Here is a 72,089-nt window from a genome sequence, read left to right on the forward strand (position 1 = left end):
TCAACATCACATGCAATGCAGTTTCGGGGGCACGTACGATACATACAAGCATGACAAATGCCAGTACTGTATGAGTTATTTATATAAAATAAAAAAACACACACAAATTCTTCCATATACATTGCTGCAAAAAGTAGACGAAACACAACCGAAAAAAAGTTTTTTATCATACATTATCTACCTTAGACAGCACACAGTACACAACATGAACCCTAGTTCTTGTCCATACACAGGCTTTTCCCCAGAAAAAATGCCAACTGACTGTTACTGCGTCTGCGACTGCGACAGGGAAGTAGGCCCGAGGCTTGTAATCAGATCTCATAGCTCAGGCGACATGTCTTCATAATACAACATGTTCAAAGGATTGAACAGCAGCTGGAAAATGTACTCCGCCTTCCAATCTTCAACAGGAGGCTGAAGAAAATTTAAAAAAATGCAGACTAGTGATTAAAAAAAAGGTTGTCATAAGAACAAAAAGTGAAAAAATAAAAAAGTAACAAGAAAAGAAGAAACAGAGAAGGTATTATGTCAGATTTGACAATTTTGTCGACTAGACGTTGGCCGTCATACAACTGCATCAACCTTAGAACATAGATTCCACACTCGTTTGTTCCCTGCGCTCGCACGACCGGGTAAGAGGGCTTCTCTGCCAATTTAACCCAGTCAGGGTGGTTCTTAGATTTATACAACTTCTCACCATAAATCGCCTTCAGTAGCTGACTCATTCTCCCCATCTGGCAAAAAGGCAGCACAAAATAAAATAACACACGTCACAGATCAATAACTATTTAGACGAACCAAAAAATACAAATTTCTTCTCAAAGTCTAGACGGTCCCTCTTTTAAATGCACGTGAGGTCATTTCCTTTTATCACTTTTTTACACAGATTGGGGTGTGTGTGAAAATGCAGCTCTGTCATGCATATGTTGCAGTGCACTATATAAACAAGTGTGGTGCTATGTGTGCTAACATTGCATGTGCAGTTTATAAAAAATATGCAGTAGGAGAAACACAAAAGAACTTTGCACTTGGCTAGAAAAAATGACATACCACTTCAGTGCAATCTGAGTGGTAGTCAGTCCTACGCCACTTTGTTGTGAAATCAGGATGGCCAGTGTACTTCCTAGTGTCATGGATATCAATCGTCTGGCGATGTTGGTTCAACGTGTATAAGGAGTAATGACCATCCTTGGAGCGCGGCATCATAATCTGTCACATCAAAAAACAAAATGAAAAATGAAAAGTTCATTCGACACGTAGCACTAGGACCACTGTTCCAAAATAACTATAAAAATAAATGCAACAAACCAGAAAAGAAATGACAGAAAACAGTGGCCTTACCAGTTTTGCGTTCAACAGGTTTTTTTTGCCGCTCACAAAAACCTTGAACTGCTTAACTGCATCTTCTAAAACAAACGGGGTATGCACAACTGGCAACACAGGGTGTCCTTCATGATCTTTCTTCACAAAGTTTCCATTTGAAGAACTTATTGCATAGAAAAAGGAAAAAAATAGGACATGAAAAAAAGAATAAAACATGCATGCACGCATGGACATGAAAAAATCAGTACAAGAGAAAAAATGACAGCACATGTTTACCGTGATAAATAAAGGCGAAAGTAGCACACGTTCACCAGAACGATAAAGTAAACCCATTTCAGGGTCTTGCTTCCAGTACTTGATGATAAAATCCATGAGATACGAGTCCATTGAAGCTCCTTTGCCAAATGTATTATAGATATAGTCAACTTTGTAATTTTTGACATCACCAAAAGAATTATTCACCATCAAGAATGCGTTACTGCAGTAAACATACACAGATGGGATCAATAAAAAAAATTTAAAAACAAAACATACAAAAAGGATGAATGGCACACACACATAAAACTTACTCGTGGTATTTGGTTACAAAATCTTGGCTGAGAACGAGATCCTTTATTGTCCTTGCCTCTTCAATATATTTGAACCTCGGAGGCTTCAATTTCTCTAAAGAGCCTCTCAACTTAAAAGCCCTCTCACCTGCCCTCTTGTTCAAAAATACTTCAGCCTCATCCACAGGAGGACGATTGATTGCTGCACTCCTAGTCCTAGTGACGCGCGGCACCGGCGTAACAAAATCATCATCATCAACATCAACTACCTCATGAGGAGAGCCGGGGCGAGCAACCTTCTCACAATCAGGTCCAGGTCCAGATACATCATCTGTGTCCAAAACATCTCTAGAAGAAGTACCAGAATTCTCTAGAGAGATTACAATGGCACAATCCTCCATAACTACCTTAGAACCCTGCAACTCAAACAATGATGTACGTCCTCCATGAAGACCCCATCAAAACATGATAACGAGGAGAAAAAACATGGGAACACTTAGCCCAAATACAAAAACAAAAACATTAGATGCATCTCAATAATATAAAAAAATGCAGTTCACTAAAGAAGAGAATGCATCCCACTTGTATAGAACAATGCAGCCCACTTGTATAGAACAATGCAGCTTACTTTTCTACAGCAAATGCAACTCACTTATCTACAGAAAATGCAGCTCACTTACACAACAGAATATATAGTCATCCATTGTAAATCACACATCTCACTAAACACACTAGTAAAAAACACCTTAAGAAGCAAAAGCAAGCAGTAGACAAAGAAAAAAGTAAGACAAATAAAAGAAGTTCACTAAAACAAACCTTTATCTGCAAAAATTAAAAGTGATGATAACTCAAGGCAACACTTTGGTGATGTAAGCCAACTATAGAGCATGGCCTTTTTGATGTAGCCAATGTGCTCCACTCCAAACTTAGCAACTCGAACACCATCCCAAGTCTGCAAGAATTGAAACATATAGAATCCACAATCAGGCCTGCAATAAGAGAACAAAAAACATCAGTTTCACATAATGAAAATACAAAAGAAAATTTGAGCAGTATGGTAGACAGGGGTACAAGGAACATACCCATTTGGCTGAACTGGGACAATAACATGTTTCAACACAAATCTAGCAAGTGTAGGAGGATTTAACGGCTCAGCAGAACTTGAGCTACCTTCTTTCCATGCACGCTTGATGTTTTTAACCATCCTCCTAAAAATCCTGTTCGCATCATAGCTGCCAGGTTTATTGAGCGAGTCAAGAAATTCAAACCGCCTTTCCTTCAAATTCAAGGCGACTACACAATAATGACCAACACCATCCCTCGTCTCCGACGGATCAAATGTTGCAAACAGGACTTGTTGGAAGTAATAAATAAATAAATAATTACAAGAACAAGAAAAGGAACACTATAAAACCAACACACCAAAAATGGTCTTCAACACATAAAAACATTACTCACCATATCTTTTTTATCAACACGCTCCATGGCTTTTGAAGAGAACATCAATTTCACACTCCTGCCTACACTACCACCATGCCAAATAGTTGTCTGTAAAACAAAACCAAACAAAGCAATAGTGCTCAAGCAAACAGGTAATCACACGAAATCAGAAAAGAAAATCAAAAAACAAAAACAAAAATTTCTGCATGCTTACTCAAATATGGTATGGGAGAACCATCGTCGGAGATCCCTTAAACTTATCTACCAGCAAAGATACCCCAAGATCTACAAGGTCTGTAGTGAACATCCCTTTATCCTAAAAAGATTGACCAACTTTGTCAATGGTAATATCAGAGATCTCAGTTTTAAAAGCAATCATGTCCCTGAATTTTTTATGAAAAACTGAAACATAAGATACTACAAAAATAACAAGAACGAGAAAGGGCAAAGACTAAGATTAGAAAATACATATGAACAAAACAATTTTTAAAAAGCAATACTTCTTCTTTTTGTCCTTCCGAGAACTCATAATAGCACTGTACAACTCATTGTATCTTTTCAGAAGAGCTGGATCAATGCTCGACGGTGTCACAACAGGAAGTTCGGCATCTATAATAAAAAGGTGAAGTTCACGTATCCAAAAAATGAAGTTCAATATTAAGATAAGGAAATTCCACTAGATATTTTGAAAATCACCAACAAAAGATGAAGTTTTACTTATCATTAAACATCTAATGCAGCTACCATAGTAATTAAAAAAAATTGAATGACAAAAACTTCAACTTCACTGTTCGAAACAGAAATCTTGCCTTCAGTGTCAGAGTCTTCATGTTGTTGTTCTTCAGAGCTAACCAAAAAATTTACTTGGCTAGGTTGCGACGAAACCAACACAGCCTCACTGTACTGCCCTACTGTAGCAACATCAGCATTATCTGGGCTTATAACAGTCTGGTTAACCACAACATCCTTGGATACCTCAGCTGCATGAGGCTCCACTCTGAATACATCAGGAACATCGTTGGGCATCAGACAAACGGGAGAGGCAACAACTCTACCAGCAGGAACAACATTCTCCAGTGGCTTTTCAATGCCAACATCAGGATCTTCATGCCGACTAGGGGAAACAATATCGTGGGACTCCAGAGCTACGGAAGGTTCTGCACTGTCGATGGCAACCGATACAGAAGCGTCAACATTGCCACCACCACACTACAAAAAAATACACTTCCGTGATGATACGTGTTTGTCACAGTAGGTCACGTTTTCTGTCATGCATGTACATCCATGACAAATTTATGACAGAATCAAGATAGTCATACCTGTGCTGTCGTAGAAGTGTTCCATGACATTACCGAAATTATCATCACGGAAGTGTCCACTTCCATGACGATAAATCGCGCGTCATAGAAGTGCTTTCGTCAAGGGTGACCGACAAGTGGCATCGACCGTAACGGCTCGCCGTTAAGCTATCGGGTCCGATTTTGGATCCGATAACTCGTTAACAGCCCGGACCAATGGGGATTTTCCACGTGTAAAATTCTCATTGGCCGACGGAACCACGTGTCAGCTCCTCGTTGGGACAGATGTCATCCACTCATTGGACAGGAGGCGCCTATGATACGTCGACACGTGGCCGGCCCAATAGAGGCCCATTCCGGTGAAAATGCCGGCCCAGCTAAAGGCCCACCATGTTTTCTCAGACACTAGTGGGCTAGCCCGTTAACAGCCTGCCATGTTTTGGGTCAAATTAAGGCCCATATCAGATCAGGCCCGTCCACAGCCTGCCGAGTTTTGGGCCAACTTACGGCCCAGATCGGATCAGGCTCGTTAACAGGCCACTGTACCTTTGGGCCCATTCTAAGACATGTTTATATTTCAGCCTGTTAAATGCCCGTTTACCAGTTCGGCCCGATAATAGTTTCAGCCTGTTAGCGGCCCGTGGAGTATCTGGGACGTTGTCAGCCCGGTTTAACTTTAGGCCATTTAACGACCCACTGTCAGGACCCCGATCCTAAGTCACACCGATCTAGCATGTAACACATTATATCACTTTGCGGCCTCACGCACGGTATTCCCACGGGTGCCACCTTACCTGGCCCGGGACCGTTTGTGCCTTTTGGCTCACCTATATGATAGTGTCGCTAGTATCCATATGACAGAGAACCCGGGCCGACATGACTAGTCGTGAACCCAAAGTGGTGCTAACTTACGGGAACAGGCATACATGAACCAGCATCGAACGTGTCGGTCATCAGCGTGTGAATCCGGGCTGTAGCAACTGGGCTAACAGGACTCTAGGAACCCGGGCTGTAGCAGGCTAGCAGGACTCCGGAAGTCACCGCGTGACATTTCCCCGAAGGGACAGACACAGGAACGAAGTGGATCACATGCCGGCCTGTCTAAGTGTTCCAGAGCAGTAGTAACTGGGTTAGTAGGACTCCGGTAAACCGGGCTGTAGCAGACTATCATGGCTCAGTGGAAGCACTAGACTACATTTCCCCATAAGAGAGGCTACCAAGGATAAACAACTAGGTTATCGGATCCCACACATACCAAGCATTTCAATCATCCACACAATATGCTCGATATGTGTAAATACAACATGGCATCATAACAAAACTCTACGACTCAAAGTATTTATTCATTAGGCTCCGCCAGATATTACAAACATGGGTCTGATGACCCAGCATTCAAGTCATACAAGCAACAAGTACATGCGGAAGCTTATCCTATCTGAGTACATACAACTACAAATGAAAAAGGCTAAGAAGCCTGACTATGTGTTTTTATGTTTCAAATTAGTGTTTGTGCCAAGTAGAACCTTTGGGAAGACTTGGATGAAGTCTTTATGATCTTGCTGTAAAAAACAGAAACTTTAGCGCTCACGAGATTAGCTGCCATTTTTTACTGGAGAGTGCTTTTAGGTTGATTCTTTTTGCAGATGATTAATAGACAAATTCCTCACGTCTAACAATTTATTTCAGAATTTTTGGAGTTACAGAAGTATCCGTTTGATCTAGATTACAACAGACTGTTCTGTTTTTGACAGATCCTGTTTTTCGTGTATTGTTTGCTTATTTTGATGAATCTATGGCTAGTATCGGGGGGTATGAACCATAGAGAAGTTGTAATACAGTAGGTTTAACACAAATATAAATAAAGAATGAGTTCATTACAGTACCTTATGGTGGTGATTTGTTTTCTTATACTAACGGAGCTCATGAGATTTTCTGTTGAGTTTTGTGTTGTGAAGTTTTCAAGTTTTGGGTAAAGATTTGATGCATTATGGAATAAGGAGTGGCAAGAGCCTAATCTTGGGGATGCCCAAGGCACCCCAAGGTAAAATTCAAGGACAACCAAAAGCCTAAGCTTGGGGATGCCCCGGAAGGCATCCCCTCTTTCGTCTTCGTCTATCGGTAACTTTACTTGAGGCTATATTTTTATTCACCACATGATATTTGTTTTGCTTGGAGCGTCTTGTATGATTTGAGTCTTTGCTTTTTAGTTTACCACAATCATCCTTTATGTACACACCTTTTGGAGAGACACACATGAATCGGAATTTATTAGAATACTCTATGTGCTTCACTTATATCTTTTGAGCTAGATAATTTTGCTCTAGTGCTTCACTTAAATCTTTTTAGAGCACGGTGGTGGTTTTATTTTATAGAAATAATTGATCTCTATTGCTTCACTTATATTATTTTGAGAGTCTTTTAGAACAGCATGGTAGTTTGCTTTGGCTATAAAATTAGTCCTAATATGATGAACATCCAAGACGGGTATAATAAAAACTATCATATAAAGTGCATCGAATACTATGGGAAGTTTGATACTTGATAATTGTTTTGAGATATGAAGATGATGATATTAGAGTCATTCTAGTTGAGTAGTTGTGAATTTGAGAAATACTTGTTCTAAAGTTTGTGATTCCCGTAGCATGCACGTATGGTGAACCGTTATGTGATGAAGTCGGAGCATGATTTATTTATTGATTGTCTTCCTTATGAGTGGCGGTCGGGGATGAGCGATGGTCTTTTCCTACCAATCTATCCTCCTAGGAGCATGCACGTAGTACTTCGTTTCGATAACTAATAGATTTTTGCAATAAGCCCTGTTCAAGAATTCATCCGATTAACCAGTTAACTTGCCGATTAATCCCTACTCGTAGGGTCACCGAGTAGCCGATAAACTGAAAAATTGTTCGATTAATTAATTAAATGGCCGATTAACTTTCCAATTAGCCGATTAATCTCTTACTCGCGAGCTAACCGAGCAGCTACCAGTTAACGATTTCCTCAACAAAGGCAATATGTATGTGAGTTCTTTATGACTAATGTTGAGTCCATGGATTATACGCACTCTCACCCTTCCACCATTGCTAGCCTCTCTAATATCGCGCACCTTTCGCCGGTATCATACACCCACCATATACCTTCCTCAAAATAGCCACCATACCTACCTATTATGGCATTTCCATAGCCATTCCGAGATATATTGCCATGCAACTTACCACCGTTCTGTTTATTATGACACGCTTCATCATTGTCATATTGCCTTGCATGATCATGTAATTGACATCGTATTTGTGGCAAAGCCACCTTTATAATTCTTTCATACATGTCACTCTTGATTCATTGCATATCCCGGTACACCGCCGGAGGCATTCACATAGAGTCATATTTTGTTCTAGTATTGAGTTGTAATTTTTGAGTTATAAGTAAATAAAAGTGTGATCATCATCATTATTAGAGCATTGCCCCAAGTGAGGAAAGGATGATGGAGACTATGATTCCCCCACAAGTCGGGATGAGACTCCGGACAAAAAAAAGAGGCCATAAAAAAGAGAAAAAGGCCAAATAAAAAAAAGATGAGAGAAAAAGAGAGAAGGGACAATGCTACTATCCTTTTACCACACTTGTGCTTCAAAGTAGCACCATGATCTTCATGATAGAGAGTCTCCTATGTTGTCACTTTCATATACTAGTGGGAATTTTGCATTATAGAACTTGGCTTGTATATTCCAATGATGGGCTTCCTCAAAATGCCCTAGGTCTTCGTGAGCAAGCGAGTTGGATGCACACCCACTTAGTTTCTTTTGTTGAGCTTTCATACACTTATAGCTCTAGTGTATCTGTTGCATGGCAATCCCTACTCACTCACATTTATATCTATTGATGGGCATCTCTATAGACTGTTGATACGCCTAGTTGATGTGAGACTATCTTCTCTTTTTTGTCTTCTTCACAACCACCCTTCTATTCCACATATAGTGCTATGTCCATGGCTCACGCTCGTGTATTGCGTGAAGATTGAAAAAGTTTGAGAACATCAAAAGTATGAAACAATTGCTTGGCTTGTCATCGGGGTTGTGCATGATTAAATACTTTGTGTGATGAAGATAGAGCATAGCCAGACTATATGATTTTGTAGGGATAACTTTCTTTGGCCATGTTATTTTGAGAAGACATGATTGCTTTGTTAGTATGCTTGAAGTATTATTATTTTTATGTCAATATTAAACTTTTTCTTGAATCTTTCGGATCTGAACATTCATGCCACAATAAAGAAAATTACATTGAAAAATATGCTAGGTAGTATTCCACATCAAAAATTCTGTTTTTATCATTTACCTACTCGAGGACGAGCAGGAATTAAGCTTGGGGATGCTTGATACGTCTCCAACGTATCTATAATTTTTGATTGTTCTATGCTATTATATTATCTGTTTTGGATGTTTAATGGGCTTTATTATGCATTTTTATATTATTTTTGGGACTAACCTATTAACCGAAGAACGAGTGCAAATTGCTGTTTTTTTTTGCCTATTTCAGTGTTTCGCAGAAAAGGAATATCAAACGGAGTCCAAACGGAATGGACCTTCGGGAGAGTTTTTTTGGAACAAACGCAATCCAGGAGACTTGGAGTGGACGTCAAGGAAGCAATGAGGAAGCCACGAGGCAGGAGGGCGCGCCCAGGGGGGGTAGGCACGCCCCCACCCTCGTGGGCCCCTCGTGGCTCCACCGACCTACTTCTTTCGCCTATATATACTCATATACCCTGAAAACATCCAAGAGCACCACGAAACCCTATTTCCACCGCCGCAAGCTTCTGTACCCGTGAGATCCCATCTTGGGGGCTTTTCCGGCGCTCCGCCGGAGGGGGAATCGATCACGGAGGGCTTCTACATCAACACCATAGTTTCTCCGATGATGTGTGAGTAGTTTACCACATACCTTCAGGTACATAGTTATTAGCTAGATGGCTTCTTATCTCTCTTTGGATCTCAATACAAAGTTCTCCTCGATCTTCTTGGAGATCTATTCGATGTAATTCTTTTGCGGTGTGTTTGTCGAGATCCGATGAATTGTGGGTTTATGATCAAGATTATCTATGAACAATATTTGATTCTTCTCTTAATTCTTTTATGCATGATTTAATTATCTTTGCAAGTCTCTTTGAATTATCAGTTTGGTTTGGCCTACTAGATTGATCTTTCTTGCAATGGGAGAAGTGCTTAGCTTTGGGTTCAATCTTGCGGTGTCCTTTCCCAGTGACAGCAGGGGCAGCAAGGCACGTATTGTATTGTTGCCATCGAGGATAAAAGGATGGGGTTTATATCATATTGCTTGAGTTTAACCCTCTACATCATGTCATCTTGCCTAATGCGTTACTCTGTTCTTATGAACTTAATACTCTAGATGCATGCTGGATAGCGGTCGATGTGTGGAGTAATAGTAGTAGATGCAGAATCGTTTCGGTCTACTTGTCGCGGACGTGATGCCTATATACATGATCATGCCTAGATATTCTCATAACTATGCGCTTTTCTATCAATTGCTCGACAGTAATTCGTTCACCCACCGTAAATTATGCTATCTTGAGAGAAGCCACTAGTGAAAACTATGGCCCCCGGGTCTATCTTCCATCATATTATTTTCCTATCAATTTACTATTCCTTCCGTCTTTTATTTTGCAATTTTTACTTTCCAATCTATATGATAAAAATACCAAAAATATTTATCTTATTATCTCTATCAGATCTCACTTTTGCAAGTGGCCGTGAAGGGATTAACAACCCCTTTATCGCGTTGGTTGCAAGGTTCTTATTTGTTTGTGTAGGTACGAGGCGACTTGTGTGTAACCTCCTACTGGATTGATACCTTAGTTCTAAAAAACTGAGGGAAATACTTACGCTATTTTGCTGCATCACCCTTTCCTCTTCAAGGGAAAACCAACGCATGCTCAAGAGGTAGCAACAGACAAGGATGAAAAATTTGTTGGCACAACATGGATGCTTAAAGGCGTTGCGGGAAGTCATGTCAGCTAAGATGGAATTATCATGTGATGGATGAAAATTCGTGGAAGACGATTTGGGAGCCTCGAGCGTGTCGTACAGTCGAACGAGTTCGGCTGGGTCGGACTAGGCAGTCTGACGGATCGACGTAAGTCGGTTGGTACAGAAGACCGTGGTGGGATCGGCGACGACGACGTAGGAGCGTGATGCTGATGGTGATCGACTTCTGGGCATGGAAACACGTGTCACAATCCCGAGGCTTGTGTGGCTTCGACAAGACTATGGCGCGGGGTTGATTCAAGAAGGTGCACATGAGAGCTTGAAGTCGACGGGGTGCGAGGGTGGACTGATCATCTACCATGGAGTCATGTTGAAGGTGGAGCTGAAGTTTGGAAGACTTCACTCGGTGCTGATTGAGGGGCTACGACGTAAGTGCACAGAGAGTCGAAGCCTATTTCAGCGGGGAAAAGCGAGTGACATGCAGTTCGGACTGGAGCCCAGTAGTCTGATGGAAGCGTGAAACTAGTCATCGGTCGGTGATGATTGGTGGTACTCTGCAGTGGAGGTTGAGTGGTGTCGATTCACGACCCTTGAGACTCGACCGAGACAGTGAAGGCTCGACGCGGTAATAGTGGCGAGGCGTGCAGTATGCACGGGGCATGAAGACGGGCCAGGGCTCTGGTGGTCATACATGTGGTGAGACAACTGCGAATTTGACTCGGGATGACTACAAGCAACGGTGAAATTTCTTCAAGTTTTCGGACAGGCGGTCAAGAAAGGAGCGGTGATGTTGAGTTCAGGTAACTCTTATGTGTGACACCCAATATGTTAGTTGTTCATTTTCACGCACGTCAGTGATCAGTGTGTGATGGCGTTGGACGGATACTCTGAAAGTTGGAAGCACAAACTAGAGTAACAAGGAACTTAATTTTGCTTGAGCGTTGACTATGGTCAAGAAAAGAAGGGACTACAACTTGCAGATGGAGTCATATGGAGTCTTTGGAGTAGCAGCGGTACTCACGGGATAAGCTCAAGTCCAATGTACATGGAAGTTTGACGCATTGACGAATTCAAGGTGGTGGAGAATATTCGCCAAGGTGGAGTTTGTTGGAGTTGTGTCGAATATTATGTACAAGGTAGGTTACAGTTGGACTATGAGTTGTATTGTGTTTACATAGGATGTGGAGTCGTGTCCTAGTAGGACACTTGTATCCTAGGCCTCTCATATATAATGGGGGTAGACACATGATGTAACCTATGCCAACATAATAGCACAGGAACGCAGGGGAAGCTGGCGGCATGTGCCGGCGTCCAGGGCGACCGGGTATGGTATTGTAGCGGTGTCATGGGGATGAGCGTCCATAGTCAGGCCGTGGGGATGTAGCCATATCGGTGAACTTCGTTAACAATTCTCGGTATCGTGCTTGTGTGATTGCTTTGTCCTCGGATGATCGATGGTGGCCTCGGATTTAATTGTAACACTGTCTTGTGGTTCAAATTTGTGCTCCTGTCATGTACTCTCTTCCAACAATCGTTGTAGAACAGAAATGATGTTTTTTTGTTGCACAAATAACTCAGCACGCTTATGTATTTTGTTATCCAGTATACTTAAATGTACGCTTTACTGGGACTTACCAATGCACAATTATGTTGTTGTGATGTGACTACACAATCCTGTGATGATATATTAATTCCAAGTCAAGCAAATTATGTTGTTGATGTGAGGAATTATTGTAAGATTAGATTTTTGACTGTATCATTTTGTTTTAATTCAATATGGCAATCCCTTTATATGAAACATCATTATATATAAAGAGATGTGTGGCTGAAGGGGGATTTGAGGTTAGGAATTGGATGGAAGAGAGGGATTCACCAAATCCCTAAAATTCCCTCCTTCCAAACCCGGCAAAATTGACAAATTTGACCTATGGATGAAATCAAATCACAGAACTACCCGTAAAACTATTTCACGCGGCTGACCTTTTTGTGTGACGCCCGACACGAAGGCACCACACTACACTGTGCAACGCCTCACAAATAGGCGCTACACGCCTGGCCAGCATCGCACCCGTGTGATCCGAAAATTACTAAGTCAATGTGCAGCGCCTGAGAGCTAGGCGCCATACTGTATGCCACACTATACAGTGTAGCACCTAGCTTCTAGGCGTTGCACTAGTGGTTGCTTCATTTTGTAGTGCAACCACTAGTGCAGCGTCTGAGAGCTAGGCGCCCCACTATACAGTGCAGCGCCCAGCTCTTAGGCTCTGCACAATGACTTAGTAATTTTAGGCAGTTTGGGATGCAACGCTGGCCAGTCGTGTAGCGCCTATCTGTAAGGCGTTGCACAGTGTAGTGTGGCGCCTTCGTATCGGGCGTCACACAAAAAGGTCAGCCGCGTGAAATAGTTTCACGTGCAGTTCATTTCGTGATTTGATTTCGTTCACAGATCAAATTTGTCAAATTTGCCCCCAAATCCTCCACAATCACTTCCTGTTAAACGAGGCCGGAGGGGCTACCAAAAAGTTGGCTCGGACCAAGGAACCAAAAAATTTGGCTGCGATCCAAAGTTCCAAACGCACTCCAACCCCGCCGGTCAACGCCAATATTTTTGGTGGAGCGCCTGCTTGCTGCCATCCAAACAGCCCCCAAATCCGCTCGCCTCTCACATCCCAGACCGCTGCTGAGCCTGGCCGACATGGCCACCGCCTCGCTCGCCGTCCGCTCGGCCTTCGGTGTCGCCCTGGCCGCCTTGATCGCGGCGCGTGCCGTCCGGCGGCGCTCGCTGGACGCCTCGGGCGGAGCTGCCGGGTTCGCCGTGATGGCGCTCCACCTTGCCTGCGGCTATAGGTACGGTGCGCTGCTGCTGGCTTTCTTCTTCACCTCGTCCAAGGTGACCAAGATCGGCGAGGACCGCAAGCGGCGCGTTGAGGAGGATTTCAAGGAGGGTGGCCAGCGCAACTGGTAATGGGCATCTCCGTGTTTGGTTACGTTTGTGAGCTGAGTTATTCTCATTGTAGCTTTCACATGTTACACGGGTGCACTTTTTGTGCTGAAAAATTGCTACACAAACTAAACTAATAGTGAACAATGTAGCAAGACAGGTATTCAGTGTTCTTGATAGAGTTAGGCATTCAGTATTTTCTCTCTGTATAAACGTAGTAGCTTAACACATCGTGTCCTAACAGTAGGAAATGACTTAGGATTTGCCTGAACTGTTGACACAACCTTTGCATCTGAGTTCTCAAGTTCTCTTCCTCCTACTTGAATACGTGCTTAGTTGTTCCCAATGTTTTAAATAGTGGGCTATGCCATTTAGCGGCGGCTCGGCTAGCAGCTATTTGAAGCTATAGTGGGGCTAAGCCATGGTTTGCATGTCACAGGCCTTTGGCGTTCCACCTGTAACCGACCCAATATTTTAAGGGTTCGTACTGGAACAGTTTAGAATCCTCTAGGAGTATCTCTTCCCCTCATCAATATAATCCATCCATTTTGTATTCCAATCTATTGCTGTAAACACGAATACGTCCCTGCCAGGAAGGCATACTGTTGTAGGGCACAGGCTAAACTGCACGGATTTGTCCCGATGTTCACGAATTGGAGGTGGGTTCAAGGGGGAACACGAAGAGCACGTGGGGAAAACGGGGAGAGATCACAAGAGGAACACTCAAGAACAAATCCAATCACACATCCACTAGACAGCAAACACATAAGATCCACAAGGTACATGAACAATCAAAGGGAGACAAGATACAAGGTAGGGTTCATCCCAAATCCAAAGGAGATGAGGTCTTGATGATCTAGATAGATCCTTCCCTAGATGGGGTCTTGATATCCAGTTGAGGGATCTTCTCCGAAGAGGTCTTGAATCCACATGGATCTTCTCCTAGGAGGAATCTGACAAGGGGAGATACATGAGCTAAGCTCTAATGTGTAGTTCTATTCTTAGCTATCCCTAGAAATGAGGAGGGGAAGGTCTATTTATAGTCTAAGCCATGAAGGGTTAAGTGGGAGAGAGATACAAGGCCAAGGCCCGCGGCTGCACACAGGGAGGTGCCGGGTGACCGGTGGCTTGGGACGGTCCGGACGCCCGACACGCGTCTGATGTCCGCTGATTCTTCTTGGGTGTAGCGGCGCCGGATTTCCGGTAGTTGTCAGAGACGTCCGGTGGCTCAGGAGGGTCCGGACAACTGGAGCGCGTCGGTCTTCCGTCAATTCGCCTCTGGACATGTGGTACCGGATTTCCGGTGGAGACCGGATGTCCGGTCGCTGGAACTTGTCGGGCGTTCGGCGTGCCGTCGGTTGTCCGGCCGCTGTAGCGTCCGTCAGCTGTTGGCTTCCTAGTGGCTGAGTGTGGTTGCGTCGGACGTCCGGTGGCTGTAGCTTCGGAGCTCTGTTTTCTTCCGTCTCTGCTTCCAAGCTTCCCTAGCGGATGGTGTAGTCATTCCTTGGCGCCTGCACTCCTCCTCATCATCCGCGAAGTTCCGACAATACCTATGTATGCACACGAGAGGAGTGTCAAGTAGTATACCATCCTCGAAGGGGTCAAGTGAGCACGTGTAAAGGAGATGCTTCACCTTTATGTATGTGAAGTAGATGTCGCACGTGTCACTTGCCGAACGGACTCTTGACATGGTGATGTCCGTAGGATGCTCCGCATCACATACGTTTTATGCCAAAAGACTATCGCTATTCAGCTCCCTCGAGCGTTTCACATGGTATCAAAGCTTTCCTTCCGTAGCACATCAAGCTCCTTTCATGGCTGCTGCTTCCTCCTCCACCACCCTCCCCATCCTCAACCTTAGTCTCGGAAAAACTTACCAGCGACAATTACGTGCTATGGAAAGCACAAGTGCTTCCCCCAATCCGTGGCGCCCTGACCGATGGGTACCTCGATGGTTCCCTCCCGGCGCCGGCAAGGACGATCTCGTCGACTGATCAAGGAACGGTCCAGATGATAAATCCTGAATATGCCCGATGCCGTGCCCAAGCCCATCAGATCCTTGGGTTCCTCCTCAACCCCCCTCACAAAGGAAATTCTCACGCAAGTGGCGTCAATCCCCACCGCGGCAGAAGCTTGGACTGCATTGGAACAAATGTTTTCCTCTCAGTCCAGAGCGCGGATTATCACATTTTCAGAGGCCAATAAATTGGGTTTAAAGTTAATGGCCAAATGGAATAGAGATGGAATTAATTTCTGTAGATGGACAATAATTAATCCTACACGAGGGTCCCACTAGTCCTGCATGGCTAGTCAACAAAAGTCCAAGACAGTCAACAAGGTCCAAGGTGGTTAAAATAAGTCCCAACTCAGTCAACAAGGCCCAAGCTAGTCAACAAAAGTCCAAGCAAATTGCCATGGTCAACATGTCAAAGGAGAAAGCAGAATAAAAGGCCAAAGTCAACAATGAAGGCAACAAGCAAAGGATCCTAAGCCTAAATGAGGCCCAATTAGCCAAAGGCCCATTCATGCTTGGATAAAGTGGAGTTGTGCATCATGGACTATGTACACCCCCACTTTTGACTAGTTTTCCTGGACTCATGGACCTAGACTTACCATCCTACCCCTCCTACCTACCACCACCTTGGCCATTTGTCAAAGCACCCTTACCATTATAAGGCCCCCCATGGGCATGTACTCATTCACGCTCACTTTACTCAAGGGGAGGGCACTATTGTTCTTAGACCTTTCAATAGTCCCAAGCCGCTTTAGAGTCGAGTCCAAGAGAGTCGTGTTATGACTTGAACCGACCTTGGTCAGGAATTTGGGAGGGGGCTTCGAGGAGTCGTGTACTCGTGTTACGACTCGAAGACCGCGACCGTCCAACACCACCAGAGGCCTTCCTAACATAGGACTAGGCCACGCTCCGTCAAGGCGACTGAACCTATTCAAAAAACACCGTTGTGTTGTTTTTGTTCGTGTACAACGACCTTCACCATAAAGTTATCGTATGAACCCTCGCTAACTTTACTTACAATCATACTAAGGATGCCCCCTAGTCAAAAGTTATTTTCATAACAATAATTTCCATTCCATATAATTGCACTAGGGCAAGACGTATTTTTGTGGAATGGGGGTGTATGGTGGAGAAGGGTCTCTTGGGAATTTTGTTGAATTTTTCAAACATTATGGATATTGGTTGTTTTGGGAAGGTAGATCTAGGGTTTTGGAATAACAAGATTCTCAAATGATTCTTCTGTGGAAAAGTCAAGGGTGATTGCATCCAAAGGTGGATAACCCGAGGGAAAGATCTAAAGATTTAATCCTTGGAAGGAAAGGAGAATGAGTTCAAGAGTTGAAACAGTAATCACCAAGGCATTAACACCAGACCAAGTTCACAAACAAACGGGAAACACTACAAAATAATAAATCAATAGAATTTAAATTTTATTGTGTTACACTTTTCTTCATCTACAATGCTGTCATGTTTAAAACGGGGTCAAGTTGGTACAGATTCAACTATCACTCCGTCACTAGTTCATTTCAATGGCTAAGATGCATAGAAATGGAAGCTAAATATGGATAGTTCGCCACAAAGAGTACAATTTTAGGGCCACAGGAGATTAAGGTGTTACTACCCCATGATTTTCTCTCCCACTCTGTTTTATTATATGCGTCCAGTTAATGCTGTTGAGGGGGATTTTTTTTTGAAAAGGTGTTGAGGGGGGGGGGGGGGGGGGGATGGTTACAGGATTAATTCAGCGATTCAAGGGGGGAGTTGGCATGGCAATCCCTGAAAATTCTCATATGTTAAAAGGGGGAAATAAGTGATTTGTTGGATGTTTCCAAAATCAAAATTTTGCCTCGATCGATTCCTCTCTGCCTTGGTTACGCCGCTTTGGCTAAATGGCCCAACAAACACGAATGGTGGGAATATTGTCTTATAGAGAAATGTAGATTGAATTCTTCGTTAGCTATATAACTAGGTCATATAGAAAAGGTTGCACTTTCAGTTATAACACAAGTACAGAACACAGTACTGACGCAATGTAGTCAAACTTGCACGAAATGGCAATAGCTAGCCCAAGTCTATGGCTGTTTGGAAGCCAGTTTCAAAGATTCAGAAGTCATTTAGTAAACGAATTCATAAGGGTCTGTCTGGAACACATGAATTTCATTGGATACAGTTGAGACGTCAATGGCCTAATTAAACTGAAAATTTCCAAGTACCAATGCGGGGCTAAGAGGCCATCGTTTAAATGTTTATGCTCAGAGTCACAATTATATACTTTTGTCAGCATGCATGCACTATGGCAGTAGAAGCACAATCCCAGTTCCACGAAAATACACTGATTTAAACTAGAGGATGGTTCCCAAAACTGTTAGACTTTCCATTGCTTCGGTGAAAATACATTATGAGTTAGTTAATTTGTTTTGGCAATGTTCTTTGTGAGAATCAGATGTGCTTGATGAAAAAACCCTAACTTATTATACATATCAATTTGTCATATTATATTTGGTAGAAGTTAACGAATTTTGTGGAATTTCTCTTTGGCAATCAGCTTTTCTCTTTTGTAAATAGGTGACATTGCTTTGCCGACAGCATCAGAATACTTTATATTCTCCCCGCATCTTATTATTCGTTTATTTCTTAATTCTTGAAGGATCCAAGTTCTTGCGAATAGTGCAATAGCAACTGTATTGGTTATCCTATTGGCGATAATGACTGGGGGTCAAGATCAATGCTTGGACTCAAATGGTTCAAAGGTTATAACTGGTATAATAGGTGCTATTATTGGCCATTATTGCTGCTGCAATGGAGACACTTGGTCATCTGAAATCGGTGTGCTTAGTGATGAACAACCAAGGCTTGTCACTACCCTGAAGGTATGTGCCCCTTTCATGGTTGAGATATTATTATAGTTTCTTCCATCTTAATACAATCACCAGGGTGGTTGTCAGAACCTGAAGTGCTAACTCTGAAGATGCAGTTACTGTACCGTTTCAGACAAATACCGGTTCAGTAAACCAAAGGCCCAGATGCGCCGAGAGCACAAGTTCCATCCTAGCCGTAGATTCATTTTACCGTTGTAACAGTTCTTTATCAGTTTACTGTTACCAGCTGGGTTAAAACCTTAGCCTATAACTAGCCGGGTTGTGGCTGGAGGAGAGGGTCTTGATCACTTTTCCTAAAATCGCCGTAATGGCTAATATACCGGAACCCTAGCGTTCCTCTTACCTCATACACATACGCGCAAATCCAAAGAAAATTCCATAGAAATTCTCATAGATAGTTCCGGGATCTAACAGTGGTGCGGGTTTGTTCCCCTCGCATGGAGTTTACTGGGATAAAGTACCTAGAGACTGAAATCTAGGAAGCAGAACAGGTCTTTCCATCTCTCTGGTCTCTGCCCATTTGTTACAGGTACATTTGGTTAGCCTAATAGACCAGGCTACCTGTTGCAGCCCGTCTTAATTGTTCTTTATCAAACCTGCCATCCATTTGTTGACATAAAATTTGACTGTAGAAACACAACACCTTTGGGTTTCCATGAAACTGAAGTTGTACTTCTTGGTAATGCCTTGTTCATGACCAAATTGTTTTGGGCATCAAGCCAAGAAACAGGAAAAAAATATGATTTGACCAAACTACATGTGGTGTAGGGATGTTTTTGCGTTATTCATGCAACTATTGGATCCCACGATGAATTCTGTTTGAGCAAGCTTGAAATATGCTTAACATTGTGAATGACCATAGAGATGCTCGTAGACTGATATGCAAACTATGTGCAATGTGTGAATGTAGATTGAGTTTTAATTTATAATTATGTGAGCCTGCTCTAGATATAGAATCAAACGATTAGTGTGTGAGGAAAATGCTCCCAAGTGGCGCTCCCACCTCTCCCTAATAGGTACAAGCTGGCTGAAAGTGCTAATATGAGCCCGAGCTCAGATACTTTTCTCGCTCGCCCAGTTGCTCCTAGATTTGCATTTGCCAACGTATAGGACGCTGTATAATGATTAGTATTTCATCATTTTTTTGGTACCATGGCCCACATCGGTCCAGTAATCAATGTGACGTCGTCAGGCACAGCTCGACCGGCTCTGATATCTTCTAACGTTATGGGCCGGCACCCTCTCGGTTCTGTACCAGCGGTGATCGTTACCCCGGCCCATCTATTGCATGCCATAGCCGCACCGACCAGCCTTCCCCTTAAAGATTCATCTCCTTCCTCACCGGTTAAAACAAGTCCCCACCATTTGCAGCTTCATCCCAGCACAATCGTTCAGAGGAGACCTGCAGCCAAAGAAACATACACAACATGAATCGTGTATGATTTCATCTCCACTAAAGTACAGCTCAAAGAGATAATTGATTTATCCCACACCTGAAGTGATCCTGAAGACAGAACAGATGCAGCAGCAACCCTATCCTCCAGGCCAACCTCTGCTACTGAAGACGCCAAGCCCTGCATCGCCCAAATTTTCAAGATGTTTAGCACACAAACTGGCACAAGTTATGCAAAGTGCAACCAACATGGAAGCAGAAACCATCATGAATCTACTAATCTCACTTATGCTACTTACAGTAGCGGTGTTGACTCTCAGGCCTGTCACCCCACAGCCATTGCCTACACTGTCGACGAGCTCCATCTAGCGACCACCACGGCCGCTTATGCCTGTCCTTAGCTCTGAGAAGATCACCACTAGTACTGGTAGTCTAGAAATACACAGCCCCACATCTCTGTGCTTATGTACACAAGCCTAGCCCATTCCAGCTCTTGCATTTTGAATTTCAAAAACTCAAACTAGCTTGAACCTTTCATGACTCCGTAAGACACATGGCAAACAACCAAACTTGAATGCAGCTCAGTCTATTTGTCCACCTGTTTGATGAAACATGCTGTTCTCTCATTTATTTGAGCCTCCCCGCCTCCCGTCAGTGGAAAGGCATCCAAAACGATTGTAATATGTTGGCAGCTGAATTAAAAAAAATCCTGAGTGTTCCACAAAAAGAAGTTACCAACACAATCAGAGTTCATGCACACGCCTCATCATCAGGTTATCATCTCACAGATTACTAATTTTCACTACCCTGTACCCAGTACTGCCTGTACCTCTCCAACTGCATAATGCTCCACGGTGAGTTTTAATTTATAATTATGTGAGCCTGCTCTAAAAGAAAACACATAAGTAACAGATCACATAAGTCAAATGAAATTGCACCTGCAAAAAAAGTCGAATGAGATTGGAATACAAAGGGTTTGCAACAAAGTAGACAATTCTGAACACACAAGTACTGATCTAGCTCTCAACAGCGCGATCTAGTTCCATACGGAACAAATTCTCTTGACTACCCCTACCGGGGATTGTGGATTAGTCTCTACACCCCATCTGCTAACTTCAGTTCCATCGGCTTAGTGCAATGTTACCTTCAGTGCCCCTCGACAGCACAATTCTTACACCTTGAGGCTTGTGAGGGTGATTGAGTACATCACCTCTATCCGGACAAGTAGTTCTCTTGCGCCCTTCGACGATGGCAGAAGGTAGAGCCTGGTCCTCTTACTCAATCCTTCGCCTTGTACTTATCCAGTAGTATCCACTTGTGCCTGATCTTGAACAACTTTGTCATGTATGGGTGCGTGTGGAGCCTGTACTTATCCAGCAATATCCGCCAACCTTCCTCAAACTCATCTATAGTAAGCATGTGGTTTCACCATCTCGTGGAACTCGGCCCTAAATTCACTTCTTCGTGTAAAGTGGCCCCAATGTCTCCTTCGCCTTTTTAAGCACATGCTACTTGTTAGGAAATATGCAACTTGTATTTTCAGGTGGCCATAGGCCAGTATATATACATGCACAGGTGCGGTAAAATATGCCGAAAACCCCTTATAGAACGGGGAAAATACATAGGAGATGACGACGTCAGATCTACAACCGTCGGAGGAGCAGGAGCAGTGGACTGGTGGACCAAGGCTGGATAGGAGCGATACACGTGTTGGGAAAAGTGAGGAAAGAGATATCCTCTATCGAAAAGTTCGAGGAAGATGGGCGCAGGTAAAAGGGGCGAGACTCATCAAAAGTCACATCCTAATAAATACACATTCGATGACCAATAGGATCCCAACAACGATATCCCTTATGCTCATCACTGTGTCCTAAGAAGGCACACTCAACAGACTGAGCGGTCAGTTCGGTGCATTCACCGGGGGCAAGAAGGACATAGCAAACACAACCAAACAAACGAAGCGCTGAATAATCTTTGCGGCCTTCACTGACAGCTCGCTTTGCGGCCTTCTTCGCCATCTTGTACTTCTCTATGTTGTCTGCACTCCTATCTAGGTATAGGCGTCTGAAACAATCTTTCTTCTCTTTAATCGCCTTCTGGACATCATCATTCCACCACTAGGTATCCTTATCTTCGCTTCTCCTTCCCCTGGATACTCCAAACTCCTCCGAGGCCACCTTACGAATGCAAGTCGCCATCTTCATCCACACATTGTCCGCAACCCCTCCTTCCTCCCAAGGCCCCTCCTTAATGACCTTCTCCTTGAACACCTGAGCTACCTCCCCCTTGAGCTTCCACCACTTCGTTCTAGTGACTTTGGCATGCTTATCCGCTGGACACGAATCCGAAAGCGGAAGTCAGCAACCACCAGCTTATGCTTAGGGACAACGCTCTCTCCAGGTATCACCATACAATCTAGGCACGCACGCCTATCTTCTCTTCTCGAGAGGATGAAATCAATCTGGCTAGAGTGTTGGCCACTACTAAAAGTCACCAGATGCGATTCTCTCTTTCTAAAGAGGGGGTGTTAGATACAGTCATGTTGTAGGCTAGAGCAAAGCTTAAGACATCTTCTCCTTCTTGTTTCCTGATGCCATAGCCAAAGCCCCCATGCACCCCTTCAAAACCTGTGTTAGATGTACCCACGTGGCCATTGAGGTCTCCTCCTATGAAGAGTTTCTCGCCAATCGGTACACTCCTAACCATGTCCTCCAGGCCTTCCCAGAACTCCCTTTTGGTGTTCTCATTGTGGCCTACTTGCGGGGCATACACGCTGATAACATTGAGAACTAAGTCCCCAACTACCAGCTTGACCAGGATAATCCGGTCCCCACGTCTCTTGACGTCTACCACTCCATATTTGAGGCTCTTGTTGATCAAGATGCCTACGCCATTTCTGTTTGTAGCCCTCCCCATGTACCACAGCTTGAAGCCGGTATCCTCCACCTCCTTCGCCTTCTGACCCTCCATTTGGTTTCTTGGACGCAAAGGATATCAACACCTCTCCTCACCGCTGTATCAACTAGCTCCCGAAGCTTCCCTGTCAAAGACCCTACATTCCAGCTACCTAAGCGAATCCTCCTAGGCTCGGCTAGCTTCCTTACCCTTCACACTCGTCGAGTCAAATGCGAAGACCCTTGCTTATTTTCCACTACATCCGGGCGCCGATGTAGCGCGCCACTAAGGATGCGACTGTTGGAGTGTATATGTGGATTGCCTAGTGATGAGGAACATGAAAATATAATCATATGTCAAATCTGTTTGGCTACTTCTAGATACTTCTGTTGTGGTCTAGTATTTCTTTTCTTTTCTTTATCCTACCAGCTGTTTTCTAGAGTCTTCTAGTTGTGAGTAGCTATGAGTAGAAGGTGAACCTTAAATAATGTTTCTAGAGTATTCCAGCTATAAGTAGAAGTATGTGAAGGCTTCCCAAAGCCCTATAAATAGAGGTCCTCACCTCTACTTTATACCCAGACTATGTACCCCTACCTATAATAGAACTTGTTGTTCTTATCTAAGATCTTGGAGTAGATCTTGTGCCCTAGGAGTTCTGGATTGAACTCTTGGTGCCCTATCAGCCTACATTCGCCTCTAGAGCGATATCTAGCGCAACACGTTGAAGTTGTTCCTTCAACACTTGTGCTGTACACATTGTAGCAGCAAGGTGGAGTTGCTCCTCCACAACCTTTGTGCTGCTTCAGGTGGTATCAGAGCCTCGTTGACCCATACAAGTTCTTGCTGTCCTCTTCGAGAGCAAGCTGCAGCAAGCAATGGAGCAATTGGAGAAGAGGATGGATGCTGCAGAACAACAAATCAAAGAGCTGCGTGAAGATCTTAATCGGAGATTTGATCAGCTGGTTGAGATGATAAGAGGGTGTTCCCCCTGCTACCAATGATGGAGATTCATCTAAAGAAGAAGAAGATGTTCATCAAAGAAGGAGAGGTAATCTTGGAGCAAGACCGCCACAACAACGTGCTGTTCAACGTGCCTCAAGAAGGCCAATTTATGTTGAAACTTTCTGAAGGTGAAGAATATGATGAAGCCCCTGAAGAAGCTGATCTCTATGCATATCGGAGAGTACCCAACCCTACATATGCAAGGGATACATACAAGGTGAAAGCTGAGATCCCAACTTTTAATGGAAATGTTGATATTGAAGGGTGCCTAGATTGGTTATATGAAGTGGAGACTTTCTTTGAGGTCATGGAGGTTTCGGAAGATCGTAGAGTTCCTTTGGTCGCATACAAGCTGAAAGGAGGAGCCGGTGCATGGTGGCATCGCGTTCAAGAAGAGCGCAGGATGAGAGGAGAACCTCGTGTGAGAACTTGGCGGCAAATGAGAAGTCTCTTGAAAGGGAGATATTTGCCTGCTGATTATGACCAGATCCTATTTATCCAATTTCAAAATTGTGCTCAAGGAAATAGGACTGTTTCGGATTACATGGAGGAGTTTCTGAGGCTACAAGTGAGGTGCAACCTTGCTGAAACTGAAGATCAACAAGTTGCAAGGTACGTCAATGGTCTCAATGATGCTATTCAAGATCAATTGATGATGCAACAAATCTGGTCCGTTGATCAAGCACAAGCTCTAGCATTAAAGGCCGAGAGGTTTGTGAGGATGAGAAAGACAACTAAGGCTCCATATCCTCCATACCCTCATACCGAAGGCTCATCTAGGAGCCAACCTAATAGAGTGGAAGAAAAGACCACTCTACCAAAGACAAAACAGCCCATCCTGAAGCAAACTAGAGGCAAGGGTAAGGCAAATGAAGGCTCAAAGTGCTATAAATGTGGTAAAGAGGGACACATATCCAGCGGTTGCCCACTAAGGAAATTTGTTAACACGACTATCCATGATGGTGAAGGCGATGAGGAAGACTACGAATCTGAAGATGTAGACGGACAAGAGGTTTGTCAAGAAGAAGGTGAAGAGACGGTATGTGTGATCCAGCGTCTCCTATGTTCCACATCACAACCCGATGACACACAACGGAAGAAAATCTTTGAGAGCAAATGCACGGTGAATGGCAAGGTATGCAAACTAGTGATTGATAGTTGCAGCTGCGAGAATCTTATCTCAAAGAAGTTGATGGACCATTTAAAGCTTGAAACCCATGATCATCCAAATCCCTACACTACTGGATGGATCAAGAAAGGAGTGAATATGAGGGTCACCAAACAATGCAACCTGCCACTTTCTTTGGGTAAGCATTATCGCTCAAATGTGTTGTGTGATGTGGTTGACATGGATGCCAGCCATGTTCTTCTTGGGAGACCTTGGCAATTTGATGTGGATACTACACACAAGGGCAAGGAAAATTCTTACTCTTTCATTTGGAACAAGAGAAAGATCATTATTCTACCAAACAAAACTGATGGTAATATATCTAAGGACGAGGGGAAAAGTATGTTAACTATCTCTCACACCTCTAATGAGTTTATGGAAGACTTGAAGGAGGCAGATTTATGTGCTGCACTTATTATAAAAGGAGAAGAGCACCCGACTGTTGAAATTCCAGCAAAGGTACGTGGTTTATTAGCAGAATTTCATAACATACTTGGGGAGCCACAAGGCCTACCGCCGATGAGAGGGATTCAGCATAGAATCGACTTAATTCCGGGAGCAAGTCTTCCTAATCTTCCACACTATCGAATGTGCCCAAAGGAGCATGATATATTGAAGGAGAAAGTGGAGGAATTGTTGCAAAAGGGGCACATTCGAGAAAGTATTAGCCCATGTGCTGTACCAGCCCTACTCGCGCCAAAGAAAGATGAATCTTGGCGCATGTGTACGGACAGTAGAGCCGTTAACAAGATCACCGTAAGGTATAGATTCCTTATTCCCCGTCTGGATAATATGTTGGATCAGCTTAGTGGAGCAAGAGTGTTCACAAAGCTAGATTTAAGAAGTGGATATCATCAAATCCGTATAAGACCCGGGGATGAATGGAAGACCGCCTTCAAGACAAAGGAAGGGTTGTTTGAATGGCTAGTCATGCCATTTGGACTCTCAAATGCACCAAGTACCTTTATGCACTTAATGAATCAAGTCCTTAGACCCTTCTTATCCCACTTTGTTGTGGTCTATTTCGATGACATCTTGATCTATAGCAAGGATGAGGATGAACACTTTGATCACATTCGGAAGGTGCTAGAAGTACTAAGGGAAAATGAGCTCTACGTCAACTTGAAGAAATGTGTTTTCCTGCAAACACACTTCTTTTCCTAGGATTCGTCATAACATGTGACGGCATTCGTGTTGATGATTCTAAGGTTGAAGCAATCCGAGAATGGCCAACTCCTAAGACCATTTCTGAGGTAAGAAGCTTTCATGGCCTTGCAACTTTCTATAGGCGATTTGTGAAGAATTTCAGCACTTTCATGGCACCAATTACCGCGTGTTTGAAGAAAGGAAAGTTCCAATGGACAGAAGTAGCTGAAGCTAGTTTCAATGAGATTAAACAAAAGCTATCACAAGCTCCTGTCTTGGTACTACCTGATTTCAACAAGACTTTTGAGTTGGAGTGTGATGCAAGTGGAGTAGGCATTGGAGCTGTCCTATCTCAAGAAAGGAAGCCCATTGCTTTCTTTAGTGTGAAGTTAAGTGAAGCTAGACAGAAATGGAGTACCTATCAGCAAGAATTATACGCCGTTTTCAGAGCGTTGAAAACTTGGGAAGTCTATTTGCTGCCTAAAGAGTTCATTGTTTATAGCGACCATCAATTCTTGAAGCATTTTAGAAATCAAAAGCATGTTGACCGCATGCTAGCAAGATGGGTAGCATATCTGGAGAGGTTTAACTATCTCATCGTGCATAAATCTGGAATAACTAACAGAGTGGCCGATGCTTTGAGTCGTCGTGCATGCCTCTTGACTTCTTTTGAAGCTGAACTTCCGGGCATGGATCAAATAAAGGAGTTGTATGAGGGTGACGAAGACTTTGGCCATGCTTGGGTAAAGCACGCAAGGGGCCAGCCATTAGGTGATGACTATTTGATGCAAGATGGATATCTCTTAAAAAATGATCGTTTGTGCATTCCAAGAAGTTCTCTACGTGACAAGCTGGTTAGAGAGCTCCATTCAAGTGATCTTAGTGGCCATGTTGGACGGGACAAGACTATCGCTAACCTGGAAGCTCGCTACTTTTGGCCACAACTAAAGAGAGATGCTGGAAAGTTTGTTCAGCGATGCCCTATATGTCAAACCTACAAAGGCCAAGTCCAGAACACCGGGTTATACATGCCTTTGCCTGTTCCTGTTGCTCCATGGGAGGACATTTCTATGGACTTCGTCTTGGGCTTGCCAAGAACAAGACGAGGAAGTGATGCTGTATTTGTGGTCGTGGATAGATTCTCTAAGATGGCTCATTTCATCCCATGCCGCAAGACAACTGATGCTCATCATGTGGCAAACCTATTCTTTCGAGAAGTGGTCAGACTTCATGGAGTTTCAAGGTCCATTGTCTCAGACCGTGATAGCAAGTTTCTTGCTGCATTTTGGCTCACTTTGTGGAAGCAATTCAACACTGAATTGAAATTTTCTAGCACTGCTCATCCACAAACAGATGGACAAACGGAAGTGGTGAACAAGTTTTTGGGTAATCTGATCCGTTGCATTTGTGGAGAAAGAAAGGGACAATGGGATTTGGCTTTATCTCTTGCAGAATTCTCCTACAATAACTCCAAGCATAGATCCACAGGGAGGAGCCCTTTTTCCATTGTCTACACTAAAGTTCCATCACATGTGATGGACCTGGTGAAGCTACCATCAAGGGGAAACTCAAAATCAGTATTGTCCTTTGCTGATAATTACACCGAGTTATTTGAAGAGATTCGCGGTGCTTTGGAAGCACAAAATCAGAAATATAAACAACTTGCTGATTGCAAAAGGATGCCAAAATCATTCCAAGCCGGTGATAAGGTGATGGTCTACCTCCGAAGAGAGAGGCTGCCTTTAGGTGTTAAAGGGAAACTTAGGCAGCGAAGGTATGGGCCCTTCTCTATCGTGAGGAAGATAAATGATAATGCTTATGTGATAGATCTTCCAAGCGATATGGGTATCTCCAACACTTTCAATGTTGTGGACTTGACTCTCTACCATCCAGAAGAAGTGCTCTATGAAGATAACTCGAGGGCGAGTTCCAAACAACCAGGGGAGAATGATGAGGAACAATAGATGAGGAACATGAAAATATAATCATATGTCAAATCTGTTTGGCTACTTCTAGATGCTTCTGTTGTGGTCTAGTATTTCTTTTCTTTTCTTTATCCTACCTACTGTTTTCTAGAGTCTTCTAGTTGTGAGTAGCTATGAGTAGAATGGTGAACCTTAAATAATGTTTCTAGAGTATTCCAGCTATAAGTAGAAGTATGTGAAGGCTTCCCAAAGCCCTATAAATAGAGGTCCTCACCTCTACTTTGTACCCAGACTATGTACCCCTACCTATAATAGAACTTGTTGTTCTTATCTAAGATCTTGGAGTAGATCTTGTGCCCTAGGAGTTCTGGATTGAACTCTTGCTGCCCTATCAGCCTACATTCGCCTCTAGAGCGATATCTAGCGCAGCACGTTGAAGTTGTTCCTTCAACACTTGTGCTGTACACATTGTAGCAGCAAGGTGGAGTTGCTCCTCCACAACCTTTGTGCTGCTTCACCTAGCGCTTTCCATCAGTTTGGACTTTTGATTGCTTTGGCTAGTGCATGAAGCTTAACATGGTATCAGAGCCCATGGTCTTGAGTTACAAGTCTTGGCTTTCGCAATTTATCCAAAAAGTGTTGTTCCCCCCTTTGTGTCCGCGTATAGGCCTCTTGAGCCATACCTCTGAGTCTATCCACGTGTTGACTTCCCGCGTCACACGTGAGACGGGGTGTTGAAGTGTATATGTGGATTGCCTAGCCCTTTTCATCAGTTCGGACTTTTGGTTGCGTTGGCTAGTGAGTGAAGCTTAACAGCGACGACCCGATCCTTGCTCACTTGCCACCGTATCCAGATCAAGATACGGCACACCACCAGGGGGTTACGGCCCGGCCCTTGCCCATTTGACACCACACCCGGGTTCCGGTGTGGCGCGTCGCTTAGAGGGTTATGCCCCAACGAAAATCTTTTGGGTTTCATCTCCGTAAGAGTGGCTGAGTTTTTACGTTGGCTCGCCAAGCCTATCACAACCCTCCTTTACCCGGGCTTGGGACCGGCTATGTTGAGACAACATAGGCGGAGTTACTGCCTGCATTATCACTGGGAAGAAAAACGTCCCTTCGCATGGAAGTGGCAGTTCACTCGCAACAATCAAGGTGTGCCTACACCTAGCAGCTGCGCAAGATTTTCTGTATGACATGCCTTTGGTGTCGCAGAGTCAAACAATGATACCAATGTACCTACTCAATCGACATTGTTTACTTACAGTTAAGAGTGGAAGCTCCACAAGTGCAGTAGTATGTCAACAATATGAAATACAACTTGTAGATGGAATACCCGCATGGGCTGTATCCATTAAGACGATGGCCTCCCCGCATACAAACAAACAAGCACAAATTGTTTGCGAATATATAGAAGGTTCATATTGTGGGTCAACCTATCATCTTTTGCATCATCTCATACATGCAGATCCCAAAGTATTTACTGTTTCATCTTTGTCTCATTTGAATATTTCCTATACAAGTTGATAGTTTTTGTGTGCTTTACTGCTTTTATGTGTGAGCTGATAATTCCTTGTATCATGTATAAGCCTGTCAGGAAAGGTACAAATGGTGGAGTGACCTTACAAGGACTTCTTGCTGCCACAGCAGGTGGTCTAACCATTGGTCTGACTTTTGTTGCTGTTGGACTGATGACAGCTGAATGTTCTTTTGATATGTCGTTTCAACAGCTCCTAGTAATACCTATCTCTGCTACTGCTGGTTTGCTTGGGAGTCTAATTGATTCATTGCTGGGTGCCACACTTCAGTTCAGCGGATACTGCAGTGTTCGGAACAAGGTAAATATTTCCATGACATCTTAGGTTAGAATCTGTCAGAGGCGGGGATCTCATACCTTAGCCCATTAGAGATAATTATTTAGTTAGGAAAGTGATCGGTACAGTTAGGAAGATCAAGATATGGTTTGTTAGGAAAGTTTGATTCTATTTTTAGGCATCACGTCGAGGCTTCGCTATAAAAGGGACACCATGTACTACATAAGAATTATGAAACAGATGAGAATAAACTAGTAAAGATCTAATCCCTGTCCTCAACCTTCTCTCTCCCCAACACCATGGCCGGCCAACCTTCGCTCCTCAGAGGTGTATCCACAAGCATGTCACGTTCATTGATCTTAGAACCGGTCCCAATCCTAGCACGTGACAACTTGTAGTGTTAGAGGGGTGGATCTCATACCGTAGCCCATTAGAGATAATTATTTAGTTAGGAAAGAGATCGCAAACCAACCTGTGGTTGGATAGTTAGGAGGGCAGTGGTATCCCCAGCCGACCAGAGTTCAAGTCCTAGACTTGACATTGGTCCTTGCAGTTTCCTGGATTTATTGCGTATGTATGAGCGTCTGCGTCTATACGGTGTTAAAAGAAAAAGTTAGGAAAGAGACCGGTTCATGTTGGATGAGGGGCCGTGTCTGACCTAATAGAAGAGGAGCACGGAGCAGTGGAAATGAGTTTGACCAGAACAGAGAGCCTTTCTCGGACTGCACAGCTGCCTGAGCTGTCAACGAGGTACACCCCTCCTCTGCTCAACATGGTATCAGACCAGGGTGTCGATGGTGAGGCACTAGAGGCGGTGCATCTGGGCGTGGTTGTGCGCGCGCACTGCAATTGGCTTGTTCTGGCGAGGAGGCGGGCTTGGCTGAGGAGAAGAGAAGGTGGAGCTGCGGGAGCTGCTGAGGTGTTGTTGCACGCGGGCTGGCGGGAAATCGGCGGCGTGTCGACAGGGATTCCATGAGGCGGCAGAGAAGACGAGGAGGAGCTGCGGAGGAAGAGGAGCTGCTTGTTGCTGCTGTCTCCTGAAGCTGATTGAAGAGGAAGAGGAGGCTGGCTGTGGTTGCTGCAGCTGCTGTAGGAGGAAGACGTGTTGAGGCTGGTGCTGCTGCTACTGCTGATTGGAAAGAAACAGTTCGTGCAGGAGCTGCTCCATCAGAAGCAGGAAGCAAAGAAGAGGAAGAAGGAGAGGGAAAAGGAGAAGAAGCAGGAGGCAAAGAAGAGGAAGAGGAGGCTTGCGCTGCTGCTGCTGGCTATTGCTTTGGTGCGTCAGCTGCTGCATCTGTTGTTGTTGCTGTTGATTAGAGAGGGAGAAGGTGGAGCAATTAGAGCAAGTGGTGCAGTTTGGAGCAGAAGAGGTGGAGGCTGTCATGGGGAGCAAGGCGGAGCTGCTGCATCAAGGTGGCGTGAAGGCAACTGCAGGCTATGGTGGCACTGAGGGGGAATCAGTGCGGTTGGGAGAAGGCCATGTCCTGAAGAGGACACATGTGCCAGGCGGTTGTGAGCTGCGCGAGGTAGAGGTGACAGCGAATGGCGTTGGTCTGCTATGGACATGTGCAGCAAGTATGTGGCAGCAGGCATGTGCTTTGCTGTTCCCTCGGCGAACTGATGCAGGAAGTAGAGGATACAGTCTTCCACAATTGCTGCTCACAGAACTGATCCGGAGTGGGTTCTAGACTCTGGTGCTTCTAAACATGTTGCCGGTGACTCCAGGGAATTTGAGTCATATGATCAACTCACTCCCTCTCAAAGTAACATGATATGTACTGTTGACGGGACATCACAACCTATTAAGAGTATTGAGACAGTTCAATGTACACCTGCTATTAAGTTATCTTCAGTCCTACATGTGCCAACTTTCCAGGTCAATCTGTTGACTATGAGTGCTCTAATTGACCAGATGGATTGTAGGATAACAGTTGACAGAGGAATGTGCTTGATTGAGGGCAGGCCGACTGGAAGGAGGATTGGGACTGCAATAAGGCGTGGGGGACTGTGGTACATGGACCGTGAGGGGCTTGGTCAGATGGGCAACATAGTGTTTGCGGCTATTGCAGAAGAACGAGAGTCCATGGCGAAGAAACATCACTGCAGAATGGGCATGTATCTTTTCATAAAATGTACTCCCTCCGGTCCTTTTTACTCTGCATATAAGAATTGTCTAAAGTCAAACTTCATAAAGTTTGACCATATTTGTATGAAAAAATATCAACGTCTACCATGCTAAAGTTATATAATATGAAAATTTAAGTCATGCCACATCTACTGATATTGATTTCACATTGTGAATGTTGGTATTTTTTTCTATAAAGTTAATCAAACTTTACGAGGCTTGACTTCAGATAAATCTTATATGCGAACTAAAAAGGACCGGAGGGAGTATAAGTTGTTTCCTAATGGTAATGCATGTAGTAGATAAGACCAATCTGAAACGTGATGCATGTGAGTTTGCAAAACACACGAGGATGTCTTATGTGAGTAAGGCCCCATTCATGCTTGTTTACTCGGATGTGTGGACAAGTCATGTGGTGTCGGTTAGTGGTGCCAAGTATTTTGTGACCTTTATTAACTGCCACACACGTATGCCATGGATCTATTTGATGTGTCACAAGGATGAAACTTTCCAATGCTTCAAGACTTTCCATGCCTATGTCAAAAATCACTTCAATGTTCAGGTAGAAATGATAAGAAGTGAGAATGACACTCAGAATGTGAACAATGTGTTAGAGACTTTCTTATCAGAGCAAGGGATTTTGTGTTAAACCTCATGTCAGGACACTCCTCAGAATGAAATGGCAGAAAGGAAGAATCGACATATTCTGGAGGTTGTTCAATCATTGATGTTTACTATAAATGTGTCGAAATTCTTGTGGAGTGAAGCTGTCATGACTATGACATACTTGATCAATCGCACATGATCAAGAATACCGGGTATGAAGTCGAATATTCATTTCTGAGCCCAAGCTCATCTACACCCTATGAACAGTAAAATCAAAACAATACTATTTTTTTTAAATACGATTTTCTTTGCATGGAAGATGTTTTAGTGCGTGAGGTCCATGTCAAATTTCAGCTCGTTTAGATCTAAGTAGCTCTCAGCAAAAAAAGTAAATAAATCAGTCTGAACAGTACACTGTTTCACAGACCCCAAATTTGTCTTTTTTCTAAGAGCTACTCAGATGTCCAAATGAGCTGAAATTTTGCATGAACCTCACGCACTGAAACATCTTTCATGCAAAAAAAAGATTTTTTTGAATATTTCTAGTATTTTTATTTTACTGTTAATGGCGGGTGTAGATGAGCTCGGGAGCCAAATCGCCCCTCTCGTATGAAGTCACCTTCTGAGTTACTTTTGGGGAAGAACGGTTTCGTGGTTCCTCCCAAGCTGTTCGGCTGTGTCTGTTTTGTGAGGAATCACATGCCATCTGTGGGCTGCTTTGTCAGGAATCACATGCCATTTGTGGGCTATTTTGGATCCACGAGCTGTCAAGTGTATTTTTATTGAGTATTCTTTTGGGCAACGACGCTATAAGTTTCGAGTCCTTCTGAACGGAGAACCTTTATAAATATCAGGAGAATCTGTACTTCATTTTTATGCACGCCTTTCAAATCATACACATAAATGGAGACCTGCAATTTAACTGCACTCGGGGTAAGCGACCACAACACATGTGTAGAGGATGCTGTCCCGTACTGGTCGAGCTATGTTCAGAACAACATTATTGATTTTGGTTTCCTTCAGAGCCTACATAAGTTAGGGATTTCCCAGTTCTTGACTGGGAAATGAATCTGATGTTGTGTTAGAGCATCTATAGCCGGACTTGGCAAATCCGGCCCTTCAAACGCCTGCGGACGCACCTGGACGCGTCCGCGGGCACTGACCGGGCACCCTCAAATAATGTAATCCATATCCGGACACCTCAATTATCATATCTCAAATCCATACAAACTCATGCAACTACGTCGATGCACACACATCGTCCGGCTACTCCATCACTACTAACTAAACATGCCATCGGACTACCAAAATTTGGCGGCTATGGAGTTCATCCACGTCTGTCCTTGCCCTTCCCGGCGCCCTTGCCATCCTTCTCGTGGAAGTACCGGTCGAAGACGCAATACAGATTGAGCCGGATCTGATCGCCCCGGAGCTGTCCTCGCTGTCACTGTCCGCCTTCTCCTCCTTCGATGGCAGTTTGGCCATGGCACGGACCGCCCGATTCTGCTCCCGGGCGAGGGCGCGTGTGTTCTTCCGCTGCCGTTTCTTCACAATGCGGGCGCGGATGGCTTCCTCCTCTGCGGCCGCCTGCGCTACGCCAATCCTCTCCTTCCCATGGCGGGCCGCCTGTTCCCGGTGGGACTCATAGTCTGCCCGACTGGTGATAGGAAAGGAGAGGGGTTCCGGCTGCCGGGACTGCGAGGATCCAACCCCAGAGGACCCAAGCGCCCGTTGAGCTGACGCTATGGAGTCGCAGCGGACAGATCCGTCCGTCGGTCGGGCGCTGTCCTCCCGGGAGCGGTGGAGTGCAACGTGGACTGCCATTGCCTCCTCCAACCCGCACGGGATGACACCCCAGTCGACGGATCTGGACTGGTCGGAGTCCGGTCCGCTGCCTGCCATGCCAGAGAAGGCCGGAAACCGCGGAGGTGAGCTCGGGTGGCGGAGGGGAGTGGAGTGAAGTGGCTAGGGTTTGGTCCGACGAGCGGATGGAGCGAATATATGTGGGGTTGGGTGGGCCAGCATGGGACGGGTCTGACGTGGCGGGCGTGTTCGGGCGTCCCCATATCCGCTCCATATCTGGGCTGGATATGAGGGGTGCCGGTCAGCCCGGGTGTTTGAGGCCCGTTTAAGGCGTCCGTCTGGGTCGAAAAATCGTGACCGGTCAGTGACCGGGCGGGCCGCCCGAGCGTTTGAGGAGGGTTTGGGGCGCCCGGATGTAGATGCTCCTAATATGAGACAAACAACGTGATTCCATTGGGTTCTGCACATTCGCGAGAATAATTTTTCGTTCCCATTGCTGCTTAGAACAGAAATATGAACGAGATTATGTGATGTGTCCACATACTTATGTGTCACATGGCATCCAGTGAATTTTCTTGACCCAAATTACAAATGTCAGGGGGATATTTGGCTATTCGCCCCTTTTGAGACTGCAGGGACCAAACCGGGCCTTTTTGTCAAACTTGAGGGACCAATCTAGTACTTAAGCCAGTACTCCATTCTTTCCGAATCATTGAAGTTCTAGGTTTGTCCCAAGTCAAATTTGTTTAAATTTGGCCAAGTCTATAGAAAAATATGCTGAGATATACAACATCAAATATATATAATATGAAACATATTTCATAAATTATCTAATGAAACTAATATGATGTTCTATATTTTTCTATGGACTTGAACAAAAGTAAACATGTTTGACTTAGGACAGAGCTAGAACTTTTAATTAATGTGAAACGGAGGGAGTATATAAGCTTTGTAGGATGTGCCTATAAATTCTCTTATCCACATTAGCTATTCTGATGTGATGACTTTATATATGAATTACACACATGTAATAATAGCGTTATTCTATTCTGGAAGCTTTGCTTTGCTGCTTCGGCGAGCATGAATATGTGTATCAGTGTGATTCACATGATCTTGAACCAGATATTATCCAGGATTTTCAGTTTCACCATATTGAACAGTTTGTTTGTCCTGTACATGTAGGTGGTCAGTAAACGGGGACCTACTGTCACCAAGATTTCTGGAATGACTATCCTGGATAATGATGCTGTTAATGCAGTGTCTGTGCTGCTAACATCGGTGATTACAGCTTATGCCTGCATTTTCTTCTTCTAGAAGCAAGGGTTTGGTTGGCTTTTTCGCCTGTCCCTAATGCGCAGTGATGTGTAATGTGAATATTCCAAGGACAGAATGACTGATGTTTACTTCAAGCAAGATGAACAATGAAGTGTTGGAAATCTTTGGCTATTTGCTGGGCACAATTGACGAGCCTGATGATGTTTGCTCCAGGCAGCTAGTTTGGTAATAGTGCAAGTTGGGGAATTTCAAATTGTTTTAAGCAAGAAAAAGCTGTGCTGTAATGCGGAATTGACAATTATGGTTTTTTCGAAACCTATCTGTGTAGAAGAAAGTATCTAGTTCGCCGTTTTAGACCACAATCCAACAATTATCCCCTTGCCAAATTATAGTTAAGTTTTGTCTGAAGTCAAATTTTGTGAACTCTGACCAATTTAATATTATAGAGAAATATATGAACATTTACAATACGAAATCTATACCATATGAAAATATAGTTCACGGTAAGTCTTAACGGTGTTGATTTGGTATTATAAATGTTGATACTTTTTCCGTAAACTTTGTCAAAGCTTGACTTATGACAAAACTTACATGCACTACTTTAGGGCATCTCCAACGCCGTACTTTCACAAACGCAAACGACAAGACCAACGCGTTGAGATGTTCTTTTGCCATCCAATGTGTTGCCACAAATGTTTGTGGACATCTGAATTCACTGTGCGATCAGCTTATTTGGAAGAATGGTATAAACAACATGGGAGGAAATTGGAGTGTACAAATGGCATGGGTAGAAGTAAGGCCAACCCTATTTGGAAAAAAATATGGAAATTAGCTTGTTCGGCAAAAGTCAAATTTTTTGTCTGGCGCACTTCACGGGACTCTAAAAACTTCGCCCATTTGCCCAGCATGTCGGAATGGGCCAGAGGATACTAAACATGTATTGTTTGTGTGCCAAAAGGCAAAAGAAGTATGTGAAAAGTTGGGACTGTATGAAGTGATTAAAAAAGCCTGTGGTGTGGACCATGCAGGAGAAGCAGTCTTGGAAGTATTACTCCTTATGCCTGAACATGAATTGAATTTATTAGGTTCCCAGAATACACGAGAGCCGATAGCAATAACTGCGTGGTACTTATGGTGGAATAGACGGAAGCTTGTTCATGAGGGGAAGTTACAAGAGGCGTCACAAACCTCGATGGGGATTCGGGCTATAACATCAAATTATGTAAATGCCTACTCACCAAAGGCAAAGAGGAAGAGTGAAGGATGGAGCAAACCTCCCATGGATTTTGTTAAATTGAATGTGGATGCTTCTTTTGATTATGATCAACTAAGGGGCACAACCGGGGCTGTTATCAGGGATGATAGAGGAAATTTCATTGTAGGTGAAAACGGTAAGATCGAGTGTTGTGCGGATGCACTGACAGCGGAAGCACTGGCACTTAGGTTTGGTTTATTTTTGGCTCATAAGGCGGGATGCAATCGCGTTATTATTAATTATGACAATATGAAAGTAATTGACACGATGAAGAATGGAGGTCATTGTGACGCCTGGATAATTATACTACAGTAAACCTACGCTAGTGATGACATGTCACCTCTGTTAGTGTTGATAATCTCGCGTTAGTTCAAAACCGGATCAAAATTCAAAGTTCAAAATCAAGCAAACAATAAAAGTTTTCAAATACTAAAACTAAAATGTTCAATAAATAGTAGATAAATCAGAGGCTACGATAAAATAGTAAAGAACATTATTGAAATTTGATAGGTGACTTAAACATCCTCAAACAGTGGCTGAAAACATTAATTAATAACCTTTTTATTAATACAAAATAAATATGAAATGATATTTACCCCAAACTAGTTTTTGGTGGTAAGGTATATTGTGCTGTGATTTGTGGGCCAGCTATCATATTTTACAAAACTCACTTGGTGCCCAGACAATTAGCCAAAACAGAAAAGGAAAAATAAGACAAAGTAAAACAAAAAGAAAAGAAAATGACCCCCTGGACCAGACGGCCCAGCTCGCAGCCAGGCCGGCCCACCTGGCCCATCCGCCGAACCGGCCTGTTCCCCCCCGGTCGCTCTCTCCCCTTCCCTGTTCCCCCGACCAGGGTCGGAACAGGCGCGCGTCCCCGCCGGACCCCCCCTCGCCGGCGTCGAGGAGGGGATAAGATCGCCAGCGCCCCCGCCTCCACTGACCCCTCCCCTCGACGCCTCGGCCTCCTCCCCACCTACCTCCACCAACTCCCCTCTCCATCTCGGCCGCTCTCTCTCTCTCTGGCCCTCCCCTCGCCCGAGCGAGATCGCCGCCGAAGCCTCGTAGGCGTGGCCCCGACCACCGTTCGTCGAGCCGCCGATGTCCCCGAGCTCCCTCTACGTCGTCCTCGTCGACCCCGCGCTTCAGGACGAGCTAGGGTGCCCTGCAACGGCCGGGTCAAGCGTTTCCCCAACCTCGGTCGCCGCCACCCGCCGCGATTCATCCCGCCTCCCGTCTGCGCTCCCGTTCACTCGAGGGCCTCCGTGTGCCGCGCCGTAAGCCTCCACCCCCTCCTCCTTCCTCTGGTTCCTCCTCATACACCATAGAAGGCTCGCGGTGCCGCCGTCGCCATTGCCGCATGCGGCCTCGTCCGCGAGCTCGTTGCGCTCACCCCGTCCATCTCCGAGCCAAGCGGTGGCCTCCGTCGAGTTGCCGGAGGTCCGTAGAGCCCGCTAGCGTCGTTTGTTAGCTAGAACGCAGCCCGTAGCGTGGTTTTCGGAGATGCCTGTAGTCCGGCGCCGCCCGCGGTCGTCGTTGAGCTCCACTCCGGCCACCCCCGCTCCTGGGATCACTCTAGATCGACGCGGGACGATCTACTCGTTCGAACGCTACCGAAAACGCACGGAATGGTGCCCTGTGCTGGAAATCCGAGCAACTCCAGCGAACTTCCGCCGCTGGAATGGTCGCCGGCGTGATTCCGGCGACGTCACCGACGTGGCACCCGCGTGGCACCGCCTGGGCCACTGACTGGTGGACCCAGGTCCCCCCCTTGACTTGTTGACCGCGGTCAACGAGCTGACTGGGCGGCCCCCAGCCACTGACATGCGGGCCCCCCTTCTGTTAATTAGTCTAAGAATTGTTTTATAAATAAAAATAATTAGATTAACTAATCACTCACTGACATATGGGGCCCACCCCTCTAATTAGACTATTAGTTTAGTTTAAATTACTGTTAGACTAACAGAGGCTGACATGTGGGTCCCACTGGACCCACCTGTCTGGTTTGACTGGTCAGCCGACCTGTTGACCTGCTGACGTCAGCATTACCTCATGCTGACGTCATAATTCATTTTTGCTAAATTCAAATAATTCCAGAAATTCAATTAATCTTCGAAAATTCATATCTTTTAAACCGTAACTCGGATTTAAATGTTTTCTACATGAAAGTTGCTTAGAACGACGAGACGAATCCGAATACGCAATCCGTTCGTCCACCACACCTCCCTAACCTATCGAACTAGCAACCTTCCCCCTCCGGTCCGTCTGTCCGATAACGCAAAACATCGGGAATACCTTCCCGGATGTTCCCCCCCTTCGCCGGTACCACCTACTGTCGCGTTAGGACACACCTCGCACTGCTCATTGTCATGTCACGCATCGTCATGCTTATGTTTGCATTGTATTTACTGTTTCTTCCCCCTCTTCTCTCCGGTAGACTACGAGACCGACACTGCTGCTGCCCAGTTCGACTACGGAGTTGACGACCCCTCCTACTTGCCAGAGCAACCAGGCAAGCCCCCCCCTTGATCACCAGATATCGCCTATTCTTCTCTATACTGCTTGCATTAGAGTAGTGTAGCATGTTACTGCTTTCCGTTAATCCTATACTGATGCCTAGCCTGCCCTTGCTTCTACTGTTGTTACCCTTACCTGATATCCTAATGCTTAGTATAGGATGCTAGCGTTCCATCAGTGGCCCTACACTCTTGTCCGTCTGCCATGCTATACTACTGGGCCGTGATCACTTCGGGAGGTGATCACGGGTATATACTATATACATTATATACATGACACATGTGGTGACTAAAGTCGGGTCGGCTCGTTGAGTACCCGCAAGTGATTCTGATGAGGGGGCTGAAAGGACAGGTGGCTCCACCCCGGTAGAGGTGGGCCCGGGTTCCTGACGGCCCCCGACTGTTACTTTGTGGCGGAGCGACAGGGCAGGTTGAGACCACCTAGGAGAGAGGTGGGCCTGGCCCTGGTCGGCGTTCGCGGATAAATAACACGCTTAACGAGTTCTGGGTATTTGATCTGAGTCTGGCCATTTGGTCTATATGCACTAACCATCTACGTGGGAGTAGTTATGGGTATCCCGACGTCGTGGTATCAGCCGAAGCTCTTTTGACGTCAGCAACTGAGTGGCGCGCGCCGCATTGGACCGTAAGCTCGCGCTTGTATTAAGGGGGCTAGGTCTGCTTCCGGCCGCGTACGCAACGTGCAGGTGTGCATAGGGCGATGGGCCTAGACCCCTGCGCGCATAGGATTAGACCGGCGTGCTAACCTCTCTGTTGAGCCTAGGTGGGGCTGCGACGTGTTGATCTTACGAGGCCGGGCATGACCCAGAAAAGTGTGTCCGGCCAAATGGGATCGAGCGTGTTGGGTTATGTGGTGCACCCCTGCAGGGAAGTTTATCTATTCGAATAGCCGTGTCCCTCGGTAAAAGGACGACCCGGAGTTGTACCTTGACCTTATGACAACTAGAACCGGATACTGAATAAAATACACCCTTCCAAGTGCCAGATACAACCCGGTGATCGCTCTCTAACAGGCGACGAGGAGGGGATCTCCGGGTAGGATTATGCTATGCGATGCTACTTGGAGGACTTCAATCTACTCTCTGCTACATGCTGCAAGATGGAGATCTCCAGAAGCGTAGTCTTCGACAGGACTAGCTATCCCCCTTTTTTTCTGGCATTCTGCAGTTCAGTCCACTGATATGGCCCTTTACACATATACCCATGCATATGTAGTGTAGCTCCTTGCTTGCGAGTACTTTGGATGAGTACTCACGGTTGCTTTTCTCCCTCTTTTCCCTTTTTCTATACCGGATTGTCGCAACCAGATGCTGGAGTCCAGGAGCTAGAGATCCCGAGGATGATTCTACATGGAGTTCGGCTTCGAGGAGTAGTTAGGAGGTCCCAGGCAGGAGGCCTTGCCTTTTCGATCGTTGCTACTTTTGTGCTAGCCTTCTTAAGGCAAACTTGTTTACCTTATGTCTGTACTCAGATGTTGTTGCTTCCGCTGACTCGTCTATGATCGAGCACTTGTATTCGAGCCCTCGAGGCCCCTGGCTTGTATTATGATGCTTGTATGACTTATTTATGTTTTAGAGTTGTGTTGTGATATCTTCCCGTGAGTCCCTGATCTTGGTCGTACACATTTGCGTGCATGATTAGTGTACGGTCAAATCGGGGGCGTCACAAGTTGGTATCAGAGCCAACTGCCTGTAGGAATCCCCCTTTCCAACTCCTTGGCCGAAGTTGAGTCTAGTCAGTGAAAACTGTTTTACTAACATGACTGTGTGGCTTACGGGCCCACGTCGCCATTGGGTGGTATTAGGATCTTTTACTCCTTGTCTATACTCTGGGACTCTGATCTCTCTTCTATTCGGGTTAAGTGAATTTTGCTAAATCTAACATTAGGATCTCGTTATACTTTCACCCGGAGAGCCCCTTATTACTGATGATCATCTGCTGCCCGTGAAGACCCTGAAGATACTCTCCGCTGATAACCCGAGAACTTGTGTTCATTGCTTTTGCAATTCCCTTTCATCGATAAACTCCTATGAATAACCACGTATACTCGCCATTCATACAATGTTTCCCAGTTGATCTTGTTATTACAAGATACCCCGAAATTCTCTCTGTTGTTCCGAGAATCCTTTGAGCTTACTGCCTTGCTGTTCTTTGTCACCTGAATACCCCTACGGATAATTCTCGCACTTACCGAGTATCCGGTCATCCCCAGTTGATTCAAGTATTTCACAATAGTCTTCAAAATACTATTCGATCTTCCGAAAATTCTCAGGAGCCTATTGCTCTTGAAATTCTTGTTTGCTTGCATTATGGTTAATCCCAAAATTCTCGTAATCTTATTGGCATCTCTTGTCATTATCATTTTGAGTCCGTTGATTCAATTTGTTGCGAATGCTCGCAATCCTCAATCATATCCTAGAATTCATTCTTCCGGCTCAGACGTCATTTTAAACGTGAGCTGGATCTCGACCTATCAAATTGCCATCGATTGTACCCCTAAGCCTACTCAACTTATCCATCCTTGATCAAAGCGTTGCTTCTGACCCCCCCTGAGTTGGAAATCATAATTCTTTTGCATTTGAACTTTGAGTTAGTCAGTTGTTTCTATAATCAGATCTCCTGGCATTCTTCTTCCTCTGGTTGAGTACCGATGCTCACATCAGATCCCTTGTAGACCATCGGTTCCTTTGTTGGATTTTATCCGACAGTGTCCTTCCTATTGAATAACCTTGTGAGCCTTTCCATGGGTATATAATGCCTTTGGTAAATTGTATCATCTGATTTTGAACAATGCTCTTCCTTCGAGCTTGTAATATTTAGTCCGAAGTTTGTGGTATATGTTCCTAAGATGCCTTGATGGGTTGAACCTATGCCTTTCATAATATGTGTGAACTCGAAAGTTTTCATGAGTCATACTCTTCTGGTATTTTGCCAGATAAAAATTTTCAACACTGCAACTTCATCAAACGCGAGAAGTGAATGAAAGGTTACGCATTGAAGAAGTGGGAGTCGACCTTGAACTTTGCGTTCATGCCCATGGACACGATGTAGATCTTATCATTAAAGCTTTTCTTAAATTAATTATTCCCTTGGTATAAGTTCATCTTATATCTGGGATCTGGCCTTTTGCAATCGTGGTTCCGACCATGTTCTCTTTTAAATACCATTTCTCGTACAAGTTGAGCACTTGTCTTCTGCAGAGCAATACCCTAGTCCAGCCTCTACCTTGATCTGTCGTCGAGTATTACCCCCTGGTATCTCGAGATTATCATGGAACTGCATAACTTCTTATGAGTTCTTCATCAAGTGCTACATTCTCACTGATTCCAATTTTCCACGGGCTCTGAGTTATTAGTCACTCGAGAACACCGTTAAGTGAATCGATTCCGCACTCCGATTCAAGAACTCTAAGTAATTTTCGTTGCTTATGATTTAATAACCCTTCAAGTCATTCCTAGACCGATCGGCTATATCATTATCATGCAACTTTTTAACTGTGCTATCTGGTCCTTCTTTCCGAAGCACGATTTTCGACGATGAGCTAAGCTTACGCCGACTTTCCTCGTCATATCATTTCGCCTTGAACAACAAGCTTGATTCCGAGTTTGTGTCGTACCCAGGGTTCCAATAACCTTTCGCTTCATCATTCCTTTGACTTGATGTCATCGCCGAGCGATTGCATCTTCATGGAATATCTCGACAAATGTGTCGTGATCATCATGAGCATTCTGAGCCCTTCCAGAATATCGATTGAATTCATGATGGGAAAGACCATCCTTTCCCTTGATGATTTGAGTTATCATCGGCCACTTTACTGCCTTCCCTCCAACACAAACTTGTTCGTGTTATGTGTTATACCTTGAGATCCTTGCTATCCAGCATTTGTTCCTCTTTACTTTGGAGTATTACCAAATTTTATATCAAGAATGTCGTGAGAATTTCACCACCTCTTTAGAATTCTTGATATAGTAATACATCTTGCCGTCTACATTCAGTTCTTGGTCCCCATGTTGATTTTAACCGAAGTACCCACAAATGAACTGTGGTGTGTAAAATTCAAAACTTCCAGCAACCCTATTGCTTGTAAGTTAATGAACGATAGTTCATCCCTTGTTTATTGGTTATCGAATCACCGTTCTAACATTGATCATTCTACCTAAGCCCATATTTCGGGTGCACCTTTCAACCAATGTTTAATTAAGTATGTTTTCCTCGAGCATACCTCACTATATCATTTGATCTGACAAATGTTATCTCCTTGTTCACATAGTGGTGGAAATCCATTTTTTGGAAATCTCAATGGAATGTCGCTGAGTCCATCAGCCACCTCCTAACCCTCTCTTTGGTTTAATGATGAACTCTGGTTTCGGAACTTGCTTTCATAGTTCATTTCCCGAGAACCTTACAATGTCATCCCGTCAATTTGTATTGCACTTTTCTTCTCAGACATCCTGAGTCTGAGGTATCCTGACACCAATCAGATCTGAATCTCGGTCAGATATGATGGTTGGAACATATTTCCAAGAGTTGTAACATTGGTCTATTTATGACCCGGTAAGGTGATGTCATGCCTAACACACCTGGCCGGAGGACCTATTGTTATAAGTTTTCCCTTTTTAGCAAGGTTAGCTATTCTTCCATGAGGAAATTGTAAGACTTACTCTATAAGTTGTTCCTGATGGATCCTTTTTGTTTCCAAAGTCTGATCTTCACCTGTTGACCATGTCAATGCTATCTCGAAGCATGTCTATGGTACTCTGGTTTTAAACAGGAACATTTGAAGCCCAAAGCTAATTGTTTCCTGCTCAATTATCCACACACCGTTGTATGGGTAATGTCATGAAATTTCTCTCCCGTACCTAAAGAGTTTTCTACATTATATCACGTCATGGATATCATGCTCTGCTTGTCCTTGGGAAGGATATACCCTTGAAATATGTGTTTAAACACATTTTCCTTTCCATTCTTCTGTTTAATCTGATAATCATATTTTCCTTCCCATTGTTTGGTTTAACCTTTCTGGTGATCTATATGATCTAAGCAGTAATATTCTCCTGCTTATGTAAACACCTCGGTGTACAACTCTGTCAGTAAGACCCTGTTACTATTGTTGGTGACATTTCGGTAACCACCGATGGACGAGAACTTTGCCTAATGGTCCGCCTCGTTTCAACGAGCAGGAAAATGGTTCTCTTCGTCCCTCGCCCTTGGTACCGACGATGTTGCTGACATATGACTGACAGGCTACCCTCTGACATGCCTTGCTATCATAATCGTGCAAGATGTCACCGCCCGTCCTACTTTTAACCCACATGGTGGGCCCATAACCCACAGTTCCACAGGATCGAAACCTGACTCTCCTGTGTACCCCCTGTTCCCAAATTTATTCATCGCGCGTGGCCTCGTATGTAATTCACGGACCACCGTCCTATTGATCTATACTGGCATCAGACATAATACTTATTCCGATTGCTTTGAACCCCTTTCACACTTTGTTTCAGGCTTCGAACGATTGCCTACCCGTTTGAACTTCTCATGGTACTTTCTTACTTGCTCTCGGCTTTTCTTAAGATTTAGTTCGAGAGTTACTTTCCACCACCTTCCCCGATGATATTGACAAGATAGTAAACCTTGCAGAGGTCCGTTCTTCTAGAATACCCCCCTTACCCTGTCGTAAGTACGATGGAGTTCCCGAAGAAAGGACGACAACTTTATCATGATGACCTGAAACAGCAGAATGAAGACATCAATGTAATGGATCAACCTCTTCGAGAAGGACAACCAAGACCAAGAACACTCCCTAGAATTTCGTAACCCGAACCTTCCCCCTTACTTCCCTCTTAAATCTCGGGACGAGATTTCTTGTAGTGGAGGAGAATTGTGACGCCCGGATAATTATACTATAGTAAACCTACGCTAGTGATGACACGTCACCTCTGTTAGTGTTGATAATCTCGCGTTAGTTCAAAACCGGATCAAAATTCAAAGTTCAAAATCAAGCAAACAATAAAAGTTTTCAAATACTAAAACTAACATGTTCAATAAATAGTAGATAAATCAGAGGCTATGATAAAATAGTAAAGAACATTATTGAAATTTGATAGGTGACTTAAACATCCTCAAACAGTGGCTGAAAACATTAATTAATAACCTTTTTATTAATACAAAATAAATATGAAATGATATTTACCCCAAACTAGTTTTTGGTGGTAAGGTATATTGTGCTGTGATTTGTAGGCCAGCTATCATATTTTACAAAACTCACTTGGTGCCCAGACAATTAGCCAAAACAGAAAAGGAAAAATAAGACAAAGTAAAACAAAAAGAAAAGAAAATGACCCCCCTGGACCAGACGGCCCAGCTCGCAGCCAGGCCGGCCCACCTGGCCCATCCGCCGAACCGGCCCGTTCCCCCCGGTCGCTCTCTCCCCTTCCCTGTTCCCCCGACCAGGGTCGGAACAGGCGCGCGTCCCCGCCGGACCCCCCCTCGCCGGCGTCGAGGAGGGGATAAGATCGCCAGCGCCCCCGCCTCCACTGACCCCTCCCCTCGACGCCTCGGCCTCCTCCCCACCTACCTCCACCAACTCCCCTCTCCATCTCGGCCGCTCTCTCTCTCTCTCTGGCCCTCCCCTCGCCCGAGCGAGATCACCGCCGAAGCCTCGTAGGCGTGGCCCCGACCACCGTTCGTCGAGCCGCCGATGTCCCCGAGCTCCCTCTACGTCGTCCTCGTCGACCCCGCGCTTCAGGACGAACTGGGGTGCCCTGCAGCGGCCGGGTCAAGCGTTTCCCCAACCTCGGTCGCCGCCGCCCGCCGCGATTCATCCCGCCTCCCCTCAGCGCTCCCGTTCACTCGAGGGCCTCCGTGTGCCGCGCCGTAAGCCTCCACCCCCTCCTCCTTCCTCTGGTTCCTCCTCATACACCGTAGAAGGCTCGCGGTGCCGCCGTCGCCATTGCCGCATGCGGCCTCGTCCGCGAGCTCGTTGCGCTCACCCCGTCCATCTCCGAGCCAAGCGGTGGCCTCCGTCGAGTTGCCGGAGGTCCGTAGAGCCCGCTAGCGTCGTTTGTTAGCTAGAACGCAGCCCGTAGCGTGGTTTTCGGAGATGCCCGTAGTCCGGCGCCGCCCGCGGTCGTCGTTGAGCTCCACTCCGGCCACCCCCGCTCCTGGGATCACTCTAGATCGACGCGGGACGATCTACTCGTTCGAACGCTACCGAAAACGCGCGGAATGGTGCCCTGTGCTGGAAATCCGAGCAACTCCGGCGAACTTCCACCGCTGGAATGGTCGCCGGCGTGTTTCCGGCGACGTCACCGACGTGGCACCCGCGTGGCACCGCCTGGGCCACTGACTGGTGGACCCAGGTCCCCCCTTGACTTGTTGACCGCGGTCAACGAGCTGACTGGGCGGCCCCCAGCCACTGACATGCGGGCCCCCCTTCTGTTAATTAGTCTAACAATTGTTTTATAAACAAAAAATAATTAGATTAACTAATCACTCACTGACATATGGGGCCCACCCCTCTAATTAGACTATTAGTTTAGTTTAAATTACTATTAGACTAACAGAGGCTGACATGTGGGTCCCACTGGACCCACCTGTCTGGTTTGACTGGTCAGCCGACCTGTTGACCTGCTGACGTCAGCATTACCTCATGCTGACGTCATAATTCATTTTTGCTAAATTCAAATAATTCCAGAAATTCAATTAATCTTCGAAAATTCATATCTTTTAAACCGTAACTCGGATGAAAATGTTTTCTACATGAAAGTTGCTTAGAACGACGAGACGAATCCGAATACGCAATCCGTTCGTCCACCACACCTCCCTAACCTATCGAACTAGCAACCTTCCCCCTCCGGTCCGTCTGTCCGATAACGCAAAACATCGGGAATACCTTCCCGGATGTTCCCCCCCTTCGCCGGTACCACCTACTGTCGCGTTAGGACACACCTCGCACTGCTCATTGTCATGTCACGCATCGTCATGCTTATGTTTGCATTGTATTTACTGTTTCTTCCCCCTCTTCTCTCCGGTAGACTACGAGACCGACACTGCTGCTGCCCAGTTCGACTACGGAGTTGACGACCCCTCCTACTTGCCAGAGCAACCAGGCAAGCCCCCCCCCTTGATCACCAGATATCGCCTATTCTTCTCTATACTGCTTGCATTAGAGTAGTGTAGCATGTTACTGCTTTCCGTTAATCCTATACTGATGCCTAGCCTGCCCTTGCTTCTACTGTTGTTACCCTTACCTGATATCCTAATGCTTAGTATAGGATGCTAGTGTTCCATCAGTGGCCCTACACTCTTGTCCGTCTGCCATGCTATACTACTGGGCCGTGATCACTCCGGGAGGTGATCACGGGTATATACTATATACATTATATACATGACACATGTGGTGACTAAAGTCAGGTCGGCTCGTTGAGTACCCGCAAGTGATTCTGATGAGGGGGCTGAAAGGAAAGGTGGCTCCAACCCGGTAGAGGTGGGCCTGGGTTCCTGATGGCCCCCGACTGTTACTTTGTGGCGGAGCGACAGGGCAGGTCGAGACCACCTAGGAGAGAGGTGGGCCTGGCCCTGGTCGGCGTTCACGGATAAATAACACGCTTAACGAGTTCTGGGTATTTGATCTGAGTCTGGCCATTTGGTCTATACGCACTAACCATCTACGTGGGAGTAGTTATGGGTATCCCGACGTCGTGGTATCAGCCGAAGCTCTTTTGACGTCAGCAACTGAGTGGCGCGCGCCGCATTGGACCGTAAGCTCGCGCTTATATTAAGGGGGCTAGGTCTGCTTCCGGCCGCGTACGCAACGTGCAGGTGTGCATAGGGCGATGGGCCCAGACCCCTGCGCGCATAGGATTAGACCGGCGTGCTAACCTCTCTGTTGAGCCTAGGTGGGGCTGCGACGTGTTGATCTTACGAGGCCGGGCATGACCCAGAAAAGTGTGTCCGGCCAAATGGGATCGAGCGTGTTGGGTTATGTGGTGCACCCCTGCAGGGAAGTTTATCTATTCGAATAGCCGTGTCCCTCGGTAAAAGGACGACCTGGAGTTGTACCTTGACCTTATGACAACTAGAACCGGATACTGAATAAAATACACCCTTCCAAGTGCCAGATACAACCCGGTGATCGCTCTCTAACAGGGCGACGAGGAGGGGATCGCCGGGTAGGATTATGCTATGCGATGCTACTTGGAGGACTTCAATCTACTCTCTTCTACATGCTGCAAGATGGAGATCTCCAGAAGCGTAGTCTTCGACAGGACTAGCTATCCCCCTTTTTTTTCTGGCATTCTGCAGTTCAGTCCACTGATATGGCCCTTTACACATATACCCATGCATATGTAGTGTAGCTCCTTGCTTGCGAGTACTTTGGATGAGTACTCACGGTTGCTTTTCTCCCTCTTTTCCCTTTTTCTATACCGGATTGTCGCAACCAGATGCTGGAGTCCAGGAGCTAGAGATCCCGAGGATGATTCTACATGGAGTTCGGCTTCGAGGAGTAGTTAGGAGGTCCCAGGCAGGAGGCCTTGCCTTTTCGATCGTTGCTACTTTTGTGCTAGCCTTCTTAAGGCAAACTTGTTTACCTTATGTCTGTACTCAGATGTTGTTGCTTCCGCTGACTCGTCTATGATCGAGCACTTGTATTCGAGCCCTCGAGGCCCCTGGCTTGTATTATGATGCTTGTATGACTTATTTATGTTTTAGAGTTGTGTTGTGATATCTTCCCGTGAGTCCCTGATCTTGGTCGTACACATTTGCGTGCATGATTAGTGTACGGTCAAATCGGGGGCGTCACAGTCATTCTGCAGGACCAGCAAGAGCAATTTTTGAGGATTGTTTTTTTGGCTTGTGATTTTCCTGTTACCAGTTTTGAGCATTGTAATAGAGAAGCGAACAAAGTAGCCTATGAGCTCGCTAGAGTAGCAAAATGTTTCATGACTAGCCATTGGATTGAGGAGCCCATGGGAAATATTGTATCTCTTCTGACAAACGATGTAACTATTATCTCTAATTAATAAATTCGATGTTGTTTTTCAAAAAAAAAAACCAGGACAACCGGTCTCACTCAAAAATCTCTCTTGCATGACTGCTCCAACAACCCTTTTGGGAAGATGCGTCGTATTCATGTCGATCTGAAGACGCGGCTGGACTGGGTGACAGGACGGCTTCCTATTGCATTGTAGCTGGCTGCCCATCCGTCTACGTGCCCAACATTGAACAAGTGCGGCGGCCGAGAAACCCACTCCGCTACTCGCATTCAAATATGCGCTCGGCCTGGCCGACACCTAATATATAAGTATGCCAGCAAGGAAGAAACTGCACCACCCCCAACCTTCCTCCACTTCCATCGTCGGTCGTCAGCTTCGCGTAGGCGAAGGTGCACTGCAGCACCATCATGGGGGAGGTGGAGCTGGAGCAGGCGTCGTTGTCGGTGTCGGCGTTTTGGATGCTATAGGAGGAGCAGCGATACAACCTCACCTACCCACGCATCACCGGCCGACGGAGCAGCAGATTGCCAGGGAGCTGGCCAACGAGCAAGCCATCGCGACCATGGTCGCAGAGGACCTGGGTTTCGTCGATCGACAACGGGCGATGTACGAGTCAGGGTGCAACCACCATGTCGCCCTGTGGTGGCTTCTCCAGTCCTAGGCAGACACGGACGCGTTTGCGGCGCAGGCGGTGGCAGACGGAACGCTATCGACGTCGGCAGGTACACATCGTGCGCGCCACCGATGTCGTTCCGTCGCGCCACAATGACCACGAGGCCGGTCCATCCACGTCGATCGTGGACCTCACCTCGACTGGCGAAGTCCACGACCAGGTGACGAACTTCGACAAGGAAGAATCCGCCGAGAAAGAGTAATACTTGGGACATTCAAGTGACCATAGCCGGCGAAGATTTAGACTTGGATCACTTTTGCTATGTAAAAAAAATCCAATGTCCGTTTTAAATGTAATGTGGAACTTTTCATAAATTTAGTCCGGTCAGCACTGGACAGGGGACGTTGACGTGCCCATGGCTGGCGAAGATTTAGACTCGGATCACTTTTGCTATGTAAAAGAAATCCAATGTCTGTTTTCTAATATCTAATGTGTTGAACTTTTCATAAATTTAGTCCGGTTAGCATCTGACGCATCCGCAAACAGATAGGGAGTCTGATTTAGGGATGGATGTTGGAGATGCCCTTAGCAAGAAGGGAGGCCTTTTTCTGACATAGAGAGAGACCAAGTGAAATAAAGTCAATGCAATTTTGAAGGTGCATACACGTACTTTTAAAAAGGGGAACAAAAGAGCGATTTACCTTTACTATTATACTACTAGATGACTCATTGCGTTGACGCATAGATCATCCGCGGCCATGAAGTTATGCAAACTATGGGCAGCATGTTAGCAACCGCTCGCTTTATGAATTATCTCTAGAGGACGTTACAATGAATATGAATACATGTGGGAACACCAAGAAGCAACAGACAGGCTAAGCAACATGGATAAATACACCTGAACCATGGAAAGTTCTTGTTGGTGTTGGTCGCACTAAGACATGACCTTGGTGTCAGAAAGGTCAGGGGTGAGCGTTGGTTTCGATAACGCGAGGAAGAAAGAAATAAACGCCAACATCCCTTCGTCGAGGCGCGTCCCCTCACGATTTCAGTCCAGATATAGACCCTGCCCCTCTGGTTCTTTGTGCTGTGTGGATCTCGTTGCGACCTTGGTGCAAAGATCAATTGTAGTCTAGAAGCAAACAACCTATTAACAACATGTTTTATGGATGACTCACGAACGGGCAAAAACCAAATGAAAGCGAGAAGTTAAGTGAACCATTTGAAGGATGTTTTTCTTGAATCGTCTACAAACGATTATATTCGTATTGCATTGACGATTATTGCCTATGGCTTTCTTTGGTGACACATAAACTGGGCACCTCCTCTTTACCTCAATCATCCATATTGCGAACATACCCGAATCAAAGCACCGTACTATTTTCAACGGTCATCAAGCTTGCCAGACTAGCCGGCACCGAGTTTGTTGCTCTCATGAATTTTAAAGCCGCACTCGGTCTTCTTTTTTTAGAACGAAGATGCCAGCGGCATCCGACTTTAAATTAATAAAGACACACACGACAGAGTTAACAAAGTACCATTCAGAGATAAAATCAAAGCACATGGGTCCCAAAGTTAGGAAACATATGACAATGAAACCCGAGCACGCAGGCTCATATTAGACCCAAAATAAACTACCCCCCCCTAAGCAAAAGGAGGCGGTGCACAGGCGATGCTATTGATGTTGCGTAGATGTTGCATCGCCATGTCCAATCCCTCAGAGTCCCGACGCTTTCCCAACGGACTCCACTGTTGCAAGAAGATTGTGCATTTGTAAATCGCGTCAGCGGGGTGGGAGGGAAACGAACCCTCAATAGTAATTTTGTTGCGGATGTGCCATAACGACCAAAACAACGCCCCAACGCATGTCCACATGACACGGCTAGCTTGACCGTGTAGTGACCCCAGACAAGCAAGAAGATTAGCACCCAATCGAGGTTTCCAGTTAACTTGCGCCGCCTCACGAACAACGCACCAGGAGAACATTGTGAGGTGACATCTAAAGAACGCGTGATTAGCATCTTCGGGCCTGCCATCCGTCCGAGGGGCCGTTGCTTCTAGCAACATCACTATGTCGGATTCCGGGTTCCGCAGACCCTGGATAGATTCGAACTCTGGGGTGCGTGCGAAGAACTCAACCTCCTCAGTCTGCCTACTCGCCGATCTCACAACCTAGCTTGATGAACAGGAAGGAAATGGGACACATCAGTTTACCTAGGTTCGGGCCACCTTGCGGTGTAAAACCCTACTCCTGCTTTGTGATGGATTAGCCTCGAGGTGGGCTGAGGATGAAATGGTACAGTGGGTGAACAACCTCAGGAGGTGTGTTCTTGAGCTGGTGAGGGGGAGGATGGTCTGAATGATCCGATTCCTTTTCTATGGTGGTGGCTAGGTCCTATTTATAGTGGCCTTGGTCATCTTCCCGCAAAATGGAGGCGGGAAGGGATCCCACAACAACCAAATTTGAAGGGAGACAACTAGTACATATTATCCCGACGAAAGGTGGTCTTCGCCTGCAAAGCTTCTGGTCGTGACGCCGCGGTGGGCTCGGCGATGACCTCTGTCCTGCCGTCCTAGTGGTCTTGGTCTTGTTGCATGGAAATGGAAACCTTTGGCTGATTCCTCGAGACTCCGCGCCTGCGCTTGCCTCTTTAGCACCAAAGAGGAAACTGCTGTACTGCGCCCGCTGGCGCCCGCCTGGCCTTGGTCGTCATGGCTTGCGTCATCCGAACCTCACGAGGTGAGGGCCTACATAGAAATCTCTGCTCCTCAGGAGCCAGCCTGAGGAGGCCGCTCCTTCTGGAGGTCTTGGCGTCGTCCGCCTCGCGAGGCCTGGCCCCTCGCGAGGGTCTTGTGTTGTTGATGCCGAAGGTGGGCCGTACCAGGCCGTCGATGGAGCAACGCTGTGGGCCGTAGGCAGGCAAGTCTGGGTACTCCCGTTCCCAGAACGCCAACAGTAACCCCCGAGCCCAAGGCACGCTCGGACTTGGTTTCGAGGCGAAGCCAAGGGGCAAGGGCGAAGCGCTGCGGGCCCCAACCGCTTGCGTCCTCGGTCGACGCGTGGCGCTTGATGGGACGTGGGCGTCTCCGCTTCCCCTGCTGCCTCGGCAACTATCCCTGGCTGACAAAAAGGTTGGCGCCTGCCTACAAGCCTTCATTGCCTTCCCTTCGTCTTACTCCAGATCCCCTTATCCCTCTGCTCCGCACGCCTCCAGATCTGCCAACCTCTCCCCGGACTTGCCTCCGATGGCGACCGAGAAAGTGAAGCCTGCTGCTCCTTCCACGCGCCCGACTCCCTCGTTCGAGCCGGCCCTTAGTGCCTCCACCGACATTGGGGAGAAACACCTTGCCGCCGTGCTTCCGCTGACGGCGAGCAGCGCCAATGAAGGAGGAAGACAGTGCTCCGGGTCGGCTCAGCCGATCCGGAAACCCTAGGGGAGACTTCTTACCCCTTCTTCCTGCACAGCGTCTTCGCTGGGCTCGTTCCCCCTCCTCCAGTTTCTTTTACGCCATCCTCAACCATTACCGGATCCACGCCCTCCATCTTCATCCCAACTCCATCCTCCTCCTATCGATCTTTGCCTTCTACTGCGAGGCGTCTGTGGGGGTGGCGTCCTCCGTTGCGCTGTTCCGCCACTTCTTCTACCTCCGGATAGGCAGCGGCCAGTGCTCCGGGTGCGCCTGCTTCAGCACTGCTAATGGCAGCAATGCGATCTTGAGGGCCGGGAAGAAGGTGGAAGACTTCTGGCAAAAGTGGATCTTCATGGATGCCAATGTTGGGTAACGTAGCAGAAATTCAAAATTTTCTACGCATCACCAAGATCAATCTATGGAGTAATCTAGCAACGAGGGGAAGGGGAGTGCATCTACATACCCTTGTAGATCGCGATGTGGAAGCGTTGCAAGAACGCGGATGAGGGAGTCGTACTCGTAGCGATTCAGATCGCGGTTGATTCCGATCCAAGCACCGAAGAACGGTGCCTCCGCGTTCAACACACGTGCAGCCCGGTGACGTCTCCCATGCCTTGATCCAGCAAGGAGAGAGGGAGAGGTTGGGGAAGACTCCATCCAGCAGCAGCACGACGGCGTGTGGTGGTGGAGGAGCGTGGCAATCCCGCAGGGCTTCGCCAAGCACCGCGGGAGAGGAGGAAGAGGGAGAGGGGTAGGGCTGCACCGAAAGAGAGACGTTCTCGTGTGTCTTGGGCAGCCCAAACCTCAACTATATATAGGGGGGGAGGGGGCTGCGCCCCCCTTAGGGTTTCCACCCCCAAGAGGAGGCGGCCAGCCCTAGATCCCATCAAGGGGGGCGGCCAAGGGGAGGAGAGGGGGGGCGCCCCACTAGATGGGCCCTAAGGCCCATCTGGACCTAGGGTTTGCCCCTCCCACTCTCCCATGCGCCTTGGGCCTTGGTGGGGGGGCGCACCAGCCCACCTGGGGCTGGTCCCCTCCCACACTTGGCCCACACAGCCTTCTGGGGCTGGTGGCCCCACTTGGTGGACCCCCGGGACCCTCCCGGTGGTCCCGGTACATTACCGATTTCACCCGAAACTTTTTCGGTGACCAAAACAGGACTTCCCATATATAAATCTTTACCTCCGGACCATTACGGAACTCCTCATGATGTCCGGGATCTCATCCGGGACTCCGAACAACATTCGGTAACCACGTACATACTTTCCCTATAACCCTAGCGTCATCGAACCTTAAGCGTGTAGACCCTACGGGTTCGGGAACCATGCAGACATGACCGAGACGTTCTCTGGTTAATAACCAACAGCGGGATCTGGATACCCATGTTGGCTCCCACATGTTCCACGATGATCTCATCGGATGAACCATGATGTCGGGGATTCAATCAATCCCGTATGCGATTCCCTTTGTCTAACGGTATGTTACTTGCCCGAGATTCGATCGTCGGTATCCCTATACCTTGTTCAATCTCGTTACCGGCAAGTCTCTTTACTCGTTCCGTAACTCACATCATCCCGTGATCAACTCCTTGGTCACATTGTGCACATTATGATGATGTCCTACCGAGTGGGCCCAGAGATACCTCTCCGTTTACACGGAGTGACAAATCCCAGTCTCGATTCGTGCCAACCCAACAGACACTTTCGGAGATACCCGTAGTGCACCTTTATAGCCACCCAGTTACGTTGTGACGTTTGGCACACCCAAAGCATTCCTACGGTATCCGGGAGTTGCACAATCTCATGGTCTAAGGAAATGATACTTGACATTAGAAAAGCTCTGAGCAAACGAACTACACGATCTTGTGCTAGGCTTATGATTGGGTCTTGTCCATCACATCATTCTCCTAATGATGTGATCCCGTTATCAACGACATCCAATGTCCATGGTCAGGAAACCGTAACCATCTATTGATCAACGAGCTAGTCAACTAGAGGCTTACTAGGGACATGGTGTTGTCTATGTATCCACACATGTATCTGAGTTTCCTATCAATACAATTCTAGCATGGATAATAAACGATTATCATGAACAAGGAAATATAATAATAACCAATTTATTATTGCCTCTAGGGCATATTTCTAACAGCCAAGCGCTCCCACGTTTGGCTGGAGCCGCCGATCGCGTTGCCGGTGAAGCTAGACCTGTGGGCTCATGAGAAGCTCACTGACCCCCGGGCGGAGTAGCTGCTGGACAGGATAACGGCGGACCTGAAGGCGGAGAAGCTAACGGGGGTCATGATCGTCAGGGAGTTCCTGACGCGGCGCCTAGCTCCGCTCCAGGCGCACTCGCGCCTTCTGTGGAGCCTCAAGGGTGCGGACGACGAACTCTGGCTATGCTCGGACGGCCTGTCCGATGAGGAGCTAAGCAAGGTCATGCGCACCTTGCTCGAGAAGGAACCGGGCGTCCTCCCAGGGGCCTATCTTCCGCTGTACCGCCGCGACGACGGGGCGCAGGTCGTTGCTGCCATACCCATCTTCAACGGGCGGGGGCTTGTGCCGCTGCAGCCTTCCCAGCCCCTAGCTCCCCGATGCCGGTGTCCTCCGGCGAGCACTCTGAGGAGAAGGAGGAGGAGGGAGACTCGTAGGCAACCTTGGAGGGGGCGGGGGAGACCTCTCCCCCGCGGCAGAGCGATCTCCTCCGCGTCCTCTCTGACGATGATGACGCCGACGAATACTCGGTCGAGGAGTCACCGCACTCCACCAGGGTCGCCACGAGGTCCAGGGCACCCCCCTGAGGAAGCCGAAGCAGGGGACCCCAAAGGAGGGCGCGACGGTGTCGCCTCCCGGGGCGACGCCTCCACCCTGCCGCCGGCCGCCATCGTCGCAGAGTCGGTCGCCGCGCGCTCATCCGTCTCTGAGAGCGCAGCGAAGCTTGTGCCCAGGAAGCCCGGGAGCGCCACGCTCCTGGGTAGGAAAAGGGAGTACGTCGCCAAGGACCAGTAAGTGTATCACCTTGTCTTTGCCTCCTGCTCTTGGCGCAGTACCCAAACATTTTCCTCTTGATGGCCAGGCTGACGTCGGTGGCAAAGAGGAAGAAGGAGGAGGCCCGGGCCCCCGAGGCCAAGCGACCCGCCATGGCTGCGGCGACCCCGGCGCGGAAGGAAGAAGCCACCTTGCGTCTTCCTGCGACGGGTTGGCCTCCCGAGGCCCGGGCGGCCAGCCTCCGGAGAAGGCCGTTCCCGTGGCTAAGCAGACACCGGAGGCGTCCGTCCCCAGCGCGCCTGCCGGAGGTCCGAGGGCTCCGAAGCCCTCGGCCGTTCCTGCTGCCGTTACTCCGCCAACCCTGGCGCCGGTGCCACCTCCTCTCCATGCCATCACGCCGGCGGACCGTGGATCCTCCGCCTTGCCCGGTGCCCTGGAGGATGCCTTCGCCGCGCTGGACCGGCTCCGGGTTGATCTTCTGGGTGCCGACCGGCGTGTGGCGGCGGACCGTCTGGGGCTAGTTTCGGGGTGGCTCCAGGCCGACTTGTCCGTTAGGGCAGCCTGGGGCCAGGCCGAGGCCGTCGTCGAGGAGGGTAGGAAGGTGGCCGATGTGGTCGTGGCTGCCCGAGACACAACACTGGCCGACGCAGCGACCATCGAGAATCGCTGCCGCATGGTGGAGGCCGAGCTGAAGGCCCTCCGCGACGAGCAGGCCACCCGCACCCGCCAGCTCGAGGTGTAGGGAGCGGGAGGGCGACAACCGTGGCACTGAACTGGAGCAGGCAGCCCAGGAACAGGCCATGGAGCGCAGTCACCTAGAGAAGCTGAAGGAGGAGGTGGAGGTGGCCCAGGCGTCTCATACCAAGCTCGTCTCCGAGGAGTAAACTCGGCTGGAGGCCAGGGAGAAGCTCCTTGCCGTGGCTGAGAAGGTAGCCGCCGTGGGGCGCGATGCCTTCGTCTCCCTCGAGCAGAGGTCTCGCACAGCCCTGTGGTCCCTTTACGGGGAGGAGTACAAGAAGCCGCTGGCGACACCTGAGGAGGGCCCCCCCGGACTCCTCCCCAAGCTTTTCACAACGCTCGAGGGCATCGTCATCGGAGTGGGCCCCATGGTGGAGGGAGAGGTTAGCGTGCTTTTCTCCTCAGCCGCGACGCGCATCTTCAGCCACCTCCATCTTCGGGAACCCAGCTTCAACCTTGGTGCTCTGCTCGAACCCGTGGACCCTGAACTCCATGATGCCTCCGCCAAGGTCGTGAAGGATCAGGTGGAGGTCTTGCTGCAGAAGTTCCTCTGCATCGACTCTACGGCCGCGACTGATGGCAAGGACGTCAGCTATGTCGTCGACGACGGGCCTCCCCAGGTGACCGACGGTGGTGACCAAGGCTGAAGAAGCAGCTCGAAGGCGGCGCTCCTCCCTATCTTAACCTGCAACATTTATTGTGCCTCGTGGAGGCGTAAGAACTCGTACTTTGAGCTTTTAAGAGATAATATGTTTTGTAATAATTTGCTAGGGTTCCGCGATTTCCTTTCCGTTTGCTTTAATGCTCTGCGTCGGTAGGGCCCGGCCCCGCGCATACCTCAGCCGCCGTTGGGTCGTCCGGATCGCCAGGATTAGACCAAGGGGTGAGGGGCTACGTGACCAGTGAGACTCCTGAGTCGTGATGCTCAGGAGTCCCCCTTGACGTACAAACAACCCTCGGGAAGGACATGCGGGTGTAGGTTTTAGCGTTCTGCGTCGGCAGGGCCTGGCCCCGCGCATACCTTAGCCGCCGCTGGTTTGTCCGGATCACCAGGAAGAGACCAAGGAGCGAGGGGCTACATGACCAGTGAGGCTCCTGAGTCGCGATGCTCAGGAGTCCCCCTTGACGTATGAACAAACCTCCATACCTGTCCTCGCCGAGCTCTCGCTCGGGAGGGGCGTGCGAAGACCAGGTCCGAAGGACCTGGCGAGATGGCGCACGCCAGGCGTGACCTGAGCGTAGCCCCCATGCCTAGCCCCCTCGCGCAACTCTCCCGAGGGAAGAGCGGCGCGGTGAGGCTGAGCAGCGAGCCTGGCGGCTCTCCTGAGGTTACTGCAGCCGTTAGGCTACCCTCAGTTGTTTATTCATCACGGAGCATGGTGCTTCCGCTCTTGCACGGGCATAGCCGCTCCTCGACAGTGTCGTCCGCCAACGCGGAGCATGGGGATTCCACTGGTACGTGGGTGGGAGCTCCCTCTGAGGGGAGACTCTGGGGCGTGTACAGCCCCGCCCTGGCATGTGGTTTGCATGACAGGGCTAGAGGAGGTGTGTATGGGCACTCATGAGCCAGCACGGGACTCACGAGGCCCTACCTCAAGGCGGGTGCGCCTGAATTTGATTCAGAACACTTGTGATAGTCCTGCGAGATGGTTAGGCAACCTGCGCCGAGTGAATCTCCCAGAGGTTATCGCATGAGAAGGACAAACACCAACGACCCCAGGAGGTGACGTGAACGGGGCCGGCCCGCCAGATAGAGCTCCGCTGTTGGGTTTGTCGACGCTGCACGGATGGACCTGAGCACAGACGCCGTGCCCAATCTTCTCATGTGGAAGTCTGTCAGGACCCCGATTCCAAGTCACATCGATCTAGCCGGTAACACCTCATATCACTTTGCGGCCTCACGCATGGTATTCCCACGGGTGTCGCCTTACCATGGCCCGGGACCGTTTGCGTCTTTTGGCTCACGTATATGATAGTGTCACTAGCATCCATATGACAGAGAATCCGGGCCGACATGACTAGTCGTGAACCCAAAGTGGCACTAACTTACGGGGACAGGCATACATGAATCAACATCGAGCATGTCGGTCAGCAGCGTGCGAATCCGGTCTGTAGCTCTGGGCTAACAGGACTCCGGGAACCCGGGCTGTAGCAGGCTAGGCAGGACTCCGGATGTCACCGCGTGACATTTCCCCGAAGGGACAGACACAGGAACGAAGTGAATCACATGCCGGCCAGTCAAGTGTTCCGGAGCAGTAGTGCTGGGCTAGCAGGACTCCCGTGAACCGGGCTGTAGCGGACTACTATGGCTCATGGAAGCACAAGACTACATTTCCCCATAAGAGAGGCTACCAAGGATAAACAACTAGGTTGTCGGATCCCACACATACCAAGCATTTCAATCATACACACAATATGCTCGATATGTGCAAATACAACATGGCATCACAACAAGACTCTACGACTCAGAGTACTTATTCATTAGGCTCCGAAGAGCGAGATATTACAAACATGGGTCTCATGACCCAACATTCAGAGCATACAAGTCAAAGCACATGCGGAAGCTTAACATGTCTGAGTACAGACATCTACAAAAGGAAAAGGCTGAGAAGCCTGACTATCTACTAGATCTTGCCGAGGGCACAAGATCGTAGCTGAGGTATCAAGCTAAACGTCAAAGTCCACACGGAACTACTAGCGAGACTGACGTCTCTCTGCAAAACATAAAATAAGCAAACGTGAGTACAAATGTACCCAGCAAGACTTACATCAGAACTATCTACATATGCATCGGTATCAACAAAGGGGGTGGTGGAGTTTAACTGCAGCAAGCCAGCTTTGACTCGGTGGCTATCCTGAACTACGACTACAAGTAACTCTTTTGAGGTGGCGCACACGAGTCCACATATTCACCATATCAATACACCACTATGGATCCGCTCCCGTCTCCCTACGAGAATGCCATCCATAGCACTCACGCTTATCTTGCGCATTTTAGAGTATCCACTTTCACTTGTCTATGAACTGTTATAGGCAACCCAGAAGTCCTTTACCGCGGACACGGCTATTCGAATAGATCATATTAACCCTGCAGGGGTGTACTTCTTCACACACGCTCTCGCCACTTACCACCATGTACACGTCGTGTACCTCGGCAACCTTCAAGCGGAAGCCTGGCGAGGGAGTCGGCCACGACCTCACTAACCACACAAGTCTCTAGTCCAGGTTTATTGCCTATTCGGGTTCCATCCGCAAGGAGATCCGTCCGGGGTGTCGCTCATGGCCCCAAACGATGTGTGCAGGGTTCCCAAGCCCACCTCAACGGATGGATCTATGCTTGGTACACCGTGCACGGTGCCTAGTCTGTCCCAAGCCCACCTGTACCGGGTACCACTTGGTAGACTACTAACACTACCTACAAACACCAGAAACTAGTTGCAACTCCTGGACAGAGATCAGGTTGATTAATAAGTCCAGAGGGGCACTTAAGCATTCCAATGCGTGGTAGTAGCTATTTCATGGATCACAAACACAGAACTCAGTTCCTGAGGACGGCTGCAATGAGACAACCCACCATGTACTCCTACATGGCCTCTCACCGCTACCTTTACCAAATCGTGTTCACACACTTAGCTCTCAACAGTAGGACATGTTCACAACTTTCCAACTCATTCCCGATGAATCAGACCTGACACAACTCTAAGAAATAGCAGGCATGACAAACAAGCATGAATGAGTAGGCACATCAGGGCTCAAACAACTCCTACTCATGCTAGTGGGTTTCATCTATTTACTGTGACAATGACAGGTCATGCAGAGGAAAGGGGTTCAACTACCGCAGCAAGTAACAGATGAAACGTTGTTGTCCTAATGCAGTAAAAGAGAGCAGGAGCGAGAGAGTGGGATTGTATCGGAATGAACAAGGGGGTTTTGCTTGCCTGGCACTTCCGAAGATCATATAGCTCTTCATCAGTGTCATCGAACTCATCGTCGGAACCACGTCTATCGAGAGGGGACAACACCGGCAAACAGAGAAGAAACACGATCAATGCAATGCACAATATGATGCATGATCATGACATGTCAATATGCTGTGATTTGGGCTAATGCAACTAGCAACAGGTTAAATGAAGTTGGTTTGAATCCAAGATTCAAATTCAAACTCCATATGTGGAAATTCAAATGCCATTTACATGATTTGTCCTAAACAGTAGCTATAAGTTGCTCTAACATGCATGAAAAAGGTACAGATGGATAGATTGGATTTTTCTGATCATTTTTCATATATAATTTATCTTATTTGGAGTTACAGATAATTTTCTATGAGTTTTAGAAGTTTTGGGCATTTTCTGGATTTTCTGAATTGTTTTTAATCCAGAAAATGATTTTCTGCGTCAGCCTGACGTTAGTGTGACGTCGGCAGGTCAACTGACCCTGTCTAGGTCAAACCTGACGTGGGGGTCCTACCTGTCATTGACACGGTGGCTAAACAATGATTAATTAAACCTAACAAAACTAATTAGCAGGCACTAGGGCCCACTGTCAGTGACTCTAGGTGATTAATTAAGTGCTAATGACGGTGGCACGTCATCATCGCCGGACTCTGGCCGGCGGCGACCATTCCGCACGGCGGAGCTGCAGCTAGGCGGCGCTAGGGGCTGCGGTTAGGTGCAGTGCGACCACCAGGAGGGAGCCCATGCTCGTCCGCATCCAACAGAGTAGGCAGCAGCGGCTGGGGTGCACTATACTCGCCGGAGACGAGCTCGCGACGGCGGCCGAAGCTCGGGTGATCTCGGGTGGTGGCTGTAGGGCACATGGGAAGGATCTGGTGGTGGCTATGGCTCCTGGAGAGGTGAGGAGGATGACGACGCGTGCAGGAGCGGCTTGTTCGGGCTCTGGCCACGGCGGCGCCATGGCCGGCGACACGGAGCTCTCGGCTCGGGTGGCTAGGCTGGCTAGAGGAGGGGATTGACTTCGGGGAGAGGGGGGAAACGCTCTGGGGCTCACAGCGGTGCCGTAGGGATGTCCAGCGTGCTCGGGGAAGCCCTGTGGACGACAAATCGGCGGCGACGATCTCCGGTGCCTGACGGTGAACAAGACGATGCCGGCGACGTTTTCAGGGCTTCTGGCGTTGGGAGGCTCGGTGAGGAGGAAGAGAGGAACGAGGCGGAGCTCGTGGGCAGCTCCAGGGGCGTGGGAGAGGTGGTGGCCATGGCTACAGCGAGCGGCGGCGGCGAACGCGCTCGGTGGTGCTGCGGGAGAGAGCAGGGGAGGGGGAGGGGGTCCAGGGAGAGAGCGAGGGTGTCGAGAGGGAGTGCGTGGCACTCGGGGCTGGCTCCAGAAGCGGCGGAAGCAGGAGGTGGCTCGGGCGCGTGCCCGCGCGGGGTGGCCACACGCCTCGCGTCCTTCTGGCGCGAGGTGGGAGACGGTGGCAGCTCTGGTGGGCTGGGCCAGGTAAGTGGGCCGCCAGGTAGGTTTGGGGCCAGGTCGGTTTCCTGTTGCCTTTATTTTTCTTTCTATATTCTATTTCTTTTGCTCTGTTTTGATTTAGTAATAATACTAAACCATTTCATAAAATCCTGGAAATAATTATGGGTGACTTCTGAATTATTCCAGTGACCCTTAATAATTTCCAACATTTTTGGAGCATCTGAAATATATATAGCATTCAAATAGCTCCAATTCAAATATGTTTGAATTAATTCAAAGACCATAAATGCCTTGGAAAAATGTGCATGACCTCTGGTAAAGGTTTTAACCTTTTTCCATAAATAATGAACATTTTTGAAGGGCATTTTGGGTTTAATGAAAATATTTTTATTTTGAACCTAGTTGAATTCATTTGGTGCTAGGGTTTGGTCATCCCCAATTCAATTCATTTGAATTTAAACATGATGACATGAATGCTTTCATGCAATTAACTACAAGCAATTCTAGGGCTGTGACAACTCACCCCCACTAAACAAGAATCTCGTCCCGAGATTCGAGACGTGAGGTAAGAAGACAGAGGGGACACAAGGCTAACATGATCTTCACGGTCCAACTTCCCTTCTCGAAGATGTTGATTCGTTGCATCATCTTGATCTTGACATCTTGCTTGAGAACTCCACTCAACATGACCACGAGAAGAAATGGAAACTCTAGAAGAATCGATCTTCTCGAGGATCGAGCAACTGACGATCAACTCACGGAATGAGGCATAGAACACCTCTTTAGCTGAGATGTTCAAACACACTTCGGGAGGGATGGAAGAACAGATGACGGGGTTCAATTTGGTAGGCAACAATTCCACGCTTGAGGAGATGGTGAATGGTTTCAAGATAGCGATGAAATAATTGCCATGATTCCATAAACGGGCACCTTAGGGAAGGTGGCTCGTAGAAATATTCCCTTAAGTGGCAAAAAGAATTACTTTTGATTCAGAGATCATTGAAACTCTTTATACCAGCCTAAGGCAATCACAAACGATCGTGTGAACGAATTCGAAAGAATGGCATACTCATACTAGAAGGAATGATGTGGACTACCTTGTTGAAGACAACACCATGGATGATTTTGCTTATCATCGGGGATGGATGGGACCCATAGTAGGACCACTTTTGAAGATGATCCTAAACAGTAATTACTGAGGTGCAAGCTGGGAACAAAATGCAAATGCTGGGTATGATTCTGGTAACTGGGGATAACTCAACGAGAGTGATTCCACCGTTGAATGGTTCTAGCATAATCGAGGAAATCGAGAGCACAAGGACCCCTGAGGATCAACTTCTAGAATAAGTTGCACTAAATCCTCATGGAGAAGATGGTTAAATAGCTCAATCAAGATACTACAATGATAGATCTTCCGGCTAGGTGTGTCGGCCAGAACATCAACCTTGTCGGAACCTACATCATAATCTTGGAAAAGTTCCAACCGTCATATCTGCCTGAGATTCAGATCTAGTTGGTAACAGGATATTCCAGACTCATCGAGTCTAGAAGAAAATGAAGGTTTGCAACACAAATCGACGAGATGACGTTGCGAGATTCTCGGGAAATGAGCTACGGTAGCAAGCTCCAAAACATGAGCTGGTTCTGCTACATACATGTGGGCACGCTGTCCCAGACAAGCATGACCACATAGTAGTCTTACAATGAAACACTACCGAGTTCCGGTGGGGAACCCTCATCAAGGATATCGAAGTCTTTACGCAAGTCCATGGATTAGATCCCAAGCATAGACTCCTCTTCCTTGAACAAGTCAATCAGGGGCTTGGTGTGCTACGGAATGCATATGGAGTGGAGGTAATTAATCTACCAAACCATGGTATACTTTGCACATGCATGACTGACTTGGGATGATTCCGAAGGAAGCAAAAACAATCTTTCTCGAACTCACGGCGACAACTTGCACCAAATGCACATGAATTTGAGGAAGTCACTACTTTCATCCAAACATATACTTCATGAACAGAGCATGAAGAAAATGCTTACACAATTTCCCAACACTAGCTGGATGTTCAACACGAATCATGGAGGAGACAAAATGCTGCTGATGGGCTCAACAGCAACTCATCGGAATTTCCATATCACTGGACTTCCACCATCATGTGAACATGATGATAGCATTGGTCAGACCAAAAGAATGTAATGGTGTATGCTCGAGGAATCAACCACGAGTAAGACAACATTACGAACATCGTTGGTTCTGATTTGATTTGATAATAGCCCATACTCAAATCAAAGTTTGGTTAAGATGATAGGTCCATTAATTGATCACGAGGACCAATCGATGAAGAAATCATCTTTCTACAACAAACACACACACAAGAGATATCCTTTGGAAAGAACTAAATCAACCAAGCTTTTATCTTCCAACTCTCCAAGTTGTTGTTTAGCTTAACCAACTAGCTCAAGGTATCCAACACAGATTCTGGGAGAAAGAGTGGTTTATAGGAAAACCATTTGATCACGAGCTTAACATAGCGGTCAGGTGACAACCTGGTGATACTTCTGAGAAGATATTCGGAAAATCACGAACCACCGATATGTTACTAAGCTCGAGAACAATCTTGCTTTTCAGGGCAAGACGATATGATCAACTGAGCAAGGGTTTGACAAAATCCTAACTCATTGATTGAAGAGTGCACCAAAAATAAGGACTAGGTAGCACGATCAATCGTAGGATGATGATTCAATAACCAGCACGCTAAGAATGAGAGTATTGCCATTAACTACCAAGCAACGAGTTGCTCAGAGTATTAATTTCACACATCACGGTTCACTTGTCGGTATTCCGGTTGTGACAACACGGGACCGAGGAATGAATAATGATGGCGAGAAGTATCACTGCGTCAAGAATTCATAAGAGGTGGTGCAATTCTCAAGACACTCTTGACATAAAGATGGTAACGCTCCAAGGTAGAGCAGAGCAAAAGCTGGATTGACATTTTGGTCTGCGGAATACAATTGCTTTGACCCAATCCTCGAAATGGATGAGGTACTGGAGTTTGTTTCTCCTAGTCATTCCGGAATAGAATGGCTTGACGGACCACAAGAATAATAGGCATCGATAACACAGATGCTCAACTAGTCCTGACTATCAATTGATAGACGAAGGCCAGAAAATAACTAAAGAGGGACAACCCAAAGGAACATATGGTTTTCTGAGTTGCGGATGCATAGATTTAGTATGTCAACAAGTTCAACATATTTCTTCCAGATAATCCATGCAGAAAGGTAGGACTGGCAGATTGACGATATAGATGGAGTACTCCTCAAGAGCACCCTGGTTGTGGTCTTTTGGTTCAAAGGAACTTCTGCCATGATGGTTCATGGTATTGGAAGAATGAGATACCACAGACCTCGAGGACTATCGCAAAGGTTACTAATATCCTAAAGGTACGAGCAACACTATCAACACGAGGTAAGTAGAGTGAACCTCGGGTTCAAGAACCCAGAAATAGAATGCCTACTAACTAAATGGCATCACGGGATGCTTTCGAGAATAATGGCCAGGATCATCACACTTGGGATACAAAGCATTGCTAGATTACTGGGTGGTCCTCTATGACACCTAGGGTCATAATAATAACTCCAACATATATGTCAAGGCAACAGAGTACCTCAACTCAACGATTAGTGTGGTTAATCTGGCCCAAATGGACATCGAGAACGGAAAGAAGGGATTTGCAAATGCATCAGATTATTTAGAAGCCTGGGACGACTCGGACAACATAACGGCTGTAAATGCTCAAAGAGATTTGAGACATCTAGCGAAAATGGTGGCATAACCACTTAACATCACAATAACAAGGTTTTGAGGCCAATTGTCAACACACGGAAGTAGTAGAGACTGAACTGAGGCTTAAATCCATCAATCCTATAAGTCTATGGATTAGTAACACGTGATCCTGATAGAAAGATGAGAAGCCTAGTTCTTAATCCCCGTAGAAGAGAAGAGGATGACTCAGATCAGAAGGCTATAAGGTAAAGGAGTAAAAAGAGCCTTACGTACCCATCCACAATCAATTCCCTTATATAGCTAAAGCATTTCTAGACTCAACTTCGACCAGTTTGGCTTGGTAATCCTACAGGCAGTCAGGCTCTGATACCAAAGCTGTCAGGACCCCGATTCCAAGTCACATCGATCTAGCCGGTAACACCTCATATCACTTTGCGGCCTCACGCACGGTATTCCCACGGGTGTCGCCTTACCATGGCCCGGGACCGTTTGCGTCTTTTGGCTCACGTATATGATAGTGTCGCTAGCATCCATATGACAGAGAATCCGGGCCGACATGACTAGTCGTGAACCCAAAGTGGCACTAACTTACGGGGACAGGCATACATGAATCAACATCGAGCATGTCGGTCAGCAGCGTGCGAATCCGGTCTGTAGCTCTGGGCTAACAGGACTCCGGGAACCCGGGCTGTAGCAGGCTAGGCAGGACTCCGGATGTCACCGCGTGACATTTCCCCGAAGGGACAGACACAGGAACGAAGTGAATCACATGCCGGCCAGTCAAGTGTTCCGGAGCAGTAGTGCTGGGCTAGCAGGACTCCGGTGAACCAGGCTGTAGCGGACTACTATGGCTCATGGAAGCACAAGACTACATTTCCCCATAAGAGAGGCTACCAAGGATAAACAACTAGGTTGTCGGATCCCACACATACCAAGCATTTCAATCATACACACAATATGCTCGATATGTGCAAATACAACATGGCATCACAACAAGACTCTACGACTCAGAGTACTTATTCATTAGGCTCTGAAGAGCCAGATATTACAAACATGGGTCTCATGACCCAACATTCAGAGCATACAAGTCAAAGCACATGCGGAAGCTTAACATGTCTGAGTACAGACATCTACAAAAGGAAAAGGCTGAGAAGCCTGACTATCTACTAGATCTTGCCGAGGGCACAAGATCGTAGCTGAGGTATCAAGCTAAACGTCGAAGTCCACACGGAACTACTAGCGAGACTGACGTCTCTCTGCAAAACATAAAATAAGCAAACGTGAGTACAAATGTACCCAGCAAGACTTACATCAGAACTATCTACATATGCATCGGTATCAACAAAGGGGGTGGTGGAGTTTAACTGCAGCAAGCCAGCTTTGACTCGGTGGCTATCCTGAACTACGACTACAAGTAACTCTTTTGAGGTGGCGCACACGAGTCCACATATTCACCATATCAATACACCACTATGGATCTGCTCCCGTCTCCCTACGAGAACGCCATCCATAGCAGTCACGCTTATCTTGCGCATTTTAGAGTATCCACTTTCACTTGTCTATGAACTGTTATAGGCAACCCAGAAGTCCTTTACCGCGGACACGGCTATTCGAATAGATCATATTAACCCTGCAGGGGTGTACTTCTTCACACACGCTCTCGCCACTTACCACCATGTACACGTCGTGTACCTCGGCAACCTTCAAGCGGAAGCCTGGCGAGGGAGTCGGTCACGACCTGACTAACCACACAAGTCTCTAGTCCAGGTTTATCGCATATTCGGGTTCCATCCGCAAGGAGATCCGGCCGGGGTGTCGCTCATGGCCCCAAACGATGTGTGCAGGGTTCCCAAGCCCACCTCGACGGATGGATCTACGCTTGGTACACCGTGCCATGGTGCCTAGTCTGTCCCAAGCCCACCTGTACCGGGTACCACTTGGTAGACTACTAACACTACCTACAAACACCAGAAACTAGTTGCAACTCCTGGACAGAGATCAGGTTGATTAATAAGTCGAGAGGGGCACTTAAGCATTCCAATGCGTGGTAGTAGCTGTTTCATGGATCACAAACACAGAACTCAGTTCCTGAGGACGGCTGCAATGAGACAACCCACCATGTACTCCTACATGGCCTCTCACCGCTACCTTTACCAAATCGTGTTCACACACTTAGCTCTCAACAGTAGGACATGTTCACAACTTTCCAATTCATTCCCGATGAATCAGACCTGACACAACTCTAAGCAATAGCAGGCATGACAAAGAAGCATGAATGAGTAGGCACATCAGGGCTCAAACAACTCCTACTCATGCTAGTGAGTTTCATCTATTTACTGTGACAATGACAGGTCATGCAGAGGAAAGGGGTTCAACTACCGCAACAAGTAACAGATGAAACGTTGTTGTCCTAATGCAGTAAAAGAGAGCAGGAGCGAGAGAGTGGGATTGTATCGGAATGAACAAGGGGGTTTTGCTTGCCTGGCACTTCCGAAGATCATATAGCTCTTCATCAGTGTCATCAAACTCATCGTCGGAACCACGTCTATCGAGAGGGGACAACACCGGCAAACAGAGAAGAAACATGATCAATGCAATGCACAATATGATGCATGATCATGACATGTCAATATGCTGTGATTTGGGCTAATGCAACTAGCAACAGGTTAAATGAAGTTGGTTTGAATCCGAGATTCAAATTCAAACTCCATATGTGGAAATTCAAATGCCATTTACATGATTTGTCCTAAACAGTAGCTATAAGTTGCTCTAACATGCATGAAAAAGGTACAGATGGATAGATTGAATTTTTCTGATCATTTTTCATATATAATTTATCTTATTTGGAGTTACAGATAATTTTCTATGAGTTTTAGAAGTTTTGGGCATTTTCTGGATTTTCTGAATTGTTTTTAATCCAGAAAATGATTTTCTGCGTCAGCCTGACGTCAGTGTGACGTCAGCAGGTCAACTGACCCTGTCTAGGTCAAACCTGACGTGGGGGTCCTACCTGTCATTGACACGGTGGCTAAACAGTGATTAATTAAACCTAACAAAACTAATTAGCAGGCACTAGGGCCCATTGTCAGTGACTCTAAGTGATTAATTAGGCGCTAATGACGGTGGCACGTCATCATCGCCGGACTCTGGCCGGCGGCGACCATTCCGCATGGCGGAGCTGCAGCTAGGCGGCGCTAGGGGCTGCGGTTAGGTGCAGTGCGACCACCAGGAGGGAGCCCATGCTCGTCCGCATCCAACGGAGTAGGCAGCAGCGGCTGGGGTGCACTATACTCGCCGGAGACGAGCTCGCGGCGGCGGCTGTAGGGCACATGGGAAGGATCTGGTGGTGGCTATGGCTCCTGGAGAGGTGAGGAGGATGACGACGCGTGCGGGAGCGGCTGGTTCGGGCTCTGGCCACGGCGGCGCCATGGCCGGCGACACGGAGCTCTCGGCTCGGGTGGCTAGGCTGGCTAGAGGAGGGGATTGACTGCGGGGAGAGGGGGAAATGCTCGGGGGACTCACAGCGGTGCCGTAGGGATGTCTAGCGTGCTTGGGGAAGCCCTGTGGACGACGAATCGGCGGCGACGATCTCCGGTGCCCGACGGTGAACACGACGATGCCGGCGACGTTTTCGGGGCTTCTGGCGTTGGGAGGCTCGGTGAGGAGGAAGAGAGGAACGAGGCGGAGCTCGTGGGCAGCTCCAGGGGGCGTGGGAGAGGTGGTGGCCATGGCTACGGCGAGCGACGGCGGCGAACGCGCTCGGTGGTGCTGCGGGAGAGAGCAGGGGAGGGGGAGGGGGTCCAGGGAGAGAGCGAGGGTGTCGAGAGGGAGTGCGTGGCACTCGGGGCTGGCTCCAGAAGCGGCGGAAGCAGGAGGTGGCTCGGGCGCGTGCCCGCGCGCGGTGGCCACACGCCTCGCGTCCTTCTGGCGCGAGGTGGGAGACGGTGGCAGCTCTGGTGGGCTGGGCCAGGTAAGTGGGCCGCCAGGTAGGTTTGGGGCCAGGTAGGTTTCCTGTTGCCTTTATTTTTCTTTCTATTTTCTATTTCTTTTGCTCTGTTTTGATTTAGTAATAATACTAAACCATTTCATAAAATCCTGGAAATAATTATGGGTGACTTCTGAATTATTCCAGTGACCCTTAACAATTTCCAACATTTTTGGAGCATCTGAAATATATATAGCATTCAAATAGCTCCAATTCAAATATGTTTGAATTAATTCAAAGACCATAAATGCCTTGGAAAAATGTGCATGACCTCTGGTAAAGGTTTTAACCTTTTTCCATAAATAATGAACATTTTTGAAGGGCATTTTGGGTTTAATGAAAATATTTTTATTTTGAACCTAGTTGAATTCATTTGGTGCTAGGGTTTTGTCATCCCCAATTCAAATTCATTTGAATTTAAACATGATGACATGAATGCTTTCATGCAATTAACTACAAGCAATTCTAGGGCTGTGACAAAGTCCTGAAGAAAGACATTCGGCGCGTTGCTCCCGCGGCGGCGAGGCACCGGGTCGTGTGCCCTAACTTATCCGCCCCGATTAGCTCATGCGAGAACAAGGCACCAAGGACCATGGGAGGTGACGTGCACGGGGGCTGGCCCGCGAGCCAGAGCTTAACCACTTGGGTTTAGTGACGCTGCAGGGACGGACCCGAGCATAGACGCCGTGCCAGTCCTTAATCATGAGGCGATCGTGGGTAGGTTTGCAAGGGCGTACAACGTTCATGGCAACGAAGCATCGGACAGGTAGGTGATAATCATAAAGCAACTCATGGAAGAGGGTAAAGCCAGTTCTAATAGACGCAAAGAATGATACATGGTGCAGGAATAGACCCACGCGGCTTGGGGATGATGCAGCCCGAGGGGCGCCCCCAACTGAACAAACCAAAATATGTCACCTGGCACCGTTGCTGAAGAAGTGTTGAAGTAGTTGAAGACGCGTGCTGTAGAAGTCGCTCCTCACGAGTCGCCCAGGTCCTGAACCTCGCGAGGCTCTGGAGGCCTGGGGGGCTCGTGAGGATCCGTCGCCATCTCTGACAGGATCGCCTGGTGCCTGGCCTCATGAGCCGCCAGGACGCCCCGCATGTGGTGCTGGTGCACAATAGCCCTGTTCAGCAAGCTGAAAGTCATGCGAACGTAGCTGTGAGGGCCCCCCCCGCACCGGCCAACGTGGGACGGATAGAAGAGCTCCTGAGATGCGGTCCTATTGAGCCCTGGGATGTTGACGCAGGCATGCAGCTCGCTGTTCTCGCCGGGGCAGGGAGCCGCGCCGGGTGGTGTGGGGCGACGCTCGCCTCACATGGCTCTTGCCTCCTGAAGCTCCTCGATCGCCTTGGTGATGAACTCCTGAGCGCCTGGTGTCGGTGTCAAAACCGGGCGATCTCGGGTAGGGGGTCCTGAACTGTGCGTCTGAAGATCGAAGGTAACAGGAGACAAGGGGACACGATGTTTACCCAGGTTAGGGCCCTCTTAATGGAGGTAATACCCTACTTCCTGCTTGATTGACTTCGATGAGTATAGGGGTTACAAGAGTTGATCTACCTCGAGATCGTAATGGCTAAACCCTAGATGTCTAGCCTATGTAAAATCTGATAGCCTCTACGGACTAAACCCTCCGGTTTATATAGACACCGGAGGAGCCTAGAGTTGTACAGAGCCAGTTTACAGAGAAAGGAAACTACACATCCGGACGTCAAGCTTTCCATCCACGCAAAGGAGAGTCCCATCGGGACAC

General features: G+C 47.3%; 1 protein-coding gene across 1 annotated transcript; it reads left to right on the forward strand.

Moving 5' to 3' along the window:
* Window positions 1-13,137: 13,137 nt before the first annotated feature.
* Window positions 13,138-36,069, forward strand: LOC109780169 (protein PGR). Its single transcript, XM_020338748.4, has 4 exons — window positions 13,138-13,569; window positions 18,211-18,433; window positions 29,561-29,809; window positions 35,502-36,069. Exons 1-4 carry the CDS (start codon window positions 13,304-13,306, stop codon window positions 35,631-35,633), a joined length of 870 nt encoding a protein of 289 aa, XP_020194337.1. The 5' UTR covers window positions 13,138-13,303; the 3' UTR covers window positions 35,634-36,069.
* Window positions 36,070-72,089: the final 36,020 nt, after the last annotated feature.

The sequence above is a fragment of the Aegilops tauschii genome, chromosome 5 (assembly GCF_002575655.3).
Source record: "Aegilops tauschii subsp. strangulata cultivar AL8/78 chromosome 5, Aet v6.0, whole genome shotgun sequence".
NCBI lineage: Eukaryota > Viridiplantae > Streptophyta > Magnoliopsida > Poales > Poaceae > Aegilops > Aegilops tauschii.

What these genes read in the sequence shown, in the direction of transcription:
- LOC109780169 (XM_020338748.4), top strand. Translation starts at nt 13,304, where the DNA reads ATGGCCACCGCCTCGCTCGCCGTCCGCTCGGCCTTCGGTGTCGCCCTG. An exon ending in GAGGGTGGCCAGCGCAACTG is followed by an intron (nt 13,570 to 18,210) that starts GTAATGGGCATC and finishes TAATTCTTGAAG; the next exon opens with GATCCAAGTTCTTGCGAATA. An exon ending in ACTGCAGTGTTCGGAACAAG is followed by an intron (nt 29,810 to 35,501) that starts GTAAATATTTCC and finishes CTGTACATGTAG; the next exon opens with GTGGTCAGTAAACGGGGACC.